Source organism: Ascaphus truei, chromosome 14, assembly GCF_040206685.1.
Source record: "Ascaphus truei isolate aAscTru1 chromosome 14, aAscTru1.hap1, whole genome shotgun sequence".
Taxonomy (NCBI): domain Eukaryota; kingdom Metazoa; phylum Chordata; class Amphibia; order Anura; family Ascaphidae; genus Ascaphus; species Ascaphus truei.
This window is the reverse complement of record NC_134496.1, coordinates 49,519,669-49,590,431: the sequence shown is the minus strand read 5'-3', so window position 1 is coordinate 49,590,431 and position 70,763 is coordinate 49,519,669. Positions and strand designations below refer to the sequence as shown.

General features: G+C 52.6%; 2 protein-coding genes across 3 annotated transcripts in view; one reads left to right on the top strand and one right to left on the bottom strand.

The window, feature by feature from the left end:
- The first annotated feature begins 26,808 nt into the window (after positions 1-26,808).
- FAM131A (family with sequence similarity 131 member A) lies at positions 26,809-50,396 on the top strand. 2 transcript variants are annotated; one of them, XM_075570849.1, is made up of 6 exons: positions 26,809-27,225; positions 39,828-39,918; positions 40,574-40,717; positions 41,446-41,628; positions 42,862-42,969; positions 49,144-50,396. In XM_075570849.1, the coding sequence occupies exons 2-6, from the start codon at positions 39,849-39,851 to the stop codon at positions 49,572-49,574; spliced, it is 936 nt and encodes a 311-aa protein (XP_075426964.1). In that variant the 5' UTR covers positions 26,809-27,225; positions 39,828-39,848; the 3' UTR covers positions 49,575-50,396. The 2 variants fall into 2 exon arrangements, with proteins under 2 accessions (XP_075426964.1, XP_075426965.1); XM_075570850.1 differs by lacking the exon at positions 40,574-40,717 and having other exon boundaries at positions 26,814-27,225.
- Positions 50,397-59,042: 8,646 nt separating this feature from the next.
- CLCN2 (chloride voltage-gated channel 2) overlaps positions 59,043-70,763 on the bottom strand; it is a 111,356-nt gene continuing 99,635 nt past the window's right edge. Inside the window, 9 exon segments of the mRNA XM_075569437.1 lie at positions 59,043-60,835; positions 61,038-61,126; positions 62,150-62,177; positions 62,179-62,243; positions 62,246-62,255; positions 62,350-62,389; positions 64,721-64,783; positions 65,235-65,271; positions 65,478-65,482. Coding sequence (XP_075425552.1) covers positions 60,641-60,835; positions 61,038-61,126; positions 62,150-62,177; positions 62,179-62,243; positions 62,246-62,255; positions 62,350-62,389; positions 64,721-64,783; positions 65,235-65,271; positions 65,478-65,482 — 532 coding nt within the window. The 3' untranslated portion in view covers positions 59,043-60,640.

Below are 70,763 nucleotides of genomic sequence, written 5' to 3'. Positions count from 1 at the left end.
GAAAGCAAGTGATGAAAGAGTGTGTATGTGTATCAGTGTGAATAAAAATGAATGGAGAGCCCACAGTATATACAGTGCTTTACAAAAGGTGTGTGTGGAGTGGGAGTGGATATAAATGGTGTTGGTGGCTGTGGAAATGTGAGAGTTAGTAGCACAACTAAAAGTGTGTGTGGCTACTATGTGGTCCCTATTGGTGTATAGGGATGGAAAAACAAGGAGTATAAGTATGTGTGAGAGACAGCTGTGTGTGCATACATATAGCACAGTATGTACCTGTAGCGCTCATGGGAAGAGAGTTCACTTGTGTCAGTAATGACTCATAAAATTTCGATCTCTGTTTAGGCCACTGCTAAGTGTCCCGAACAGTTGCATAAATTTGTATTCATGCAACCATCTCTCTTTCGGTGTTTTAAGATTACCTTTGAGTATGGCAACCCTCAGATCGTTCATCTTATGGCCAGAGTCAGAGAAATCTATATATATAATCAATGCATAATATGGATCTAAATATAATCTAAAGTATAATTAACTTGGAATATAACAAACAAAATATAGATAACCTAGATACCAATATATATCTCAACAATGTATTCTGAAAATAAAAATATTATTAATAAAACCTCTAAAAAACGAATATGAGGGGGAAAGACACCCCCCCTCTCTCTCCCCTTCCCCCTCTCTCCTCTCATCTTTCCCCTCATCTCTCCCCTCTCCCACTCTCTCTTTCCTCTGTCCCCTCATCGCTCCCCTACTCTCTCTCTCCACTCTGTCTCCCCCCCCTCTCTCGCTCTCCTCCACCCCTCTCTATTCCCCTGTCTCTACTATAACCAGGGTAACGTTTTCGTATAACTTAATGTGTGCCCCTCCCCCTGTTTAGATGCCCTCGATCCTGCAATGCCTGCCCCCCCGGGGCGAGTAAAGCTGGACAGCAGATGTAATTATCCGCACCCCGCCCCTTTTCCATACCATCCGCCTCCACCCCCCAATGCCCTTGGCTATTTCATGCCAGTGCGATTAAGTCACAAAGCGCGGTTTCCTTGGTCTCGGGCCTCTCCGCTGACGTGCCAGTGAATTCTTTAATAGGCAAAAATAATGGTGCTGAAATTTATATCGCACAACACTAAAGGGCTTAATAATATAATAATAATGTTTTTTCTTGTATAGCGTTAACCATGTACACAGAACTGTACGTAGATTTTTTGCAGGCATGGGTTACTGCCCCAATGATCTTACAATCAATTTTTTGGTGCCTAAGGCACAGGGAGATAAAGTGACTTGCCCAAGGTCACAAGGAGCAGACACCAGGAATTGAACCAGGCTCCCCCGCTTCACACTGTGTCATGGTTTTCAGAGTTAATGAATTTAATCAGTCACTCCTCCAGCGCAAACCGTAACACATCTACATGGCGATTAAAGCCGCGCTCCGGGAAACACGTCTTTTCTATTTTTTTTTAAATAGGATTGAAGCAACTCCGTTGATTTCCTACTTTCCGAGGTACTTACCGCCGCAGGTGCTGCTGGGGACTTTGCGCATTTTAAAGCACCTGCATCACGTGGGCCAACAGGAAGTCACAAGGGAAACTTGGGCAGGTAAATGGCAGATGAGGTTTAATACAGATAAATGTAAGGTTGTGCATTTGGGGAAACAAGGATAAACAGGCGAATTACACATTAAATGGGGATAAATTGGGGGAATCCTTGCTGGAGAAGGATTTAGGAGTGCTTGTAGACAGCAGGCTTAGCAATAGTGCCCAAAGTCATGCAGTAGCTGCAAAGGCAAACAAGATCTTATCTTGCATCAAACGGGCAATGGATGGAAGGGAAGTAAACATAATTATGCCCCTTTACAAAGCATTAGTAAGACCACACCTTGAATATGGAGTACAATTTTGGGCACCAATCCTTAGAAAATACATTATGGAACTAGAGAGAGTGCAGAGAAGAGCCACCAAATTAATAAAGGGGATGGGCAATCTAATTTATGAGGAGAGACTAGCAAAATTAGATTTATTTACATTAGATAAGAGGCATCTAAGAGGGGATATGATAACTATATACAAATATATTCAGGGACAATACAAGGAGCTTTCAAAAGAACTATTCATCCCACGGGCAGTACAAAGGACTCGGGCCATCCCTTAAGGTTGGAGGAAAGGAGATTTCACCAGCAACAAAGGAAAGGGTTCTTTACAGTTAGGGCAGTTACAGTGTGGAATTCATTACCCAGGGAGACTGTGATGGCAGATACGATATCTTCAAAAAAAAAGGTTGGACATCTTTTTAGAAAGTTATACAGGGATATACCAAATAAGTAAACATGGGAAGGATGCTGATGCAGGGAGAAATCTGATTGTCAATTCTTGGAGTCAGGAAGGAATTTATTTTCCCCCTTATGAGATATCATTGGATGATATGACACTTGTGGTTTTTTGTTTGCTTCCTCTGGATCAAAATAAGTAATTATAGATATAGGATAAAGTATTTGTCGTCTAAATTTAACATAGGTTGAACTTGATGACGTATGTTTTTTTTCAACCTCATCAACTATGTAATATGTAACTGTGTAACTATGTAACTTTGTAACACACTATATCGTGCACTTTTCCCACACTTACTACAGAAACTCAAAAAGGAGTTTTTTTACGCGGGTCAAGTGGCAGGTTTTGTGGATCTGACAAATTAATGCAATCAAGATGAATGTCCAACCCTAAATTTTATATTGGTTTCACACATTACCTATTCCTTTCAGAAATGCAGATATTAAAGATTTACAAGCCCACATTATTACATTTATCTGGCAAAACAATAAATCTAGGATTAGCACAATAATCTCATTAACCCACTCTTGCCAGACCGGTGGTACTGCCTTGTACAGTATATCCACCTATTACAAAGCAGCTCAAGCAAGCCAGCCTGTTATGTGGCATGCAGATCCGGAACAGAAGAGATGGTTAGAAATAGCTCCAGCCAATAGATTGGCTATTCCTGGACCATGCTATCCGCAAATTTGGCTTTAAAGAAGCATATCTAGAAGGGGTCCGTAGACTATACCAAAACCCGTCAGCAGCAGTAAAATTGCCAGGGGGCAGTAACCAGAGATTCGAGATCACGAACGGTACTCGACAGGGATGCCCCCTATCCCCTCTCCTCTTTGCACTAACCATAGAACCCCTGGCTTCAGCAATAAGAGCCAATAGAGACATCAAAGGAATATAAATTGGACATAGGCAGCACAAAATATCACTATTCGCAGATGATGTCATCTTAACCCTTACAGAACCCCAAACCTCCCTACCCAACCTCCAAAAAGAACTTCAGGATTTTGGAAGAATATCGGGGTATAAAATTAACAATGACAAGTCGGAAGCCCTGAACTTAAGCCTGCCAGAGCCAGAGGTGAAACTCCTCAAATTAAACTTTAATTATCGTTGGAGTTCCTCGAGTATTAAATATTTGGGAGTTAAGATAGCGAGGACCTACCAATCCCTATATCAACAGATTTACCTGGCCCTGTTCCGGAAAATCAAACAAGACCTAGATAAATGGGGAGGATATCAGATATCATGGATCGGGAGGATGATCTCGGTTAAAATGAATATACTCCACAGATTATTATATTACTTCCAGACGCTCCCGGTCCACATCCCTGGCTCAGAATTAAAGAACATACAAAAACTAATCTTCCACTTTATTTTGCAGGGTAAGAAACCCAAAATCACCAGGACAGTTCTCTTGGCCTCAAGGGGGAAAGGAGGACTGGGCGTCCCAGACATCACAAGATATTACCAAGCCGCCCAACTGCGACAGGCAGTAGTCTGGAACACCAACCCAAACCAATACTGCTGGCTAGATATAGAAAAATACTATGCCGGGACGCCTTCTCTGCCGGCTTGCCTTTGGTCCATGAGCAGGGAAGACATGCAGAATAGCAAATTCAAATTGGGCCCGATGAGATACACATGGGAGACATGGGCGAAATGCAAACTCAAATATAAGCTCACAGGATCTAATTCTCAACTCACACCAATCCATCAAAACCCAAAATTCCCACCTGGCTGTGAGCCCAGACAATTCGATCAATTTAAAACAAAAAACATCAGAGCGGTCGCCGACCTCCTGAGTCTCGGGCAGTTCCTGAGCTATCAAAATATACAAACCAAATATGAAATAGTAGGGCTGAATGTGTTCAAATACCTACAAATTCGACACTTTATTCAAACATTATCCCCAACGTTGGAATTTCCCCCTCTCACTGGTTTCGAGCGGCTCTGTAGAGAAACGGGCCACCAGAAAGGTCTCATAACACAAATTTGCGCAGAATTGGAGAGGGCCGTAGAAGCCCCCACACACGACTATATGCTACATTGGGCAGCAGAATTGAATATAGTTATAGACCGAGAGGATTGGGAAAGTATTTGGGAAACAGCCTCAGGAACTTCCATATGTACCACAATCAAAGAAAATATATATAAAATACTGTTTCGCTGGTATCTTACCCCAGTCAGAATAAATCAAATCTACCCCCTGGCATCCGATTTATGCTGGAGAGGCTGCGGTCAAAAGGGGGACATGGCCCATATTTGGTGGACATGTCCAGAAATTCAGAAATACTGGGAAAATATACAAAAAGTAATTGAAGAGGTCACAGACCTCACAATCCCTATTGACCCGTTGACCTACCTGCTGGCCAAGCCCTTAGAAACCTTGGACCGACCAGCAGGTAAATGAATCTCCTTCATCCTTACAGCGGCTAGATGTGCGGTGGCGGCCGCCTGGAAGAAGGTGTCTCCCCCCTCTAAACAAACGGTAAAAAATAGGGTGCAACAGGTGATGGACATGGAGAGATTGTCAGCTTTTCTGAAAAGATCCACTGTCTCCTTTAATAAGACATGGGACCCATGGCTGACCCAAATGGCACCCCAACGTTGTCACACCACATAAGATAAGAAAAGAAGAAAAACAGCCTAGAGGCTTTAGCGACAGAGGCTGAGGAGAGGAGAAGCAACGGACCTCCCCCACCCCCTCCCCTCTCTCCTCCCTTTTCTGTTTCAATACCCGCGCTCCCTGCGTAGCCCCTGGAGGGTCAGGGGAGCGTTGAGTCTTTTCCTTTCCTTCAGTTTTCTTTTACGGATAAAAAGGAGGAAAATCTGTATTAGGCCGCAGTAATGTATATGACCTGAACGCTGTGAAATGTTTAAATGCCTAATAAAAAATTTTGAAACAAAGAAATAGCTCCAGCCAAAAAATTCCGCGGGGTTACCGACTCTTCCCATAAACGCAACTGTCAACGACATTACCAACAATATCACACTCACACAATTGGGCAATCCATGCATTCTAAATATAATCTGACCGCTTTCAATTTCGAGGGGTGGGGCCAAGGAGAGGAAGATACAACACAGAGCCGAGAGAGGTAGGTGTGTGTGTCTCTCTCAAATGTGTGTCTCGAGCATGTGTGAGTCTCGTGTGTGTGTGTCTCTCAAGCGCGTTGCACCTTTCACCATTGTGTCCAGTATTTTTTCGAGAAGCCGCCTGGCGACCCTATCAGCAGGTCATAGGGTTAGGAGCATTGCACGTATATCCGTGGAGCATCTCATAAGTATGCACTCCACACACAGGTCCCCAGGATGGTCCCCAGTTTTATGTTTAGATTGAAATATTTTCACATTTTTCGCAGGCTCTTAAACAAGTTCAATCAGCATATCAGAGTAAAAAAGTAAAGTTACATTCAAATATAACAGACTGTTAACGTATTACAATAAAACAAACGAAACCAGCACAGCTTGGTGAGTACATGTGACTGAGGCGCATGACGAGAATGGCTTCTAATTGACCATGCCGTCTTAACTGAGGCCCAAGAAACCCAGTGATATGAGTAATGGGAATCGCGGCAGATCTTCAGCCTGATGGAGGTTATGTGAGCTATACATTTTGAGAGCTGTGGATAAGAATTTTTCATTGATTTTATTGATGTTTCTACTTGCATATCACAGCGCCATGCATTGCTTATTTTTTCTGTATATGATACTAAGTACAAATTCTACTTCTCTAGAACCATCTGTATATTTTTCACTTGGAGTGTGGAGTACCATTACTCCCCCTATTGTTCATTGTGAGGGCTTTAGGGGCGTCCCTTAGGTTTCCCTACACCACTTCATGTTCATTCTAGTACTACAAAGGTGGGCAGCCTATTTTTCAATGTAGCCACAGGTGTGGTGAAGGAGACGGGAAAATCGCCACACCATGTAAAAAGTGAGAAATTAGGTTGCTCAATCGAACATTTAAAACAACACACACTGTTCGTCTGCTTCCCTCACCTCAGCACTATCACCTGCTGCGTCCCTCACCTCAGCACTATCACCTGCTGCTGCATCACTCACCTCAGCACTATCACCTGCTGCTGCTTCCACTCAGAAGTGTATGTGCAGAGCTCCAGGCATTTGGTAAGGAATCAGCTTAATTCTTTCTTTATTTGTTATATTTTGGCTTGGATCTGTGGGGGAGTATACTGTGAGTATACTGGGAGTTTTATAGAGGGTTTTGGGTGCATTTTCAGGCTTAAAAACCGTTTTTGGTTTTCACCCAGGGGCTGCAGTGATTTAACCCAGCATAGCTGCAGTTTAGCTAGCTGGAAAACTGCAGTCTCACCCCTCTCTCCTCCCTCACTACTGGAGGTTTTTACTGGTTGTTTAAACTTCCAATTTCACTCTTTTGTTTTTTCTTAAGCCTGATTCCTTTTCTCACTTGCATTTGGGAGCTCTGTGTCTTTTCTATAAAGACTTGTAAATTGTGGTGTTTGCTTATTATAACAGAGAGAGAGTTAATAATAAGAGGAAAAGATTTAAAACTGCAGCAGGTTTTAAAAGCTGCTGTTTTTTCCCCTTGCAGAGAGGTCTCTTCTAAAAGGGACAGTTTTCTCTCAATACCTCTCTCACTAAGCAATACCTTCCCCTGACTTAGAGGCTTATTTGTTTATCATGCCTGGAAAGGGGAATAGGACAAGTGCGGCAACAGGGGCGACGCCCGGATATAGAACACCAAAAACTGTGGCCCCTAGGAGCAACACTCTTAGTCACAGCCCTAGGCCTGGTCCTTCCAGTGCCCTGGCCACGCCTCCCCCAGCACCTGTTAGCAGCGTAACCCCTGCAGTCCCAGTTCCAACATGGGCGCATGTGGCAGTTGCAGGCGTTAACCCCAGCAACAACAATGCTGGGGCCACGCCCTGTTTGAGCAGGAAGCTTGGGGTGAGGTGCCCAATGTCACCTGGCCTAAACATGGAGATATATGTGAGGGCTGTGGCTGATGTGGTGGGTCCCTCTGCTGTGGTGGCGGCCAGCAAAATGTATGGGAGGGGCATTTTCTTCCTTCGTACGCTGGCTGCCACTCACTACCTGGTGCAGAAAGGCATCAGTGTAGGGGGGAAATACATCCCTATGGAACCCATGGAGGGGTTAGGCACAAAGGTCATTCTGTCAAATGTGCCCCCCTTCATCCCAGATTGCCTCATGAAGCCGTACCTGCAAGCCCTGGGAGACATTAAGTCCCCCATAATAAAATTATCTTTGGGCTGCAGAGATAGGGCGCTGAGGCATGTACTCTCATTTAGGCGGCAGGTACAACTGCTGCTGCCAGGGAGCAATGAATCTGTGGAGGGTTCATTTAGGGTGCCCTACGAGGGCATAGAATACACTGTGTTTTATGGCACGGAGGGGGTTAGATGTTATTTGTGCAGAGAGCTGGGGCACACTCGTAGGAGTTGCCTCAGAGGGAACAGAGGACCCATCCCAACTCCTGCACCCGCCCCATCCTCTGCCAAGACACCCGGTACCGCTGTGCCCACCACAGCGGGGCCCTCAAGGGCCCAGGTCCCTCCTGAGACTGCAGGAGATGTCGCTGTCCCATCCGGAACAGTGACTTCTGCACCTCTTCCTGGAGAGCGGAAGGAAGGAGAGGGGGTCGCCCTGGAGCGGCCACCCTCTGTTAGCGCTGTCTCCCCCCAGGAGGAAATACCCTGTGCCGCTGCGCCCACCGCAGCGGAGCCCTCGGGGGCCCAGGCCCCCGCTGGGACCACAGGAGATGTCGCTGCCCCATCTCGGACAGTGACGTCTACACCTCTCCCCCAAAGAAAGAGAGAGAAGGAAAAGCCCTCGAAGGCCCAGGCCCCCTCTGGGACCGCAGAAGATGTCACTGCCCCATCTCGAACAGTGACATCTGAACCTCTCCCCAAAGAACAGAGGGAGAAGGAAAAGAGCTTGAGGGCCCAGGTCCCCCATGGGACCACAGAAGATGTCACTGTCGCAACTCAAACAGTGACATCTGAACCTCTCCTCTCAAAAAAGAGGGGAAAGAACAAAGTCACCCCACAACAGTCACCCTCTGTCGCTGTCCCCCCCCAAGAACCCCCTAACCCCATTGTAAGCACCGTACAGGGTGAAGGGGAGCGGGAGGAAACTCCTGCTATGGAGACAGCGGCACCCTCTCCTGGGAAATCAGTCCCCAGGAAGAGCAGATTTAAAACCAATAAGAGGGTGATTGAGGAGGTCGAGGAGGGTAAACCATATTACGTTTGCCCTCTGAAGTCTCGGAAGCGGAAAGAAAAATCAGTTCCGCACAAGGTGGTCCTGTCCGGCCCACTGGTTGGGATTAACCAGTGTAAGCCGGATCCCACAAATGTACAGCCCCCCCCCCTCGAATTTCTGGAAGGAATGCAGCTGGAGGTACCCGACACCTCTGGGGACGTTGGGGAGCCTCCCAGCGCCCCTCTCGGTTGGAGAGCGTCCCCCGGAGAGTTGTGCTTCGGTGAATTTGACATGCCGAGTGCACCTATCTTCGGAGCCAGCCAAGATCCCCCTCCGGCTGTACCGCCTTCGGGTGACGCACATAGGGATAAAAAGCCCCGGTTTGCGTCACCAGAGGAAGGAGATGGGTTAGGGCTGACCCCCGTGGATGAGGGTTTGGAGGGTGTTGTGGTGAGCACTTCCGATTACATCTGGGAGTTGTCTGACCTGAACCCTCTTGGTGCAGAGTTTTGGGCGGGCACTTTGTTGGGAGTGAACGCTGGGAAAGACCCTCCCAATGAAGCCCTTGCTAAGGAGTGCCCCCCCATGGTTGGTGGGAGCTCTCCCGCGGATGGTGGGTGCCCTCCCGCGGATGGTGGGGGCCCTCCCGCGGATGGTGGGGGCCCTCCCGCGGATGGTGAGGGCCCTCCCGTGGATGGTGGAGGCCCTCCCGCGGATGGTGGGGGCCCTCCCGCGGACGGTGGAGGCCCTCCCGCGGATGGTGAGGGCCCTCCCGCGGCTGGTGAGTGCCCTCCCGTGGGTGATGTGAACACCCGTGGCACGTGTGCTTCTGTGGCCCCCGAGGACTCTCGGGAGACCACTGCCTCTGCCATGTTGCCACCAGCTGCCCCTGAACATCCTGACTCGGGGATGGAGGTGGAGAGCACAGTGGACCCCCTCGTGGAAACACCGAGGAGGGGATCCAATCTAGGGCTGAGAGAGGCCCCCGCAGAGAAGGACGGGGGTCTTGAATTCTCCAGCCAAGAGGAGCCTGGGGAGTTGGGGCTCAGAGGGGAGTCCTCTGGCACCATGGAGTCGGTGGACTCCTCGATCACCATTATCCCTGCCCGGGAGCTAGATAGTTTCCTGGATGATACCCTCTGCAGACACGGACATACGAAGGTGCAGTTGGCCCTTGAGAGGTGGAAGGATGCTTCGGTCATTCTCCAATCTCTCAGAGTATACATCAAGGCTAACCACAAGGCCAAACTTTCCGGGACTATCGAACATACTCGGGTCCTAAAGTTTAACAAAGTGTTGCGAGAGCACGTAAAGGCTTCTCGGGGTATAGTACCCTGAGCGCCTATGGGAATCAAGACTCTTGATTACCAATGGCTTTGAGCATCGGTACGCTAAACGTAAGTGGATGTAAGGACGGGTTTCGAAGGTTCCAGGTACTCTCCTTTTTACAAAAGGGGAAGTATTCTGTGAGTTTCCTGCAGGAAACCCATACCACTCCAGAGGCTGAAGCCAGCTGGCATCTGGAGTGGCGAGGCAAGGTCTTTTTCAGCCACCTCACTTCGACATCTTGTGGGGTGGTGACCCTGTTCTCTGAATCCTTTCAACCTGAGCTGCTGCTTGCCAAAGCTGTTGTTCCAGGTCGCCTTTTGCATATCAGGGTCCGACACGAGGACTACACGTTTAATTTCCTGAACGTGTATGCTCCTGCCAACGGACCCCTGAGAAGGCAGTTCTTCGTCAGAATGTCTGAATACCTGGAGACAGTCGACGCAGACGAATACGTGGTGCTCGGGGGTGATTTTAACTGTACCCTCGAGGCTCGGAAAGACCGGAATGGTCCGGAGCCACACCCGTGTTCTGCGTCGGCCTTGCGGGAGGTCATCACCCGCTACTCCTTGGTAGACGTCTGGCGAGAACAACATCCTGAGGCATCCACTGAGTTCACCCATGTTAGGGTGTTTAGGGGTGAACGGATGTCCTGGTCCCGGATCGACAGGCTGTATATTTCCAGCCACAGCCTGTCGCGAGCCCAGTCCAGTGCCATTAGGCTGGCGCCGTTTTCGGACCACAATTGTGCGTCCGTGACGGTGACGCTGCTACCTGCAGCACCCTCGGCCGCATATTGGCACTTCAACAATACGTTGTTGGAGGACAAGGGGTTTGCGACGACGGTCCGAGACTTTTGGATGGCCTGGAGAGGTTGCAGGTCAGACTTTGCCACGTTAGAGCAGTGGTGGGACGTGGGCAAGGTTCATCTGCGCCTCGTGTGTCAGGAGTACACAAAGGGTGCCAGCGGACGGCGTGATGCTGAGATCGAGGCCCTCAGGGAGGAGGTGCTCGATCTCGAGAAGCGGCTGTCTGTGGCAGGAGACCAATACCTGCAGAGTATGTACGTGGAGAGGAAGTGCACTCTCCGGGACTTGGAAGATCGGAGAGCTCGGGGGGCGTATGTACGATCCCGCATCAACTTCCTTCGAGAGATGGATCGCGGGTCGCGCCTCTTCTACGCGCTGGAGAAAAAGAGGGGAAACCGTAGACATATCACATGCCTGTTGGCAGAGGACGGTACCCCTCTGACTGACCCGGAGAGCATCCGGGACAGAACCCGGAGATTCTATGTAGATCTTTTCTCTCCGGAGTCCATCCAGCCAGATAAATGCAGGGTCTTATTAGAGGGGCTTCCCACGGTCAGTGAGGATGGAAGGGAGCCGCTTGAGTTACCTTTGACTCTGGCCGAGCTCTCTGAAGCCCTCAGTCTCATGTCCCACGGAAAAGCGCCGGGGCTAGACGGGCTGACTGTGGAGTTCTTCCAGTTTTTCTGGGAGATGCTGGGACCTGATTTCACCGAGGTCCTAGCTGAAGCCCTTGAGATCGGTGAGATGCCACTTTCGTGTCGGCGGGCAATACTGTCTTTGCTGCCGAAGAAGGGGGATCTCCGTCAGATCTCTAATTGGCGACCGGTCTCACTGCTCAGCACGGACTATAAGATCGTAGCCAAAGCGCTTTCGCTGAGGCTCAAGTCCGTGCTGGCAGAGGTGATTCACCCCGACCAGTCCTATACTGTCCCGGGCCGGAGCATTCATGACAACATTTTTCTGGTCCGGGACCTGATGCACTACGCGCAGAGGACTGGTCTGTCACTCGCCTTCCTGTCCCTAGATCAGGAGAAGGCGTTTGACAGAGTGGATCACCGTTACCTTATGCAGACCCTGCGGGCGTTTGGCTTTGGCCCACAATTTGTGGGCTTTCTCCAGATGCTGTACGCCTCTGCAGAGTGTCTGGTGAAGATCAACTGGTCCCTGACGGCACCTTTTGTGTTTGGTCGGGGAGTACGTCAAGGGTGCCCCCTGTCTGGGCAACTGTACGCGCTGGCCATTGAGCCCTTCCTCTGTCTACTGAGGAGGAGGCTCACCGGGCTGGTGCTGCGGGAACCCGACATGCGAGTAGTCCTGTCGGCTTATGCCGACGACGTGCTCCTCGTGGCCCAGGACTTAGATGATCTAGAGCGGGCACAAGCGTGCCAAGAGGTCTACACCGCGGCCTCTTCTGCTCGGATCAACTGGTCCAAGTGCTCCGGCATATTGGTGGGTCCCTTACAGGTGGACTCTTTGCCCCCCACGTTTCGGAATGTCTCGTGGGAGAGCGATACTCTCAAGTATCTGGGAGTCTACCTGTCTGCTACGGAGGACCCGGCCCCAGAAAACTTCAGTGATCTTGAAGAACGGGTCATTGCTCGTCTGGGGTCATGGGTGTATCTGTCGAGAATGCTTTCCCTTAGGGGAAGGACCCTGGTGATCAACCAGCTGGTGGCCAGTCAGCTTTGGCACCGGCTGATAGCCATGGGTCCAACCCCCGAATTTATCAACAAGATCCAGAGGAGGTTGATGGATTTCCTCTGGATGGGGAAGCATTGGGTCTCTGCGGGAGTTGCGTGTCTCCCTTTGGAGGAGGGTGGACAGGGAGTGGTGTGTGTCCGCTCCCAGTTACACACTTTCCGCCTCCAGTACCTGCAGAGATACCTATTCGCAGATCCGTCTCCGCAGTGGTGCCAGCTGGCGACCTTTTTCTTTCGCCAGCTGCGCAATATGAGGTATGACCGGCAATTGTTTATCATCAGGCCTGAGGGTTTAGGTAGAGACCTCTCGGTGCTGCCGGCATACTACCGGGACTTACTGAAGGCCTGGAAATTGGTCTCCGCGACCAGGAAGAAACAGGCGGTGGGGGTTGATATCCTCGCCGAGCCCCTGCTGTATAATCCGGCAGTGGGGGCTCGGATGTTGGATTCACCCTCTATTTGCCGCCGGCTAATCCTGGCGCAGGTGACCAGAGTCGGGGATCTCCTGGACTTTGAGCGGCGGGACTGGGTAGGAGCAGAGGAGCTCGCGCCCCGTATGGGTCTGCTTACTGCCCGCGTGCCTCGTCGTTTGATCCAGGAGATTAAAGATGCCATCCACCCCGACTCACGCACCTTCATCGAGGGGGTTTTGCAGACCGGAGAGCCTTGTCAACCTATCAACTTCAGCTCTCCGAATTTTTGCGTAGAACCCAAACCAAGGCAACCCCCTCGAGCTCCTATCTCCCCAAACCTCAGCAGGTTGGGGGATATGTCCCCAGCATGTTTTCGCGGCATGCCGAGGAAAGTCCTGTATTCTCTGGTGCTCCACATAGTGCACTACCTCGCCCTTGTCACCCGCCCAGATACCATCTGGAGGCGGGTATTTTTTGGGAACGAGGGCGAGAGACCCCGGTGGAGAGAGCTCTATTCAGCTTTGGTTCCCCGTCCCGCCGGGGATTTGAGTTGGAGGGTCCTCCACGGTGCACTGAGCACAGGAGAGTATTTGGCACACTTCACGGACTCCCCCGCCGCCTGTCCTTTCTGTGGCGAGCGGGAGTCTGTATTTCACATTTATTTGAGTTGCGCCAGACTGCAGCCCCTCTTGTCCTTCTTGAGGAGCCTTCTCCTGCAGTTCTGGTTAAACTTCTCTCCTCATCATTTTATTTTTGGGTGCCCAGTGTCCCGAGACAATAAGCCTAGGGATCTCCTAGTCAACCTGCTCCTGGCAATGGCTAAGGTAGCCATTTACAAGACCAGGAAGCAGCGTTTGGAGAAGGGGGTCCCAACGAACATCGTGGCAGTGTTCCGGGCGCTGGTGCACTCCCGTATTCGGGCAGAGTTCACATACGCCGAGTCCGCTGGGACGGTTTCGGAGTTTGCCTCCCAGTGGGCGTTAGGCGGGGTGCTCTGCTCGGTGTCCCCCATCAGGGGGTCTTCTGAGTTAACCCTTCTTTTTTAAGTGCACTTTCTACAGTGCACTTGCTGATTCCCTTATATATTTGTTTGACTGGTTTTTCTTTGTTCTACTTGGCAACAAGTAGAATTGCTGTTTAACTGAATTGGCCGGCTTCGCCGGCCAATCAGTATTGAACCAGATCAAAATAGGCTGCTTCCCTCAGAAGTGTATGTACAGAGCTCCAGGCATTTGGTAAGGAATCAACTTTATTCTTTATTTATTTGGTATTTTTTGGTTTGGATCTGTGGGGGAGTATACTGTGAGTATACTGGGAGGTTTATAGAGGGTTTTGGGTGCATTTTCAGGCTTAAAAACCGTTTTTGGTTTTCACCCAGGGGCTGCAGTGATTTAACCCAGCATAGCTGCAGTTTAGCTGGCTGGAAAACTGCAGTCTCACCCCTCTCTCCTCCCTCACTACTGGAGGTTTTTACTGGCTGTTTAAACTTCCAATCTCACTCTTTTGTTTTTCTTAAGCCTGATTCCTTTTCTCACTTGCTATTGAGAGCTCTGTGTCTTTTCTATAAAGACTTGTAAATTGTGGTGTTTGCTTACTATAACAGAGAGAGAGAGTTAATAATAAGAGGAAAAAGATTTAAAACTGCAGCAGGATTTAAAAGCTGCTGTTTTTTTCCCCTTGCAGAGAGATCTCTTCTTAAAGGGACAGTTTTCTCTCAATACCTCTCTCACTAAGCAATACCTTCCCCTGACTTAGAGGCTTATTTGTTTATCATGCCTGGAAAGGGGAATAGGACAAGTGCGGCAACAGGGGCGACGCCCGGATATAGAACACCAAAAACTGTGGCCCCTAGGAGCAACACTCTTAGTCACAGCCCTAGGCCTGGTCCTTCCAGTGCCCTGGCCACGCCTCCCCCAGCACCTGTTAGCAGCGTAACCCCTGCAGTCCCAGTTCAAACATGGGCGCATGTGGCAGTTGCAGGCGTTAACCCCAGCAACAACAATGCTGGGGCCACGCCCTGTCTGAGCAGGAAGCTTGGGGTGAGGTGCCCAATGTCACCTGGCCTAAACATGGAGATATATGTGAGGGCTGTGGCTGATGTGGTGGGTCCCTCTGCTGTGGTGGCGGCCAGCAAAATGTATGGGAGGGGCATTTTCTTCCTTCGTACGCTGGCTGCCACTCACTACCTGGTGCAGAAAGGCATCAGTGTAGGGGGGAAATACATCCCTATGGAACCCATGGAGGGGTTAGGCACAAAGGTCATTCTGTCAAATGTGCCCCCCTTCATCCCAGATTGCCTCATGAAGCCGTACCTGCAAGCCCTGGGAGACATTAAGTCCCCCATAATAAAATTATCTTTGGGCTGCAGAGATAGGGCGCTGAGGCATGTACTCTCATTTAGGCGGCAGGTACAACTGCTGCTGCCAGGGAGCAATGAATCTGTGGAGGGTTCGTTTAGTGTGCCCTACGAGGGCATAGCATACACTGTGTTTTATGGCACGGAGGGGGTTAGATGTTATCTGTGCAGAGAGCTGGGGCACACTCGTAGGAGTTGCCTCAGAGGGAACAGAGGACCCATACCAACTCCTGCACCCGCCCCTCCCTCTGCCAAGACACCCGGTACCGCTGTGCCCACCACAGCGGGGCCCTCAGGGGCCCAGGTCCCTCCTGAGACCGCAGGAGATGTCGCTGTCCCATCCGGAACAGTGACTTCTGCACCTCTTCCTGGAGAGCGGAAGGAAGGAGAGGGGGTCGCCCTGGAGCGGCCAGCCTCTGTTAGCGCTGTCTCCCCCCAGGAGGAAACACCCTGTGCCGCTGCGCCCACCGCAGCGGAGCCCTCGGGGGCCCAGGCCCCCGCTGGGACCACAGGAGATGTCGCTGCCCCATCTCGGACAGTGACGTCTACACCTCTCCCCCAAAGAAAGAGAGAGAAGGAAAAGCCCTCGAAGGCCCAGGCACCCTCTGGGACCGCAGAATATGTCACTGCCCCATCTCGAACAGTGACATCTGAACCTCTCCCCAAAGAACAGAGGGAGAAGGAAAAGAGCTCGAGGGCCCAGGTCCCCCCTGGGACCACAGAAGATGTCACTGTCGCAACTCAAACAGTGACATCTGAACCTCTCCTCTCAAAAAAGAGGGGGAAGAAAAAAGTCACCTCAAAACAGTCACCCTCTGTCGCTGTCCCCCCCCAAGAACCCCCTAACCCCATTGTAAGCACCGTACAGGGTGAAGGGGAGTGGGAGGAAACTCCTGCTATGGAAACAGCGGCACCCTCTCCTGGGAAATCAATCCCCAGGAAGAGCAAATTTAAAACCAATAAGAGGGTGATTGAGGAGGTTGAGAGTGAACCATATTATGTTTACCCTCTGAAGTCTCGGAAGCGGAAAGAAAAATCAGTTCCGCACAAGGTGGTCCTGTCCGACCCACTGGTTGGGATTAACCAGTGTAAGCCGGATCCCACAAATGTACAGCCCACCCCCCTCGAATTTCTGGAGGGAATGCAGCTGGAGGTACCCGATGCCTCTGGGGACGTTGGGGAACCTCCCAGCGCCCCTCTCGGTTGGAGAGCATCCCCTGGAGAATTGTGCTTCGGTAAATTTGACATGCCGAGTGCACCTATCTTCAGAGCCAACCAAGATCCCCCTTCGGCTGTACCGCCTTCGGGTGACGCACATAGGGATAAAAAGCCCCGGTTTGCGTCACCAGAGGAAGGAGATGGGATAGGGCTGACCCCCGTGGATGAGGGTTTGGAGGGTGTTGTGGTGAGCACTTCCGATTACATCTGGGAGTTGTCTGACCTGAACCCTCTTGGTGCAGAGTTTTGGGCAGGCACTTTGTTGGGAGTGAACGCTGGGAAAGACCCTCCCTATGAAGCCCTTGCTAAGGAGTGCCCCCCCATGGTTGGTGAGAGCCCTCCCGCGGATGGTGGGTGCCCTCCTGCGGATGGTGGGGGCCCTCCTGCGGATGGTGGGGGCCCTCCCGTGGATGGTGGGGTCCCTCCCGCGGATGGTGAGGGCCCTCCCGCGGACGGTGGGGGCCCTCCTGCGGATGGTGAGGGCCCTCCCGCGGTTGGTGAGTGCCCTCCCGTGGGTGATGCGAACACCCGTGGCATGTGTGCTTCTGTGGCCTCCGAGGACTCTCGGGAGACCACTGCCTCTGCCATGCCACCACCAGCTGCCCCTGAACAGCCTGACTCGGGGATGGAGGTGGAGAGCACAGTGGACCCCCTCGTGGAAACACCGAGGAGGGGATCCAATCTAGGGCTGAGAGAGGCCCCCGCAGAGAAGGACGGGGGTCTTGAATTCTCTAGCCAAGAGGAGCCTGGGGAGTTGGGGCTCAGAGGGGAGTCCTCTGGCACCATGGAGTCGGTGGACTCCTCGATCACCATTATCCCTGCCCGGGAGCTGGATAGTTTCCTGGATGATACCCTCTGTAGACATGGACATACGAAGGTGCAGTTGGCCCTTGAGAGGTGGAAGGATGCTTCGGTCATTCTCCAATCTCTCAGAGTATACATCAAGGCTAACCACAAGGCCAAACTTTCCGGGACTATCGAACATACTCGGGTCCTAAAGTTTAACAAAGTGTTGCGAGAGCACGTAAAGGCTTCTCGGGGTATAGTACCCTGAGCACCTATGGGAAGCAAGACTCTTGATTACCAATGGCTTTGAGCATCGGTACGCTAAACGTTAATGGATGTAAGGACGGGTTTCGAAGGTTCCAGGTACTCTCCTTTTTACAAAAGGGAAAGTATTCTGTGAGTTTCCTGCAGGAAACCCATACCACTCCAGAGGCTGAAGCCAGCTGGCATCTGGAGTGGCGAGGCAAGGTCTTTTTCAGCCACCTCACTTCGACATCTTGTGGGGTGGTGACCCTGTTCTCTGAATCCTTTCAACCTGAGCTGCTGCTTGCCAAAGCTGTTGTTCCAGGTCGCCTTTTGCATATCAGGGTCCGACACGAGGACTACACGTTTAATTTCCTGAACGTGTATGCTCCTGCCAACGGACCCCTGAGAAGGCAGTTCTTCGTCAGAATGTCTGAATACCTGGAGACAGTTGACGCAGACGAATACGTGGTGCTCGGGGGTGATTTTAACTGTACCCTCGAGGCTCGGAAAGACCGGAATGGTCCGGAGCCACACCCGTGTTCTGCGTCGGCCTTGCGGGAGGTCATCACCCGCTACTCCTTGGTAGACGTCTGGCGAGAACAACATCCTGAGGCATCCACTGAGTTCACCCATGTTAGGGTGTTTAGGGGTGAACGGATGTCCTGGTCCCGGATCGACAGGCTGTATATTTCCAGCCACAGCCTGTCGCGAGCCCAGTCCAGTGCCATTAGGCTGGCGCCGTTTTCAGACCACAATTGTGCGTCCGTGACGGTGACGCTGCTACCTGCAGCACCCTCGGCCGCATATTGGCACTTCAACAATACGTTGTTGGAGGACAAGGGGTTTGAGACGACGGTCCGAGACTTTTGGATGGCCTGGAGAGGTTGCAGGTCAGACTTTGCCACGTTAGAGCAGTGGTGGGACGTGGGCAAGGTTCATCTGCGCCTCGTGTGTCAGGAGTACACAAAAGGTGCCAGCAGGCGGCGCGATGCTGAGATCGAGGCCCTCAGGGAGGAGGTGCTCGATCTCGAGAAGCGGCTGTCTGTGGCAGGAGACCAATACCTGCAGAGTATGTACGTAGAGAGGAAGTGCACTCTCCGGGACTTGGAAGATCGGAGAGCTCGGGGGGCGTATGTGCGATCCCGTATCAACTTCCTTCGAGAGATGGATCGCGGGTCGCGCCTCTTCTACGCGCTGGAGAAAAAGAGGGGAAACCGTAGACATATCACATGCCTGTTGGCAGAGGACGGTACCCCTCTGACTGACCCGGAGAGCATCCGGGACAGAACCCGGAGATTCTATGTAGATCTTTTCTCTCCGGAGTCCATCCAGCCAGATAAATGCAGGGTCTTATTAGAGGGGCTTCCCACGGTCAGTGAGGATGGAAGGGAGCCGCTTGAGTTACCTTTGACTCTGGCCGAGCTCTCTGAAGCCCTAAGTCTCATGTCCCACGGAAAAGCGCCGGGGCTAGACGGGCTGACTGTGGAGTTCTTCCAGTTTTTCTGGGAGATGCTGGGACCTGATTTCACCGAGGTCCTAGCCGAAGCCCTGGAGATCGGTGAGATGCCACTTTCGTGTCGGCGGGCAATACTGTCTTTGCTGCCGAAGAAGGGGGATCTCCGTCAGATCTCTAATTGGCGACCGGTCTCACTGCTCAGCACGGACTATAAGATCGTAGCCAAAGCGCTTTCGCTGAGGCTCAAGTCCGTGCTGGCAGAGGTGATTCACCCCGACCAGTCCTATACTGTCCCAGGCCGGAGCATTCATGACAACATTTTTCTGGTCCGGGACCTGATGCACTACGCGCAGAGGACTGGTCTATCACTCGCCTTCCTGTCCCTAGATCAGGAGAAGGCATTTGACAGAGTGGATCACCGTTACCTTATGGAGACCCTGCGGGCGTTTGGCTTCGGCCCACAATTTGTGGGCTTTCTCCAGATGCTGTACGCCTCTGCAGAGTGTCTGGTGAAGATCAACTGGTCCCTGACGGCACCTTTTGTGTTTGGTCGGGGAGTACGTCAAGGGTGCCCCCTGTCTGGGCAACTGTACGCGCTGGCCATTGAGCCCTTCCTCTGCCTACTGAGGAGGAGGCTCACCGGGCTGGTGCTGCGGGAGCCCGACATGCGAGTAGTCCTGTCGGCTTATGCCGATGACGTGCTCCTCGTGGCCCAGGACCTAGATGATCTAGAGCGGGCACAAGCGTGCCAAGAGGTCTACACCGCGGCCTCTTCTGCTCGGATCAACTGGTCCAAGTGCTCCGGCATGTTGGTGGGTCCCTTACAGGTGGACTCTTTGCCCCCCACGTTTCGGAATGTCTCGTGGGAGAGCGATACTCTCAAGTATCTGGGAGTCTACCTGTCTGCTGCGGAGGACCCGGCCCCAGAAAACTTCAGTGATCTTGAAGAACGGGTCATTGCTCGTCTGGGGTCATGGGTGTATCTGTCGAGAATGCTTTCCCTTAGGGGAAGGACCCTGGTGATCAACCAGCTGGTGGCCAGTCAGCTTTGGCACCGGCTGATAGCCATGGGTCCAACCCCCGAATTTATCAACAAGATCCAGAGGAGGTTGATGGATTTCCTCTGGATGGGGAAGCATTGGGTCTCTGCGGGAGTTGCGTGTCTCCCTTTGGAGGAGGGTGGACAGGGAGTGGTGTGTGTCCGCTCCCAGTTACACACTTTCCGCCTCCAGTACCTGCAGAGATACCTATTCGCAGATCCGTCTCCGCAGTGGTGCCAGCTGGCAACCAGTTTCTTTCGCCAGCTGCGCAATATGAGGTATGACCGGCAATTGTTTATCATCAGGCCTGAGGGTTTAGGTAGAGACCTCTCGGTGCTGCCGGCATACTACCGGGACTTACTGAAGGCCTGGAAACTGGTCTCTGCGACCAGGAAGGGGCGGGCGGCGGGGGTTGATTTCCTCGCTGAGCCCCTGCTGTATAATCCGGCAGTGGGGGCTCGGATGTTGGATTCACCCTCTATTTGCCGCCGGCTAATCCTGGCGCAGGTGACCAGAGTCGGGGATCTCCTGGACTTTGAGCGGCGGGACTGGGTAGGAGCAGAGGAGCTCGCGCCCCGTATGGGTCTGCTTACTGCCCGCGTGCCTCGTCGTTTGATCCAGGAGATTAAAGATGCCATCCACCCCGACTCACGCACCTTCATCGAGGGGGTTTTGCAGACCGGAGAGCCTTGTCAACCTATCAACTTCAGCTCTCCGAATCTTTGCGTAGAACCCAAACCAAGGCAACCCCCTCGAGTTCCTATCTCCCCAAACCTCAGCAGGTTGGGGGATATGTCCCCGGCATGTTTTCGCGGCATGTCGAGGAAAGTCCTGTATTCTCTGGTGCTCCATATAGTGCACTACCTCGCCCTTGTCACCCGCCCAGATACCATCTGGAGGCGGGTATTTTTTGGGAACGAGGACGAGAGACCCCGGTGGAGAGAGCTCTATTCAGCTTTGGTTCCCCGTCCCGCCGGGGATTTGAGTTGGAGGATCCTCCACGGTGCACTGAGCACAGGAGAGTATTTGGCACACTTCACGGACTCCCCCGCCGCCTGTCCTTTCTGTGGCGAGCGGGAGTCCGTATTTCACATTTATTTGAGTTGCGCCAGACTGCAGCCCCTCTTGTCCTTCTTGAGGAGCCTTCTCCTGCAGTTCTGGTTAAACTTCTCTCCTCATCATTTTATTTTTGGGTGCCCAGTGTCCCGAGACAATAAGCCTAGGGATCTCCTAGTCAACCTGCTCCTGGCAGTGGCTAAGGTAGCCATTTACAAGACCAGGAAGCAGCGTTTGGAGAGGGGGGTCCCAACGAACATCGTGGCAGTGTTCCGGTCACTGGTGCACTCCCGTATTCGGGCAGAGTTCACGTACGCCGAGTCCGCTGGGACGGTTTCGGAGTTTGCCTCCCAGTGGGCGTTAGGCGGGGTGCTCTGCTCGGTATCCCCCATCATGGGGTCTTCTGAGTTAACCCTTTTTTTTAAGTGCATTTTTTACAGTGCACTTTTTGATTCCCTTATATATTTGTTTGACTGGTTTTTCTTTGTTCTACTTGGCAACAAGTAGAATTGCTGTTTAACTGAATTGGCCGGCTTCGCCGGCCAATCAGTATTGAACCAGATCAAAATAGGCTGCTTCACTTCGTTGACTCATTCAGAAAGCGGAAACCAGCACACGCCGTCAGGAAAAGTTGATTTTACTGTGGGAGCTGGCAAGCTCAAATCCGCCGCACTTTCGTGGCCAATTCGCCACTTGTGGCGATTGGCGACAGGGTTGCCCACCTTGAAATTGCTATTTGGTGTTGCTGGTTTCTAAAACCTTTTTGTACCAAAGGTTATGTGCAGTCTCCATGTGGTAGGATTAGAGAGCAGGATAATTCTGGCGCAGCAACCAAAGAGTGCGTCCCAAACAAAGGAGTTAAAATATTACTTTATTAATCCATCTAGAAAAAGTGGAGGCACTAACCCTCCTACGCGTTTCGTGTTTCCAAAAAACACTTGATCAAGTGTTTTTTGGAAACACGAAACGCGTAGGAGGGTTAGTGCCTCCACTTTTTCTAGATGGACTAATAAAGTAATATTTTAACTCCTTTGTTTGGGACCCACTCTTTGGTTGCTGCGCCAGAATTATCCTGCTCTCTATGTCTACCTCTTCGCTTCAGGCTGCACGCCATCCAGGATATTAGGACTAAGGAACTTCAGTGAGTACTTTTCCAATTTATGATTGCTACATGTGAGTCCAGGGACCATCCCAATGAGGGTTTGATGGGGTTTTTTTTTTAGCCCTACACCTTACCCTTCAGGGTACCTTGGCCCGTCTGGGGACTTTATACCTCCTTCAATCAGTTTATATCCTTATCCTAGTCCTGTGCTATGCAAATATTAATATGTTCCATGGATGCAATATTGAAGCGCCTTTGTCACTTGGAATTTCCATGTGGTGGGGTGCCTGGTCTTTTCTCTTTATCCACGAAGCAGCCCGCGTGGAGAGAGGAAGCCAGAGAGAGAAGCGTCTCCGTGTGAGGAACCTGCGTACTGTCCGACCTCTTCTACCCCGAGGAGGGGTATCTTTGTAGAATAAAGCATCATTTTTGCCCTTCCAGCGGCAGTGTATAAAAATCTGCAGGTTTTGTGTTTTTATTTATAACAGGAATCTGGCTTTCTGATCTGTATTTATTGATTATTGATTAGCTGGGCGGAAACGCTCGGCGCATTGCGCTGTAATTCTCCATGCTCAGCTGCGGGAACGCCCTTTAAAAGTCTTTTACAAATCGTTTCTACGGATTCCGGAAAATCTTCTCGCCGTTTACGCAATGTGGAACGGGAAAGTATTTGAATGTTTGGACCGGGGGCTTCAGGGATCATATCATAGTGCCTTAAAACCCCGACGGAAGCCACCGTCTTCCTGTCTACAGAGTTACTCAAGCAGTGGCCAACTCCAGTCCTCAAGGGTCACCAACCGGCCAGGCGTTAAGGATATCCCTGCTTCAGCACAGGCGGCTCAGTCATTGACTAAGGCCTCGGTCCCGCTGCGCTCGTTGGCGCGGGCGGCCATGTCGCGAGTTCCCCACCAGCAGGGGAATCCTCACGAGCCGGTCCCGGTCCCCCCTGGCGGCACAGCGCACTACACGCTGTGGCGCGTCAGCCGCTATGGGACACAAGAGAATGGTGTTCCCTAGCGTTGACGCGTCACGTGGTGTGGCTGTGAGCCAATGAGGAGGGGAGGCTTCGGGAGGAGGAGAGGCTTCGGGGAGCGTGGAGGAGTGTGGAGTGACAGCAGGTGAGTGCCTGTCTGTGTGTGTGTGTGTGTCTGAGTGCGTGCGTGCCTGTCTGTGTGTGTGTATGTGTCTGAGTGCGTGAGTGCCTGTCTGTGTGTGTGTATGTGTGTGCCTGAGTGCGTGAGTGCCTGTCTGTGTGTGTGTATGTGTGTGCCTGAGTGCGTGAGTTCCTGCCTCTGTCTGTGTGTGTGTGTGTGTGTGTGTGTGTGTATGAGTGCGTGAGTGCCTGCCTCTGTCTGTGTGTGTGTGTGTGTGTGTGTATGAGTGCGTGAGTGCCTGCCTCTGTGTGTGTGTGTGTGTTTCTTTTACTTACCCTCAGCAGCTCCAGCCCGAGTCCGTGGAGGGAGGGGGAGAGTAGCGGGTCCCTCCGCTCAAGCCACGCCCCCCCTCCCTGTCAAACCTCCGGCTCCCGCTCCCTACAGACCGCATATCGCGGTCTGTGTATGTCAGCGCACCGCCTGTCTGCAGTGCGGGCGCGCTGACTCTGGGAGCGGGGCCTTAGCCTAAGCCACCTGTGATGAAGCAGGGATATCCTTAACCTGCCCGGTCGGTGGCCCTTGAGGACTGGAGTTGGCCATCCCTGAGGACTATTCGCATACGTGTGTGTTAGTGATGTTCCTGGATTGTAAAGAAGTTGTGGTTGGCTGGGACACTTCTGCCTTAGGAGTTATATACCCTCTGGTTATCTGTCTAGAAAACATTATACTCATCGGACCCTTATTGACCCAAAGTGAATATGCTAATTGTATTTCAGCAGCTGGGGACCCCAGATTATGTTGGGATATTTGTTTGGCTGCTCTGAATTCAATAATCAAAGTTTTTAGGGGGATCTCCCCACCGTGCTCCCCCAGACCCTCACCACAGCCTGCATCTGTCCTCTCACCTCACCCTCATTTTCTCTTTCTCCTCCTTCCCTCTCTCTCTCTCCCTCTTCATCCCTCCCCTATCTCTCCTTTTCTTTCTGTACCTCATTCCTTCTCTCTTTTCTCCATCCCTTCCCTCTTTTCTACTTCTCCCTTCTTCCATCTTGCCCCTCTCTCTCTCCCCCCTCTCTCTCCCCCCCTCTCTCTCTCCCCCCCCTCTCTCTCTCTCCCCCCCTCTCTCTCTCCCCCCCTCTCTCCCCATCCCCCTTTGTCCATCTTTCCCTCTCCCCCTTCTCAGGGTCCATCCCCACCCCTTGTCTCTCTCTCTCCCTCCCATCCTTTCTCCCCCCTTTCTCGATCTCCCTCCCCCTTCTCTCTCTCCTCCCCCCCTTCTCTCTCTCCTCCCTCCCCTTCTCTCTCCTCCCTCCCCTTCTCTCTCCTCCCTCTCCCTTCTCTCTCCCTCCCCCGTCTCTCCCTCCTCTCCCTCCCCGTCTCTCTCTCCTCTCTCTCCCCCTGTCTCTCTCTCCCTCCCCCTTTCTCTCTCTTTTCCCTTCCCTTTTCTCTCTCCCCTTCCTTCCCCCCTTTCTCTCTTCCCTCCCTCCCCTCTTTCTCTCTACACCTTATCCCTCCCTCCCCTTTTTCTCTCTACCCCTCATCCCTCCCTCCCCCTTCTCTCTACCCCTCATCCCTCCCTCCCCCTTCTCTCTACCCCTCATCCCTCCCTCTTTCTCTCTCCCCCTCATCCCACCCTCCCCCTTTCTCTCTTTCCTCCCTCCCCCTTTTTCTCTTCCATCCCCCCTATCTCTTCCCTCCCTTCCCCCCATTTCTCTTTACCCCTCATCTCTCCCTCCCCCTTTCTCTCTTTCCTCCCTCCCCCTCCCCGTTCCCCTCCCCCCTTCTCTCTTCCCCCCTCCCCACCTATCTCTCTCTTCCCCCTCCCCACCTTTCTCTCTCTTCCCTCCCTCCCCCCTTTCTCTCTCTTCCCTCCCCCCTTTCTCTCTCTTCCCTCCCCCCTTTCTCTCTCTTCCCTCCCCCCTTTCTCTCTCTTCCCTCCCCCTTTCTCTCTCTTCCCTCCCCCCCTTTCTCTCTCTTCCCTCCCCCCCTTTCTCTCTCTTCCTTCACCCCCCTTTCTCTCTCTTCCCTCCCCCCTTTCTCTCTCTTCCCTCCCTCCCCTTTCTCTCTCTTCCCTCCCTCCCACCCTTTCTCTCTCTTCCCTCCCTCCCACCCTTTCTCTCTCTTCCCTCCCCCTTTCTCTCTCTTCCCTCCCCCCTTTCTCTCTCTTCCCTCCCTCCCCCCCCTTTCTATCTCTTCCCTCCCCCTTTCTCTCTCTTCCCTCCCCCCTTTCTCTCTCTTCCCTCCCCCCCTTTCTCTCTCTTCCCTCCCCCCTTTCTCTCTCTTCCCTCCCCCCCTTTCTCTCTCTTCCCTCCCCCCTTTCTCTCTCTTCCCTCCCCCCTTTCTCTCTCTTCCCTCCCCCCCCCCGCTTTCTCTCTCTTCCCTCCCCCCTTTCTCTCTCTTCCCTCCCCCCCCCGCTTTCTCTCTCTTCCCTCCCCCCCCGTTCTCGCTCTTCCCTCCCCCCCCTTTCTCTCTCTTCCCTCCTCCCCCCTTTCTCTCTCTTCCCTCCCTCCCACCCTTTCTCTCTCTTCCCTCCCTCCCACCCTTTCTCTCTCTTCTCCTCCCCCTTTCTCTCTCTCCCTCCCTCCCCTTTCTCTCTCTTCCCTCCCTCCCACCCTTTCTCTCTCTTCCCTCCCTCCCACCCTTTCTCTCTCTTCCCTCCCTCCCACCCTTTCTCTCTCTTCCCTCCCTCCCACCCTTTCTCTCTCTTCCCTCCCTCCCCCCTTTCTCTCTCTTCCCTCCCCCTTTCTCTCTCTTCCCTCCCCCCTTTCTCTCTCTTCCCTCCCTCCCCCCCCCTTTCTATCTCTTCCCTCCCCCTTTCTCTCTCTTTCCCTCCCCCCTTTCTCTCTCTTCCCTCCCCCCCTTTCTCTCTCTTCCCTCCCCCTTTCTCTCTCTTCCCCCCCCCCTTTCTCTCTCTTCCCTCCCCCCTTTCTCTCTCTTCCCTCCCCCCTTTCTCTCTCTTCCCTCCCCCCCCCCGCTTTCTCTCTCTTCCCTCCCCCCTTTCTCTCTCTTCCCTCCCCCCCCGCTTTCTCTCTCTTCCCTCCCCCCCCGTTCTCGCTCTTCCCTCCCCCCTTTTCTCTCTCTTCCCTCTCTCCCCCCTTTCTCTGTCTTCCCTCCCTCCCCCCTTTCTCTCTCTTCCCTCCCTCCCCCCCTTTCTCTCTCTTCCCTCCCTCCCCCTTTCTCTCTCTTCCCTCCCTCCCCCCCTTTCTCTCTCTTCCCTCCCTCCCCCCCTTTCTCTTCCCTCCCTCCCCCCCTTTCTCTCTCTTCCCTCCCTCCTCCCCCTTTCTCTCTCTTCCCTCCCTCCTCCCCCTTTCTCTCTCTTCCCTCCCTCCCTCCCCCCCTTTCTCTCTTCCCTCCCTCCCTCCCCCCCTTTCTCTCTTCCCTCCCTCCCTCCCCCCCTTTCTCTCTTCCCTCCCTCCCTCCCCCCCTTTCTCTCTTCCCTCCCCCCCTTTCTCTCTTCCCTCCCTCCCTCCACCCTTTCTCTCTTCCCTCCCCCCCTTTCTCCTTCCCCCCCCCTTTCTCCTCCCCCCCCCCTTTCTCCTCCCCCCCCCTTTCTCCTCCCCCCCCCCTTTCTCCTCCCCCCCCCCTTTCTCCTTCCCCCCCCTTTCTCCTTCCCCCCCTTTCTCCTTCCCCCCCCCTTTCTTCCCTCTCTCCCCCTTTCTCTCTCTTCCCTCCCTCCCCCTATCCCCTCAATCTCTCTCTCCACTCCCCCCCTGGCCCCCCTCCCATCTCTCTCTCTTCTCCCCCCTCCCTTCCTTACAATAAGGCAGCAGGGTGTTGGTGTAGTTAGGGGGGGGGGGGGGAGGGATGACGTCACAGTCTCAGCAGCAGCTGCAGCTGCGGGAACCGAGAGAAGGGACAGCACAGGACCCCCCCTTTATACCCGGGGATACCCCCCTAATTACCGGGGCTACCCCCCCTAATACCCGGACCCCGCCCCCTAATAACAGGGGCTTCACCTTAATAATCAGGGACCCATATAATCCCCAGGCCTGCCCCCTTGTAACCGCCCCCCCCCTCCTTATACCCGGGCCCGGTGCCGCGATGTGTTCCGGCTGCTGAGGAACCGGAGGATTATTATGGGCGGTATCGGAAGCAGCGGGACCGGTGAGATATACACATATATATCCCCAGTATAACATGCATGTGCTATAATATCATGTGTTACATGGAAAAGTAAGTGTGTGTGTGTGTGTGTGTGTGTGTGTGTGTGTGTGTGTGTGTGTGTGTGTGTGTGTGTGTGTGTGTGTGTGTGTGTGTGTGTGTGTGTGTGTGTGTGTGTGTGCTCTTGTATGCTGTGACATCTGTGTATGTACACATACCTATAACACTATAATACCTATAACATGCATGTACACATACCTATAACATGCATGTACACATACTTATAACATGCATGTGTCCCACATCAGTATTTATCTGGTTACCAAGAAACCATCTCCTCCCCCTATAATAATCATCATCATCATATCTCTACTGCATTGATTGGCAGTGTATGGGTTAATGCTCTGCTGTTATACACACACACACACTGACACACACTGACACACACTGACACACACTGACACACACTGACACACACTGACACACACTCACAAATGCATGCACAGTGAGACATATATAGACAATGACACATAGTATGACACGCATGTATAGTTATTGAGACATACACACACAGTGACACATTTATACACAATGAGTGATACAGAATGATACACACACCTTACACAGTGAGATATACACATACTGTACATAGTGACACACACACACACATATATACATACATAGTAGCACACACAGTAACATGCACGTTTACACAGTGACATGTGCACACTCTGTGGCACACATATATATTGGGACCCCCCCAACACACAGTAATATATACACACACAGTGACACACCACACATTAATATATTTTGACACTTACACATTCATGCATAGTGACACAGGTATACACAGTGACAGACTTATACTGCACACAGTGACACTCGCACATAGTGACACAGTTATACACAGTGACCCACATATACTGCACACAGTGACACACACAGTGACAGTCGCACATAGTGGCACAGGTATACACCGTGACAGACGTATACTGCACACAGTGACACTCGCACATAGTGACACAGGTATACACATTGACCCACGTATACTGCACACAGTGACACACACAGTGACACTCGCACATAGTGACACAGGTATACACCGTGGCCCACGTATACTGCACACAGTGACACTCGCACATAGTGACACAGGTATACACAGTGACACACACAGTGACACTCGCACATAGTGACACAGGTATACACATTGACCCACGTATACTGCACACAGTGACACTCGCACATAGTGACACAGGTATACACAGTGACACACACACAGTGACACTCGCACATAGTGACACAAGTATACACCGTGACCCACATATACTGCACACAGTGACACACGCACATAGGGACACAGGTATACACAGTGACCCACGTATACTGCACACAGTGACAAACACAGTGACACACGCACATAGTGACATAGGTATACACACTGACCCACGTATACTGCACACAGTGACACACACACAGTGACACAGTGACAGTCGCACATAGTGACACAGGTATACACAGTGACACACACACAGTTACAGTCGCATATAGTGACACACGCACAGTGACACAGTGACAGTCGCACATAGTGACACAGGTATACACACTGACCCACGTATACTGCACACAGTGACACACGCACAGTTACACAGTGACAGTCACACATAGTGACACAGGTATACACAGTGACACACACAGTTACAGTGGCACATAGTGACACAGGTATACACAGTGACCCACGTATACTGCACACAGTGACTCGCACACAGTGACACACACACACAGTGACAGTCGCATATAGTGACACAGGTATACACAGTGACAGACGTATACTGCACACAGTGACACACACACAGTGACAGCCGCACACAGTGACACAGGTATACACAGTGACCCACATATACTGTACACAGTGACACACACACAGTGACAGCCGCACACAGTGACACTCGCACATAGTGACACTCGCACATAGTGACACAGGTATACACATTGACCCACGTATACTGCACACAGTGACACACACAGTGACACTCGCACATAGTGACACAGGTATACACCGTGGCCCACGTATACTAGATACAGTGACACACACACAGTGACAGTCGCACATAGTGACACAGGTATACACAGTGACACACACACAGTGACACTCGCACATAGTGGCACAGGTATACACCGTGACCCACATATACTGCACACAGTGACACTCGCACATAGGGACACATGTATACACAGTGACCCACGTATACTGCACACAGTGACAAACACGCACATAGTGACACAGGTATACACAGTGACCCACGTATACTGCACACAGTGACACACGCACATAGGGACACAGGTATACACAGTGACCCACGTATACTGCACTCAGTGACACTCGCACATAGTGACACAGGTATACACACTGACCCACGTATACTGCACACAGTGACACACGCACATAGTGACACAGGTATACACACTGACCCACGTATACTGCACACAGTGACACACGCACATAGGGACACAGGTATACACAGTGACCCACGTATACTGCACTCAGTGACACACACAGTGACACTCGCACATAGTGACACAGGTATACACCGTGGCCCACGTATACTAGATACAGTGACACACACACAGTGACAAACACGCACATAGTGACACAGGTATACACAGTGACACACACACAGTGACACTCGCACATAGTGGCACAGGTATACACCGTGACCCACATATACTGCACACAGTGACACTCGCACATAGTGACACAGGTATACACACTGACCCACGTATACTGCACACAGTGACACTCGCACAGTGACATTCGCACATAGTGACACAGGTATACACACTGACCCACGTATACTGCACACAGTGACACACGCACAGTGACACAGTGACAGTCACACATAGTGACACAGGTATACACAGTGACACACACAGTTACAGTGGCACATAGTGACACAGGTATGCACAGTGACCCACGTATACTGCACACAGTGACAGTCGCACATAGTGACACAGGTATACACAGTGACCCACGTATACTGCACACAGTGACAGTCGCACATAGTGACACAGGTATACACAGTGACCCACGTATACTGCACACAGTGACAGTCGCACATAGTGACACAGGTATACACAGTGACCCACGTATACTGCACACAGTGACAGTCGCACATAGTGACACAGGTATACACAGTGACCCACGTATACTGCACACAGTGACAGTCGCACATAGTGACACAGGTATACACAGTGACCCACGTATACTGCACACAGTGACAGTCGCACATAGTGACACAGGTATACACAGTGACAGTCGCACATAGTGACACAGGTATACACAGTGACCCACGTATACTGCACACAGTGACACACACACACAGTGACAGCCGCACACAGTGACACAGGTATACATAGTGACCCACATATACTGCACACAGTGACACACACAGTGACAGTCGCACATACTGTAGTGACACAGGTATACACACTAACCCACGTATACTGCACACAGTGACAAACACAGTGACACACGCACATAGTGACATAGGTATACACACTGACCCACATATACTGCACACAGTGACACACACACAGTGACACAGTGACAGTCGCACATAGTGACACAGGTATACACAGTGACACACACACAGTTAGTCGCACATAGTGACACACGCACAGTGTCACAGTGACAGTCGCACACAGTGACACAGTGACAGTCGCACAGTGACACAGGTATACACAGTTACAGTCGCACATTGTGACACAGGTATACACAGTGACCCACGTATACTGCACACAGTGACACTCGCACACAGTGACACTCGCACACAGTGACACTCGCACACAGTGACAAACACACAGTAACAGGGGAGGTGGGCCACAGGAAAGAGGGGGATAGAGAGGTCGCAGATATTCATACACAGTGACACACGTGTATACACAATTACACAAAAAGTGGGGTTGTGTACAGCTTACTCACAATATGTTCTCCAAGGCGAGCAAATAAAAAGATCACTTATGACGTCTTAGGCAGGTCTGCAACCCTGCCTTTCACCATTATCACCCAGCATACAGTGCTCCCACTGCAGCAAGGGATTCTGGGAAATGACATGCAAATGAGCACACAATGTGTCACCTTTTGTCTGAAAAACCATTGTAACATGGAGCCCATATAAGCTAATGCTCGCTGTTAACACAGCTTTAAAGCACAGCATGGGAATCAGATGCAAAGCCAGAGAAACCATTCACAGACATGTTTCAGCCTTAATGGGTATCATCAGTGTGAAGTTGGTTGTACTGCTGGCTTTGCCATTTTCAAGACTGTAGGGTTTACCATCACGTTTTAAGTTATGGTGGGTGAAAAAGGCAACAAGAATGTGTGTGTGTGTGTGTGTGTGTGTGTGTGTGTGTGTGTGTGTGTGTGTGTGTATATATATATAATATACTTAGTTAAGTTATGGTGGGTAAAAAAAAGTGACAAAAACCCTCCACAGTAAAGCATATAGCAAATGGAAATATTACTGTATGCTCATTTGCAAAGACATGGGGAGGAGGGATGCAGAGAGGAGGAGGAGAGAGTGCTGCTGAGGTGGAGGAGGAGAGGGGGGCTGCATTGGGGATGAAGGCTGCAGAGAGGAGGAGGAGGAGGAGGGGGGCTGCTGAGGAGGAGGAGAGGGGGGGCTGCATAGGGGATGTAGGCTGCAGATAGGAGGAGGAGGGGGGGGCTGCAGAGGGGAGGAGGAGGACTGCAGTGAGGGAGGAGGAGGGAGGGCGCTGCAGAGGGGAGAAGAGGAGGACTGCACATAGGAGGGGTTCAGGGGTCTCTGTATCTGGACAGGCGAGGTGTCAGCCCCTCCCCCCAACAATCATAATCTCTTCTAAATGTAATTGAATATAAGATTCTCCCCCAGCAGGTGCTGTATGATACCCAGGCACTTTGCCCTGCAGGCGGGCAGTGATGGGGTTAATATATGAATACATACTACAGTATGCGTGCAGTGATATTGTGCAGTGCTGGATGCTTGTGTGCAGTGTTATCACGTAATGCTGGAGGTTTGCGTGCAGTGTTATCACGCAGTGCTGGATGTTTGTGTGCAGTGTTATCACGCAGTGCTGGATGCTTGTGTGCAGTGTTATTGTGCAGTGCTGGATGTTTGTGTGCAGTGTTATTATGCAGTGCTGGATGTTCGTGTGCAGTGTTATTGTGCAGTGCTGGAAGTTCGTGTGCAGTGTTATTGTGCAGTGCTGGATGTTTGTGTGCAGTGTTATTGTGCACTGCTGGATGTTTGTGTGCAGTGTTATTATGCAGTGCTGGATGTTTGTGTGCAGTGTTATTGTGCACTGCTGGATGTTTGTGTGCAGTGTTATTATGCAGTGCTGGATGTTCGTGTGAAGTGTTATCACGTAATGCTGGAGGTTTGCGTGCAGTGTTATTGTGCAGTGCTGGATGCTTGTGTGCAGTGTTATTGTGCAGTGCTGGATGTTTGTGTGCAGTGTTATTATGCAGTGCTGGATGTTCGTGTGCAGTGTTATCACGCAGTGCTGGATGTTTGTGTGCAGTGTTATTATGCAGTGCTGGATGTTCGTGTGCAGTGTTATTGTGCAGTGCTGGAAGTTCGTGTGCAGTGTTATTGTGCATTGCTTGATGTTTATGCTCAGTGTTATTGTGCAGTGCTGGATATTCGTGTGCAGTGATAACACGTAATGATGGAGGTTTGCGTGCAGTGTTATTGTGCAGCGCTGGATGTTTGTGTGCAGTGTTATCACGCAGTGCTGAATGTTTGTGCAGTGTTATTGTGCAGTGCTGGATGTTTGTGTCCAGTGTTATTGTGCAGCGCTGGATTTTTGTGTGCAGTGTTATTTTGAAGTGCTGGATGTTTGTGTGCAGTGTTATTGTGCAGTGCTGGATGTTTGTGTGCAGTGTTATTGTGCAGTGCGGGATGTTTTTGTGCAGTGTTTTCACGCAGTACTGGATGTTTGTGTGCAGTGTTATTGTGCAGTGCTGGATGTTTGTGTGAAGTGTTATTGTGCAGTGCGGGATGTTTTTGTGCAGTGTTTTCATGCAGTGCTGGATGTTTGTGTGCAGTGTTATTGTGCAGTGCTGGCTGTTTGCGTGCAGTGTTATCACGCAGTGCTGGATGTTTGTGTGCAGTGTTATTGTGCAGTGCTGGATGTTTGTGTGCACTGTCATTGTGCAGTGCTGGATGATTGCGTGCAGTGTTATTGTGCAGTGCTGGATGTTTGCGTGCAGTGTTATTGTGCAGTGCTGGATGTTTGTGTGCAGTGTTATTGTGCAGTACTGGATGTTTGTGTGCAGTGTTATCACGCAGTGCTGGATGTTTGCGTGCAGTGTTATCACGCAGTGCTGGATGTTTGTGTGCAGTGTTTTTGTGCAGTGCTGGATATTCGTGTGCAGTGTTATTGTGCAGTGCTGGATGTTTGTCTCCAGTGTTATTGTGCAGTGCTGGATGTTTGTGTGACGTGTTATTGTGCAGTGCGGGATGTTTTTGTGCAGTGCTGGATGTTTGTGTGCAGTGTTATTGTGCAGTGCTGGATGTTTGTGTGCAGTGTTATTGTGCAGTGCTGGATGTTTGCGTGCAGTGTTATCACGCAGTGCTGGATGTGTGTGTGTGCAGTGTTATTGTGCAGTGCTGGATGTTTGCGTGCAGTGTTATCACGCAGTGCTGGATGTTTGTGTCCAGTGTTATTGTGCAGTGCTGGATTTTCGTGTGCAGTATTATTGTGCAGTGCTGGATGTTTGTGTCCAGTGTTATTGTGCAGCGCTGGATTTTTGTGTGCAGTGTTATTTTGAAGTGCTGGATGTTTGTGTGCAGTGTTATTGTGCAGTGCTGGATGTTTGTGTGCAGTGTTATTGTGCAGTGCTGGATGTTTGTGTGCAGTGTTATTGTGCAGTGCGGGTTGTTTTTGTGCAGTGTTTTCACGCAGTACTGGATGTTTGTGTGCAGTGCTGGATGTTTGTGTGAAGTGTTATTGTGCAGTGCGGGATGTTTTTGTGCAGTGTTTTCATGCAGTGCTGGATGTTTGTGTGCAGTGTTATTGTGCAGTGCTGGCTGTTTGCGTGCAGTGTTATCACGCAGTGCTGGATGTTTGTGTGACGTGTTATTGTGCAGTGCGGGATGTTTTTGTGCAGTGCTGGATGTTTGTGTGCAGTGTTATTGTGCAGTGCTGGATGTTTGTGTGCAGTGTTATTGTGCAGTGCTGGATGTTTGTGTGACGTGTTATTGTGCAGTGCGGGATGTTTTTGTGCAGTGCTGGATGTTTGTGTGCAGTGTTATTGTGCAGTGCTGGATGTTTGTGTGCAGTGTTATTGTGCAGTGCTGGATATTTGTGTGCAGTGTTATTGTGCAGTGCTGGATGTTTGCGTGCAGTGTTATCACGCAGTGCTGGATGTGTGTGTGTGCAGTGTTATTGTGCAGTGCTGGATGTTTGCGTGCAGTGTTATCACGCAGTGCTGGATGTTTGTGTCCAGTGTTATTGTGCAGTGCTGGATTTTCGTGTGCAGTATTATTGTGCAGTGCTGGATGTTTGTGTGCGCTGTTATTGTGCAGTGCTGGATTTTCGTGTGCAGTGTTATCACGCAGTGCTGGATGTTTGTGTGCAGTATTATCATGCAGTGCTGGATATTCTTGTGCAGTGTTATCACGCAGTGCTGGATGTTTGGTGCAGTGTTATTGTGCTGGATGTTTGCGTGGAGTGTTATTGTGCATGCTGGATGTTATTGTGCAGTTATTGTGCAATGCTGGATGTGCGAATGCAGTGTTAACACGCAGTACTGGATGTTTGTGTGCAGTGTTATTATGCAGTGCTGGATGTTCGTGTGCAGTGTTATTGTGCAGTGCTGGAAGTTCGTGTGCAGTGTTATTGTGCATTGCTTGATGTTTATGCTCAGTGTTATTGTGCAGTGCTGGATGTTTGTGTGCAGTGTTATTGTGCAGTGCTGGATGTTTGTGTGCAGTTTTATTGTGCAGTGCTGAATGTTTGCATGCAGTGTTATTGTGCAGTGCTAGATGTTTGTGTGCAGTGTTATTGTGTAGTGCTGGATGTTTGTATGCAGTGTTATCACGCATTGTTGGATGCTTGTATGCAGTGTTATTGTACAGTTCTGGATGCTTATGTGCAGTGCTATCACACAGTGTTGGATGCTTGTGTGCAGTGTTATTGTACAGTTCTGGATGCTTGTGTGCAGTGCTATCACGCAGTGTTGGATGCTTGTGTGCAGTGTTATTGTACAGTTCTGGATGCTTGTGTGCAGTGTTATTGTACAGTTCTGGATGCTTGTGTGCAGTGCTATCACGCAGTGTTGGATGCTTGTATGCAGTGTTATTGTACAGTTCTGGATGCTTATGTGCAGTGCTATCACACAGTGTTGGATGCTTGTGTGCAGTGTTATTGTTCAGTTCTGGATGCTTGTGTGCAGTGTTATTGTACAGTTCTGGATGCTTGTGTGCAGTGTTATCATGCAGTGTTGGATGGTTGTGTGCAGTGTTATTGTACAGTTCTGGATGCTTGTGTGCAGTGCTTTCACGCAGTGTTGGATGCGTGTGTGCAGTGTTATTGTACAGTTCTGGATGCTTGTGTGCAGTGTTATCATGCAGTGTTGGATGGTTGTGTGCAGTGTTATTGTACAGTTCTGGATGATTGTGTGCAGTGTTATCATGCAGTGTTGGATGCTTGTGTGCAGTGTTATCATGCAGTGTTTGATGCTTGTGTGCAGTGTTGGATGGTTGTGTGCAGTGTTATCATGCAGTGTTGGATGCTTGTGTGCAGTGTTATCATGCAGTGTTTGATGCTTGTGTGCAGTGTTATCATGCAGTGTTGGATGCTTGTGTGCAGTGTTATTGTACAGTTCTGGATGCTTGTGTGCAGTGTTTGATGCTTGTGTGCAGTGTTATCATGCAGTGTTGGATGCTTGTGTGCAGTGTTATCATGCAGTCTTGGATGGTTGTGTGCAGTGTTATCATGCAGTGTTGGATGCTTGTGTGCAGTGTTATCATGCAGTGTTGGATGCTTGTGTGCAGTGTTATCATGCAGTGTTGGATGCTTGTGTGCAGTGTTATCACGCAGTGTTGGATGCTTGTGTGCAGTGTTATCACGCAGTGTTGGATGCTTGTGTGCAGTGTTATCATGCAGTGTTGGATGCTTGTGTGCAGTGTTATCATGCAGTGTTGGATGCTTGTGTGCAGTGTTATCATGCAGTGTTGGATGCGTGTGTGCAGTGTTATCATGCAGTGTTGGATGGTTGTGTGCAGTGTTATTGTACAGTTCTGGATGCTTGTGTGCAGTGTTATCATGCAGTGTTGGATGCTTGTGTGCAGTGTTAGCATGCAGTGTTGGATGCTTGTGTGCAGTGTTATCATGCAGTGTTGGATGCTTGTGTGCAGTGTTATCACGCAGTGTTGGATGCTTGTGTGCAGTGTTATTGTACAGTTCTGGATGCTTTGTGCAGTGTTATCATGCAGTCTTGGATGGTTGTGTGCAGTGTTATCATGCAGTGTTGGATGCTTGTGTGCAGTGTTATCATGCAGTGTTGGATGCGTGTGTGCAGTGTTATCATGCAGTGTTGGATGCTTGTGTGCAGTGTTATCATGCAGTGTTGGATGCTTGTGTGCAGTGTTACCATGCAGTGTTGGATGCTTGTGTGCAGTGTTATCATGCAGTGTTGGATGGTTGTGTGCAGTGTTATCATGCAGTGTTGGATGGTTGTGTGCAGTGCTGGAACTTGAACTAATGTCTTACTCATGAGATAGTAACTTAGAGACTGGAGTTTCAAACCTAAAATGTTATTAGATCTTAATCACACAAAAGATTGTTTTTTAAAAAGGGATTGCACTTTTTATAATGGTTATAATGGAGGGGGGACAGGGGGAGAAAGGAAGAGACGGGGACAGGAAGGGATCGGACGGGGGGATTCACCAGGGGGGATAGGGTGGGACAAGGGGGCTAAGCGAGACCAGACGGAACAGGAAGGAACCAACCACCAAACCTATGGGGATTTCTTCTTTCTCTCTCATATCCCTACTCGCTTTCCTCCCCCCCACACCCCCATATTTATTTGTCTGTTTCTTTCCCTGCCTGTCTCTTTCCGTATTCCTTTACTCACATGGCCTGTTCTCTCTTTTTCTGTATCCTGGGAGACTCTCTCCTTGTTGGTGTTTCCATAGAAATTCACCTTGTTGATGCTTGATCTCTCAGAGGTGAGAGGGGGGGAGGAAGTGGGGACTCAGAGAGAGGGAGGGGGGAGGAAGTGGGGAGTCAGAGAGAGGGAGGGGGGAGGAAGTAGGGAGTCAGAGAGAGGGAGGGGGGAGGAAGTAGGGAGTCAGAGAGAGGGAGGGGGGAGGAAGTGGGGAGTCAGAGAGAGGGAGGGGGGAGGAAGTGGGGAGTCAGAGAGAGGGAGGGGGGAGGAAGTGGGGAGTCAGAGAGAGGGAGGGGGGAGGAAGTGGGGAGTCAGAGAGAGGGAGGGGGGAGGAAGTGGGGAGTCAGAGAGAGGGAGGGGGGAGGAAGTGGGGAGTCAGAGAGAGGGAGGGGGGAGGAAGTAGGGAGTCAGAGAGAGGGAGGGGGGAGGAAGTAGGGAGTCAGAAAGAGGGAGGGGGGAGAACGTGGGGAGTCGGAGAGAGGGAGGGGGGAGGAAGTGAGTAGTCTGAGAAATGGGGGGAAGGTAGTGGGGAGTCGGAGAAATGGATGGGAGTCAGGGGGGAGTCGTAGAGATGGGAGGCCGAGTCTTAGGCCGCGTCCATGGTGAGAGCGTGTGCGGGACCGTGCGCGTGATGTCACACGCGCCACTACCTGCAGCGATCTGTGGCCTGGGTAGACGCGACGGGGAGGCGTGTCGGGGGCGTGGCTGTGACATCACGGAGCTGCTTCCCCCTCATTGGGCGAACCACTCACGTGACCCGGCCGTCGCGCGACAGAAACAAATGTATTTGTTTCCTCACAAATCGCGAGCGCTTCTCGTCGCGCTCTCTAAGGACAGTCTCATAGAGGCACATCATTTTGATCCCCCCCAGAGACAGACACCCCTCCTCTGGACCTCCCCAGAGATAGACACCCCTCCTCTGAAGGACAGTCCCCCCCAGAGACAGACACCCCTCCTCTGAAGGACAGTCCCCCCCAGAGAAAGACACCCCATCTCTGAAGGACAGTCCCCCCCAGAGACAGACACCCCTCCTCTGAAGGACAGTCCCCCCCAGAGATAGACACCCCTCCTCTGAAGGACAGTCCCCCAGAGACAGACACCCCTCCTCTGGAGGACAGTCCCCCCCCAGAGACAGACACCCCTCCTCTGAAGGACAGTCCCCCCCAGAGACAGACACCCCTCCTCTGGACCTCCCCAGAGACAGACACCCCTCCTCTGAAGGACAGTCCTCCCCAGAGATAGACACCCCTCCTCTGGACCTCCCCAGAGACAGACACCCCTCCTCTGAAGGACAGTCCCCCCCAGAGACAGACACCCCTCCTCTGAAGGACAGTCCCCCACATGAGAAAGACACCCCTCCTCTGAAGGACAGTCCCCCCCAGAGATAGACACCCCTCCTCTGAAGGACAGTCCCCCAGAGACAGACACCCCTCCTCTGGACCTCCCCAGAGACAGACACCCCTCCTCTGAAGGACAGTCCCCCCCCAGAGACAGACACCCCTCCTCTGGCCCTCCCCAGGGACAGTGTAAAGCAGTTGGCATCTCCCTTACTCTGAAACAATGTGGACCTTCACTGGCGTGTGTGTGTGTGTGTGTGTGTGTGTGTGTGTGTATGAGCTGGGCAGTGTGTGTATGTATGTGTGTGTGTGTGTGGGGGGGGCTGGGTATTGTATGTGTATATGAGCTGGGCAGTGTGTGTGTGTGGGGGGGGGGGGGGGCTGGGTATTATATGTGTATATGAGCTGGGCAGTGTGTGTATGTATATATGTGTGTGTGTGAGGGGGGGCTGGGCATTGTATGTGAGCTGGGCAGTGTGTGTGTGTGTGTGTGTGTATATATATATATGTGGGGGGGGGGGAGCAGCGGAGCTGGGCATTGTATGTGTATGTGAGCTGGGAAGTGTGTGAGTTGGGTAGTGTGTGTGTGTGTGTGTGTGCATATATATGTGTGTGTGTGTGTGTGTGTGTGTGTGAGCTGGGCTGTGTGTGTGAGCTGGGCTGTGTGTGTGAGCTGGGCTGTGTGTGTGTGTGTGTGTGTGTGTGTGAGCTGGGCTGTGTGTGTGAGCTGGGCTGTGTGTGTGAGCTGGGCTGTGTGTGTGTGTGTGTGTGTGTGTGTGTGTGTGTGTGTGTGTGTGTGTGTGTGTGTGAGCTGGGCTGTGTGTGTGTGCGTGTGTAAGCTGGGCTGTGTGTGCGAGCTGGGCTGTGTGTGTGTGCGTGTGTAAGCTGGGCAGTATGTAGGTGTGTGTATGAGTGTGTGTGCGTGTGTAAGCTGGGCAGTATGTAGGTGTGTGTATGAGTGTGTGTGCGTGTGTAACCTGGGCAGTATGTAGGTGTGTGTATGAGTGTGTGTGGGGAGGGGGGTGGGTGGATGGATTGTACCCTGCATGGAGACCCTTGCGGGGTCACCCCCCTATGTCCCCTGACTCCTCGTTTCTCTTTCCTTTGCGCAGTTACATGTTGAAGACACTGAGATGTTACCCAAGTCCCGGCGAGCACTCACCATCCACGAGATCACGGCCCTCGCACGCTCCTCTCTGCATGGTGAGGTCACGCACTGTCACACGCACGTATAAACACGTACATACATGTACACACACGTATATATTATTATTAGCATCGTTTATTAGTAATATATGCCGCAGCGCGGTACAATGGGGGTAACACAGAGATGAACATTACATAAACAGCGTTACATACCAAATAAGGACAGGCACGCGCACACAGATACAGGGGGTAATGAGGTCCCTGATCCTGAGAGCTTACACTCTACTGGGAATAAGGGGCAGTGTCGAGACAAAAGGAAAAGTGGCTGCTCATCCAGTGAAGGTTTGGGGGTGTTAGGTAGCGGGGAGTTTGGTCCAGCCGCACAGCTTGTCCCAATAGGGTTGGAGAGGGGTGGGATGTTAGGGGGATGTCAGACAGGCTTCCTTAAAAAGGTGAGTTTTCAAACGGGGGGGGGGGGGGGGGGGTCTGATGGCGCGTGTGGGGAATTCCAGAGGAGGGGGCAGCATGGGAGGAGTCTCGTAGGCGGGAGTGAGACGAGGTAATAAGGCAGGAGGAGAGGCGGATATCGTGGTGCAGAACGGAGGGGGTGTTTAGGGGTATATTTGGGGACGAGGGCTGAGATGTAAGGGGCAGGGGGCAGCATCGCTGAGAGCTCTGTAAGTCAGAACTGGGGCTTTAAATGTAATTCTAGGTGATATGGGAAGCCAGTGTAGGGATTCGCGGCGCTGCAGACGCGGAGCGGTGAGTGAGGTAGATGAGCCCGGCGGCAGCAGGATTAGAGACGGGACAGACGGACGAGGGGAATGCCAACTAGGCGAAGGTTGCAGTATTCAAGGTGGGAAAGGATAAGTGAGTGAATTAAGATTTTAGTTGTCATGAATGAGAAAAGGGCGTATCCTGGCGATATTTCGGAGGTGGAGAGAGCAGGAATGAATGTGAGGAATGAAGGAGAGGTTAGAATCAAAGATGACCCCTAGGCAGCAAACTTGGGGTGTTGATGAGATTGTGGTATTATTGAGAGTGAGGGAGCGTTTGGGTGTAGTGGTGGCAGGGGAAGGGGGAAAGAGTATTAGTTCTGCTTTGGACATATTAAACTTCAGGTAACGGTGGGACATCCAGGAGGAGATGGTGGAGAGAGTCCGGGACACGGGACAAGGGAGAGGAGAAGTCGGGGGAGGAGAAGTCATTTGGGTGTCATGGGCATAGCGATGAGACTGAAAGCCAAACGAGGGCAGAGCCTTGTGGGACCCCAACAGAAAGAGTAAGTGAAGAGGAGGAGACACCAGAGGAGGAAACACTCAAACGAGTGCTTGTTAGATAGGTCGGTTGTGAACCAGGAGAAGGTTGAGTCCAATGAAGTGGAGAGTGTGCAGGAGATGGGGTTACTCAACAGTGTGGAAGGCAGCAGAGAGATCCAGGAGAATTATTCAGGAGAAGTGACCCTTAGACTTAGCTGTGAGTAGGTCGCTGGCCACTTTTGTTTTGCTTCATTCATTTAACCCCTTAGGCACTTCCATGGAGGTCACCAAGTTTAGTCTCTCATTCCTAGTTTGCGTCCCTCAGGAATCTCTCAGGTGGTGAAGGATCATGTGACCAAACCCACCGCAATGGCTCAGGGACGCGTCGCTCATCTGATCGAGTGGAAGGGCTGGAGCAAACCCAGCGACTCTCCCGTGGCCCTGGAGAGAGACTTCCACTCATACTCACACCTGAGCGAGGGGGAGCAGGAGGCAAGGTTTGCTGCAGGTGAGGGGGGGTGGGGGGGTGAAAGGAGAGGGAGAAGAGGGGCGAGATGGAAGTGGGAGGGGGGGAGAGAAAAAGGGGGATGAGAAGAGAATGGAGGAGAGAGATGAAGAGGTGGGGGGAAGGGGAACCAGACATTTGGCCGTGGATGTTTCACCGCCTCCGACCGCAGACAATCCGCCACTGGACACTGAGCCGCCGGCCGCTTCTAACATAAGGCAAGTTTTAGGGGTTCTAGTGGTTAGGGTAGGGGGCTAACTTTAGGGATTCTAGTGGTTAGGGTAGGGGGTTAACTTTAGGGGTTCTAGTGGGTAGGGTAGGGGGTTAACTTTAGGGGTTCTAGTGGTTAGGATAGGGGGTACCTTTAGGGGTTCTAGTGGTTAGGGTAGGGGGTTAACTTTAGGGGTTCTAGTGGTTAGGATAGGGGGTACCTTTAGGGGTTCTAGTGGTTAGGGTAGGGGGTTATCTTTAGGGGTTCTAGTGGTTAGGGTAGGGGGTTAACTTTAGGGGTTCTAGTGGTTAGGGTAGGGGGTTAACTTTAGGGGTTCTAGTGGTTAGGGTAGGGGGTTAACTTTAGGGGTTCTAGTGGGTAGGGTAGGGGGATACCCTTAGGGGTTCTAGTGGTTAGGGTAGGGGGTTAACTTAAGGGGTTTTAGCGGAAAGGGTATGGGGGTAACCTAAGGGGTTTTAAGGTAGGGGGTTAAGGTTTTTAGGGTAAGGGGTAGCGTTGGTATTAGGGTAAGGGTTAAGGTTAGGGACTTACCTCAGCAGCAAAGCGGCCGGCGGCAGAGTGTCCCGGCGACGAGCTGAGTTGCGGCCACTCGCCGAAGTTCATTTGGGCGCGGCGAAACGGCTGTGACCAAATGTCTTACACCGGTGGGGAAGAGGGTAAGGCGATTGGCAGAGGAGGGGGAGAGAGGAAGAGAGGATGAAGGGGAAAGAGGTGCAGAGACACACCTGACACTCATCTTTGCCTCTCACTGCGCTGTCTCCCTGCCGCTCCTGCGCCCTGTCCCTGCCGCTCCTGCGCCCTCTCCCTGCCGCTCCCGCGCCCTCTCCCTGCCGCTCCCGCGCCCTCTCCCTGCCGCTCCCGCGCCCTCTCCCTGCCGCTCCCGCGCCCTCTCCCTGCCACTCCTGCGCCCTCTCCCTGCCGCTGCTGCGCCCTCTCCCTGCCGCTCCTGCGCCCTCCCCCTGCCGCTCCTGCGCCCTCCCCCTGCCGCTCCTGCGCGCTCCCAGGGGTAGCAGAGCAGTTTGCTATAGCAGAGGCGAAGCTTCGTGCCTGGTCATCTGTGGAGGGAGAAGATTCCATGGACGATTCGTACGATGAGGACGTCCCGCCGACAGGTAACCGGGGTAATAACTGCGGAGAGTATCGGGGCAGGTGCAGAGGGTGTGTATGTCGGGGGCAGGTGTCGGGTACACAGGGTGTGTATGTCGGGAGCAGGTATCAGGTACACAGGGTGTGTATGTTGGGACAGGTGTCGGGTACACAGGGTGTGTATGTCTGGGGCAGGTGTCGGGTACACAGGGTGTGTATGCCTGGGGCAGGTATCGGGTACACAGGGTGTGTATGTCGGGGGCAGGTATCGGGTACACAGGGTGTTTATGTTGGGACAGGTGTCGGGTACACAGGGTGTGTATGTCGGGACAGGTCTCGGGTACACAGGGTGTGTATGTTGGGACAGGTGTCGGGTACACAAGGTGTGTATGTCGGGACAGGTGTCGGGTACACAGGGTGTGTATGTCGGGACAGGTGTCGGGTACACAGGGTGTGTATGTCGGGCGCAGGTATCGGGTACACAAGGTGTGTATGTCGGGAGCAAGTATCGGGTACACAGGGTGTGTATGTCGGGACAGGTATCGGGTACACATAGTGTGTATGTCGGGCGCAGGTATCGGGTACACAGGGTGTGTATGTTGGGACAGGTATCGGGTACACAGGGTGTTTATGTTCGGACAGGTATCGGGTACACAGGGTGTGTATGTCGGGCGCAGGTATCGGGTACACAGGGTGTGTATGTCGGGGGCAGGTATCGGGTACACAGGGTGTGTATGTTGGGACAGGTATCGGGTACACAGGGTGTTTATGTACGGACAGGTCTCGGGTACACAGGGTGTGTATGTTGGGACAGGTATCGGGTACACAGGATGTTTATGTTCGGACAGGTCTCGGGTACACAGGATGTGTATGTTGGGACAGGTATCGGGTACACAGGGTGTGTATGTCGGGGGCAGGTATCGGGTACACAGGGTGTGTATGTTGGGGCAGGTATCGGGTACACAGGGTGTGTATGTCGGGACAGGTATCGGGTACACAGGGTGTGTATGTCGGGACAGGTGTCGGGTACACAGGGTGTGTATGTCGGGGGCAGGTATCGGGTACACAGGGTGTGCATGTCGGGACAGGTATCGGGTACACAGGGTGTGTATGTCGGGATAGGTATCGGGTACACAGGGTGTGTATGTCGGGACAGGTCTCGGGTACACATGGTGTGTATGTTGGGGGCAGGTATTGGGTACACAGGGTGTGTATGTTGGGACAGGTATCGGGTACACAGGGTGTGTATGTCGGGTACACAGGGTGTGTATGTCGGGAGCAGGTATCGGGTACACAGGGTGTGTATGTTGGGACAGGTGTCGGGTACACAGGGTGTATATGTCGGGGGCAGGTATCGGGTACACAGGGTGTGTATGTCGGGGGCAGGTATCGGGTACACAGAGTGTGCATGTTGGGACAGGTATCGTGTACACAGGTTGTGTATGTTGGGACAGGTATCGGGTACACAGGGTGTGTATGTCAGGGGCAGGTATCGGGTACACAGAGTGTGTATGTCGGGTGCAGGTATCGGGTACACAGGGTGTGTATGTCGGGACAGGTATCGGGTACACAGGGTGTGTATGTCGAGGGCAGGTATCGGGTACACAGGGTGTGTATGTTGGGACAGGTATCGGGTACACAGGGTGTTTATGTTCGGACAGGTCTCGGGTACACAGGGTGTGTATGTTGGGACAGGTATCGGGTACACAGGATGTTTATGTTCGGACAGGTCTCGGGTACACAGGATGTGTATGTTGGGACAGGTCTCGGGTACACAGGATGTGTATGTTGGGACAGGTATCGGGTACACAGGGTGTGTATGTCGGGGGCAGGTATCGGGTACACAGGGTGTGTATGTCGGGACAGGTATCGGGTACACAGGGTGTGTATGTCGGGACAGGTGTCGGGTACACAGGGTGTGTATGTCGGGGACAGGTGTCGGGTACAGAGGGTGTGTATGTCGGGGGCAGGTATCGGGTACACAGGGTGTGCATGTCGGGACAGGTATCGGGTACACAGGGTGTGTATGTCGGGACAGGTGTCGGGTACACAGGGTGTGTATGTCGGGAGCAGGTATCGGGTACACAGGGTGTGTATGTTGGGACAGGTATCGGGTACACAGGTTGTGTATGTCAGGACAGGTGTCGGGTACACAGGGTGTGTATGTCGGGGGCAGGTATCGGGTACACAGGGTGTGCATGTCGGGACAGGTATCGGGTACACAGGGTGTGTATGTCGGGATAGGTATCGGGTACACTGGGTGTGTATGTCGGGACAGGTCTCGGGTACACATGGTGTGTATGTTGGGGGCAGGTATTGGGTACACAGGGTGTGTATGTTGGGACAGGTATCGGGTACACAGGGTGTGTATGTCGGGTACACAGGGTGTGTATGTCGGGAGCAGGTATCGGGTACACAGGGTGTGTATGTTGGGACAGATGTCGGGTACACAGGGTGTATATGTCGGGGGCAGGTATCGGGTACACAGGGTGTGTATGTCGGGGGCAGGTATCGGGTACACAGGGTGTGTATGTCGGGACAGGTGTCGGGTACACAGGGTGTGTATGTCGGGACAGGTATCGGGTACACAGGGTGTGTATGTCGGGCGCAGGTATCGGGTACACGGTGTGTATGTCGGGCGCAGGTATCGGGTACACAGGGTGTGTATGTTGGGACAGGTATCGGGTACACAGGGTGTGTATGTCGGGCGCAGGTGTCGGGTACACAGGGTGTGTATGTTGGGACAGGTGTCGGGTACACAGGGTGTGTATGTTGGGACAGGTGTCGGGTACACAGGGTGTGTATGTCGGGGGCAGATATTGGTTACACAGGGTGTGTATGTCGGGACAGGTATCGGGTACACAGGGTGTGTATGTCGGGAGCAGGTATCGTGTACACAGGGTGTGTATGTTGGGACAGGTATCGGGTACACAGGGTGTGTATGTCAGGGGCAAGTATCGGGTACACAGGGTGTGTATGTCAGGTGCAGGTATCGGGTACACAGGGTGTGTATGTCGGGACAGGTATCGGGTACACAGGGTGTGTATGTCGGGTCAGGTATTGGGTACACAGGGTGTGTATGTCGGGACAGGTATTGGGTACACAGGGTGTGTATGTCGGGTGCAGCTATCGGGTATACAGGATGTGTATGTCGGGACAGGTCTCTGGTACACATGGTGTGTATGTTGGGGGCAGGTATTGGGTACACAGGCTGTGTATGTCGGGACAGGTATCGGGTACACAGGGTGTGTATGTTGGGACAGGTGTCGGGTACACAGGGTGTGTATGTCGGGGGCAGGTATCGGGTACACAGGGTGTGTATGTCCGGACAGGTATCGGGTACACAGGGTGTGTATGTTGAGACAGGTATCGGGTACACAGGGTGTGTATGTCGGGATAGGTATCGGGTACAGAGGTTGTGTATGTTGGGACAGGTATCGGGTACACAGGGTGTGTATGTCGGGACAGGTATCGGGTACACAGGGTGTGTATGTCGGGTACACAGGGTGTGTATGTCGGGAGCAGGTATCGGGTACACAGGGTGTGTATGTCGGGACAGGTGTCGGGTACACAGGGTGTGTATGTCGGGACAGGTGTCGGGTACACAGGGTGTGTATGTCGGGGGCAGGTATCGGGTACACAGGGTGTGTATGTCGGGACAGGTGTCGGGTACACAGGGTGTGTATGTCGGGGGCAGGTATCGGATACACAGGGTGTGTATGTTGAAACAGGTATCGGGTACACAGGGTGTGTATGTCGGGGGCAGGTATCGTGTACACAGGGTGCGTATGTTGGGACAGGTATCGGGTACACTATGTCAGGGGCAGGTATCGGGTACACAGGGTGTGTATGTCAGGGGCAGGTGTCGGGTACACAGGGTGTGTATGTCGGGACAGGTATTGGGTACACAGGGTGTGTATGTCGGGACAGGTATCGGGTACTCAGGGTGTGTATGTCGGGTGCAGCTATCGGGTACACAGGGTGTGTATGTCGGGGACAGTTATCGGGTACACAGGGTGTGTATGTCGGGACAGGTATCGGGCACACAGGGTGTGTATGTCGTGACAGGTGTCGGGTACACAGGGTGTGTATGTCGGTGGCAGGTATCGGGTACACAGGGTGTGCATTTTGGGACAGGTATCGTGTACACAGGGTGCATATGTTGGGACAGGTATCGGGTACACAGGGTGTGTATGTCGGGTGCAGGTATCGGGTACACAGGGTGTGTATGTCGGGTGCAGGTATCGGGTACACAGGGTGTGTATGTCGGGTGCAGGTATCGGGTACACAGGGTGTGTATGTCGGGACAGGTATCGGGTACACAGGGTGTGTATGTCGGGAGCAGGTATCGTGTACACAGGGTGTGTATGTTGGGACAGGTATCGGGTACACAGGGTGTGTATGTCAGGGGCAAGTATCGGGTACACAGGGTGTGTATGTCAGGTGCAGGTATCGGGTACACAGGGTGTGTATGTCGGGACAGGTATCGGGTACACAGGGTGTGTATGTCGGGTCAGGTATTGGGTACACAGGGTGTGTATGTCGGGACAGGTATTGGGTACACAGGGTGTGTATGTCGGGTGCAGCTATCGGGTATACAGGATGTGTATGTCGGGACAGGTCTCTGGTACACATGGTGTGTATGTTGGGGGCAGGTATTGGGTACACAGGCTGTGTATGTCGGGACAGGTATCGGGTACACAGGGTGTGTATGTTGGGACAGGTGTCGGGTACACAGGGTGTGTATGTCGGGGGCAGGTATCGGGTACACAGGGTGTGTATGTCGGGACAGGTATCGGGTACACAGGGTGTGTATGTTGAGACAGGTATCGGGTACACAGGGTGTGTATGTCGGGATAGGTATCGGGTACAGAGGTTGTGTATGTTGGGACAGGTATCGGGTACACAGGGTGTGTATGTCGGGACAGGTATCGGGTACACAGGGTGTGTATGTCGGGTACACAGGGTGTGTATGTCGGGAGCAGGTATCGGGTACACAGGGTGTGTATGTCGGGACAGGTGTCGGGTACACAGGGTGTGTATGTCGGGACAGGTGTCGGGTACACAGGGTGTGTATGTCGGGGGCAGGTATCGGGTACACAGGGTGTGTATGTCGGGACAGGTGTCGGGTACACAGGGTGTGTATGTCGGGGGCAGGTATCGGATACACAGGGTGTGTATGTTGAAACAGGTATCGGGTACACAGGGTGTGTATGTCGGGACAGGTATCGGGTACACTATGTCAGGGGCAGGTATCGGGTACACAGGGTGTGTATGTCAGGGGCAGGTGTCGGGTACACAGGGTGTGTATGTCGGGACAGGTATTGGGTACACAGGGTGTGTATGTCGGGACAGGTATCGGGTACTCAGGGTGTGTATGTCGGGTGCAGCTATCGGGTACACAGGGTGTGTATGTCGGGGACAGTTATCGGGTACACAGGGTGTGTATGTCGGGACAGGTATCGGGTACTCAGGGTGTGTATGTCGGGTGCAGCTATCGGGTACACAGGGTGTGTATGTCGGGTGCAGGTATCGGGTACACAGGGTGTGTATGTCGGGTGCAGGTATCGGGTACACAGGGTGTGTATGTCGGGACAGGTGTCGGGTACACAGGGTGTGTATGTCGGGACAGGTATGGGGTACACAGGGTGTGTATGTCGGGACAGGTATCGGGTACACAGGGTGTGTATGTCGGGACAGGTATCGGGTACACAGGGTGTGTATGTCGGGGGCAGGTATCGGGTACACGGTGTGTATGTCGGGTGCAGGTATCGGGTACACAGGGTGTGTATGTCGGGTGCAGGTATCGGGTACACAGGGTGTGTATGTCGGGACAGGTGTCGGGTACACAGGGTGTGTATGTCGGGACAGGTGTCGGGTACACAGGGTGTGTATGTCGGGACAGGTATCGGGTACACAGGGTGTGTATGTCGGGAGCAGGTATCGGGTACACCAATAGGTATTATAGAGATATCCCGACCTTCCCAGCGCTCTATTATAGAGATTTCAGTATATAGCAGCCCCCCTATGACTTTGCACATCACATTGGTGCCACCAAATCCACATTGGACAGGTGAGAACAGCGCGTTGGCGCTCAGTCAGTATGTGGGAGTCTCCATTAACTGTGCACCCTAGAGATACCTCAGAGGACAGTGAGGGGGCATACAATCAGTAACCGGCCCCCTCTCCTCATTCTGCAGATTTCCTGGCTCCCGTACAGAAGGATTTTGCGCCCTCACGCCTGTGCTGTTGTGACAGTGACTCCTCGCAGACATTGTCCCCCGAGACTGTGTGCTCCAGTCTGTGCAGCTTGGAGGGACAGCTTCTTCTCAAGGACATGGCATCTCCAGCTTTGCTGGCGGCCAAACTCCTGGGCGAGGAGTCTCTGCTGATGAAGACAGAGTCGGCTCAGGGTCCCTATGGGCATTTCGGGGACCTGGAGTGTGAGGACTCCACATATTCCATGTCCTTCTCAGAGTCCGGTCTGAGCCCCAGTGAGGACGAGCTACTCCCCTTCCCTGCCTTGAGCCGGGGGTCCAGGGGGCTCAGCCTGCACCGGAAGGGTTCTGACGTGGTGTCTTCTGGGGTTGTATCTTTGGATGAAGAGGAAGAGGAGGGGGACCAGCCCTGACCTGCACCCATACTGCCACAGTCAGCTTGGACTCTCACCCTCTCCTACCCACCTGTCCCTTCCTCCTCCTCCTCCTCCTCCTCCTCTTCTCTACCCCTATTCTCTCTCTCTCTATTCCTAGTCTCCTCCTCATCTTTTCCCTGAAAATCATTAAACAGAGGGCATTAACCTCCTTCCCACCCACACACACAGAAAGACACTTCTGCTCTGTCATTTTCTCAGCTCATCTCCCCATCACCTCTCCCCCCTCCCCCTCTTTTTGCTTGTTTTCTATTTTACAAGCCTTTTCTTTGGTCTGTTCTGCATGATCCTCGCCCTTCCGGCTCCATGCTGGGCAGGAGGGGGGTGTCTGAGCTGTTGTGTGCATGTCCTGCACCCCCACGTGAAGCCTCCATGCAGTGGTCAGCAGGCCCATGGTTGGGGGGTGGGGCGGGGGGGATTGGCAGCATGGCTTAATCCCTGAACCTCCCAGAGTCTCGATACAAAGAGGGACGTGTGATGTGTTTGGGAGTCTGACATTACCAGGTCTGCGCAACGGGGCGTGAGGCGCAAGGAGCGTGAGGCGCGAGGAGCGTGAGGCGCACGGTACAGACACAGCAGGAGCGTGTTCTGGATAACGTGACGTTAGAGCAGCCCCAGGACTCTTGACGGACTTATTTGTCACCTGAGGCCATTGCTCGCTCCTCCAGTGACACTAGGGACCCTTCCCCGCAGGGTTTAGGGGTGCAGGGGGAGCCCCTTATTTTCTAGCATTTTGTACCTGTCTGTCTGCTGCTCTTGGAAAGTCTCGTGCGATTCATATATCAAATATTTGTAATGTAATTTCCTGCGTCTCTATGGAAGGGGAAAAGGGCTGGCTTTTAAAAAGGCAACACACACACACACACACACACACACACACTGCTCTGCGTTACACACACACCGCTCTGTGTGTTACACACACACCACTCTACATTACACACACCGCTGTGCGTTACACACACACCGCTCTGCGTTACACACACACACCGCTCTGCGTTATACACACAAACACCACTCTGCGTGTTACACACACACACACACACATACACCCCGCTCTACATCTTACACACACACACACACACACACACTACTCTGCGTGCTACACACACACCGCTCTGCGTGTTACCCACACACTGCTCTGTGTGTTTCACACACACACCGCTCTGCGTGTTACACACACACACACCGCTATGTGTGTTACACACACACACACCGCTATGTGTGTTACACACACACACTGCTCTGCGTGTGCTGCGCGCACACATAGATTTCTCTGTGCGTTACACGCACACACCGCTCTCTGCGTGTTACACACACACCGCTCTGCGCGTTACACACACCACTCTGCGCGTTACACATACACACCGCTCTGCGCGTTACACACACACCACTCTGCGCGTTACACATACACACCGCTCTGCGCGTTACACACACACCGCTCTGCGCGTTACACACACACACCGCTCTGCGCGTTACACACACACCGCTCTGCGTGTTACACACACACCGCTCTGCGCGTTACACACACCACTCTGCGCGTTACACATACACACCGCTCTGCGCGTTACACACACACCGCTCTGCGCGTTACACACACACACCGCTCTGCGCGTTACACATACACACCGCTCTGCGCGTTACACATACACACCACTCTGCGCGTTACACATACACACCGCTCTGCGCGTTACACACACACCGCTCTGCGCGTTACACACACACCGCTCTGCGCGTTACACACACACACCGCTCTGCGCATTACACACACACCGCTCTGCGCGTTACACACACCACTCTCTGTGCGTTACACACACACCGCTCTGCGCGTTACACACACACCGCTCTGCGCGTTACACACACACCGCTCTGCGCATTACACATACACACCGCTCTGCGCGTTACACACACACCGCTCTGCGCGTTACACACACACCGCTCTTGTATTACACACACCGCTCTGCGTATTACAGATTGCATGAACAGGTACACCCCGTATCCAACCATTAATCCTTTCCCACTTGCTGCCAGCAACCAGTGGCGCAGGAGGTGAGGTCCCCGCTGGAAGCTGTCACAGGACGTGTCACTGACTGGGCTGCTGCTGCTTCCCGAGGGTTCCGTTAATGCTGACAGGGACGTTCCTCCCACTGCGCACAGAGAAATCACCACGTGTGGCCTCCCGCTGCGCAGAGAAATCACGTGTGGCCTCCCGCTGCGCACAGATCATCACACGTGACCTCCTGCTGCGCACAGAGATCTTCACCACGCGTGGCTTCCCCGCTGCGCACGGAGAGATCTTCACCACGCGACTTCCCACTGCGCAGAGATCTTCACCACGCGTGGCCTCCCCGCTGCGCACAGAGAGATCTTCACGCGTGGCTTCCCCGCAGCGCACAGAGATGCCTTCACCAGTCAGGTGATTTGATCACTAGTGGATAAAGTGCACTAGAAATCCATGCGTGTCAGCCTCGCTCTCAGGAGCCCAGCGGTGTGTTCTGATCACTTACCGATTCTCACTGTGTGCAGTGTTACACAAACTCTTCGAGATACACAATCTAACATTGTACATATCCAGTTCTAGATATAAACACTCAGGCGCTCTAAAATAACACACAACCTCTTCCAAACACGCACTCTTACTGCAGTGACCGGCAGTGTGTGGGGATGTCACAAAGTAAAAGATTGCAAATCAGCGACTGCTCCCATATTTTGGGGGAAATACCGGGTGTTTTTGTGCGTGCAAAGTTTATTTTAGTCATTTATTCACCAGATGCAAATGTTTCTCATATTTATTCTTAGTATTTTTCAGATAGAAACTAGAAGGTTTACACAGGTATTTTTTTTTTTTAGTACTAGCCCTATTAGATTTTTTTTCTACATACAGGTTCAGGGATTACACACTCAGATCTTTTCTACATACATGCACAGGGATTACACACTCAGATCTTTTCTACATACATGCACAGGGATTACACACTCAGATCTTTTCTACATACATGCACAGGGATTACACACTCAGATCTTTTCTACATACATGCACAGGGATTACACACTCAGATCTTTTCTACATACATGCACAGGGATTACACACTCAGATCTTTTCTACATACAGGCACAGGGATTACACACTCAGATCTTTTCTGGATACCGGCTCAGGGATCACTCAGATCTTTTGTAGTGGTTACAGGCTCGGGGATACATGCGCTCAGATCTTTTCTAGATACAGGATTGGGGGATACATGCTCTCTTCTAGGTCACCTTCCCTTATTGCAAACACACATGGACCAGTTCTGTATTTGCTCCTCAGTTGCCTTTGTCAATCACATGTAACATACAAATGGAATGACCTCATTGTGCTGAAGCACAGGACACATTCCGTGATGGAAATATGAAAGTTTAAGTCCTGGGTGATGTATTATAGATATTTGGTGCAATCCTCTTCAAAAAGGTGTTTCCAACCCTCTAGCAATCCGACGACACTGAAAAACTTGGCAGACAAGCACAAAAATAGCACAATAGTGCAGTACCCCTTTAATGCTGAAACACAAATAGTTTAAATATAGATGAAATAAGTAATACCCAGCGCTCTTACACTGCTCCCCCCCACACCCAGCGCTCTTACACTGCTCCCCCCCACACCCAGCGCTCTTACACTGCTCCCCCCCACACCCAGCGCTCTTACACTGCTCCCCAAACACCCAGCGCTCTTACACTGCTCCCCAAACACCCAGCGCTCTTACACTGCTCCCCCACACCCAGCGCTCTTACACTGCCCCCCACACCCAGCCCTCTTACACTGCTCCCCCCCACACCCAGCGCTCTTACACTGCTCCCCCCCACACCCAGCGCTCTTACACTGCTCCTCCCCACACCCAGCGCTCTTACACTGCTCCCCAAACACCCAGCGCTCTTACACTGCTCCCCCCCACACCCAGCGCTCTTACACTGCTCCCCCCCACACCCAGCGCTCTTACACTGCTCCCCCCCACACCCAGCGCTCTTACACTGCTCCCCCCCACACCCAGCGCTCTTACACTGCTCCCCCCCACACCCAGCGCTCTTACACTGCTCCCCCCCACACCCAGCGCTCTTACACTGCTCCTCCCCACACCCAGCGCTCTTACACTGCTCCCCAAACACCCAGCGCTCTTACACTGCTCCCCCCTACACCCAGCGCCCTTACACTGCTCCCCAAACACCCAGCGCTCTTACACTGCTCCCCCACACCCAGCGCTCTTACACTGCTCCCCCACACCCAGCGCTCTTACACTGCCCCCCACACCCAGCCCTCTTACACTGCTCCCCCCCACACCCAGCGCTCTTACACTGCTCCCCCCCACACCCAGCGCTCTTACACTGCTCCCCCACACCCAGCGCTCTTACACTGCCCCCCACACCCAGCCCTCTTACACTGCTCCCCCCCACACCCAGCGCTCTTACACTGCTCCCCCCCACACCCAGCGCTCTTACACTGCTCCTCCCCACACCCAGCGCTCTTACACTGCTCCCCAAACACCCAGCGCTCTTACACTGCTCCCCCCCACACCCAGCGCTCTTACACTGCTCCCCCCCACACCCAGCGCTCTTACACTGCTCCCCAAACACCCAGCGCTCTTACACTGCTCCCCCACACCCAGCGCTCTTACACTGCTCCCCCCCACACCCAGCGCTCTTACACTGCTCCCCCCCACACCCAGCGCTCTTACACTGCTCCCCCCCACACCCAGCGCTCTTACACTGCTCCCCCCCACACCCAGCGCTCTTACACTGCTCCCCACACCCCGCGCTCTTACACTGCTCCCCAAACACCCAGCGCTCTTACACTGCTCCCCCCCACACCCAGTGCTCTTACACTGCTCCCCAAACACCCAGCGCTCTTACACTGCTCCCCAAACACCCAGCGCTCTTACACTGCTCCCCCACACCCAGCGCTCTTACACTGCTCCCCCCCACACCCAGCGCTCTTACACTGCTCCTTCCCACACCCAGCGCTCTTACACTGCTCCCCAAACACCCAGTGCTCTTACACTGCTCCCCCACACCCAGCGCTCTTACACTGCTCCCCCCACACCCAGTGCTTTTACACTGCCCCCCCCACACCCAGCGCTCTTACACTGCTCCTCCCCACACCCAGCGCTCTTACACTGCTCCCCAAACACCCAGCGCTCTTACACTGCTCCCCCCCACACCCAGCGCTCTTACACTGCTCCCCAAACACCCAGCGCTCTTACACTGCTCCCCAAACACCCAGCGCTCTTACACTGCTCCCCAAACACCCAGCGCTCTTACACTGCTCCCCAAACACCCAGCGCTCTTACACTGCTCCCCCCCACACCCAGCGCTCTTACACTGCTCCCCAAACACCCAGCGCTCTTACACTGCTCCCCAAACACCCAGCGCTCTTACACTGCTCCCCCCCACACCCAGCACTCTTACACTGCTCCCCCCCACACCCAGCGCTCTTACACTGCTCCCCCACACCCAGCGCTCTTACACTGCTCCTCCCCACACCCAGCGCTCTTACACTGCTCCCCAAACACCCAGCGCTCTTACACTGCTCCCCAAACACCCAGCGCTCTTACACTGCTCCCCAAACACCCAGCGCTCTTACACTGCTCCCCCACACCCAGCGCTCTTACACTGCTCCTCCCCACACCCAGCGCTCTTACACTGCTCCCCCCCACACCTAGTGCTCTTACACTGCTCCCCAAACACCCAGCGCTCTTACACTGCTCCCCAAACACCCAGCGCTCTTACACTGCTCCCCAAATACCCAGCGCTCTTACACTGCTCCCCCACACCCAGCGCTCTTACACTGCTCCCCCCCCACACCCAGCGCTCTTACACTGCTCCCCCCCACACCCAGCGCTCTTACACTGCTCCTCCCCACACCCAGCGCTCTTACACTGCTCCCCCCCACACCCAGCGCTCTTACACTGCTCCCCAAACACCCAGCGCTCTTACACTGCTCCCCCACACCCAGCGCTCTTACACTGCCCCCCCACACCCAGCGCTCTTACACTGCTCCCCCCCACACCCAGCGCTCTTACACTGCTCCCCCCCACACCCAGCGCTCTTACACTGCTCCCCAAACACCCAGCGCTCTTACACTGCTCCCCAAACACCCAGCGCTCTTACACTGCTCCCCCCCCCCCACACCCAGCGCTCTTACACTGCTCCCCCCCACACCCAGCGCTCTTACACTGCTCCCCAAACACCCAGCGCTCTTATACTGCTCCCCCCCACACCCAGCGCTCTTACACTGCTCCCCCCACACCCAGCGCTCTTACACTGCTCCCCAAACACCCAGCGCTCTTACACTGCTCCCCCCCACACCCAGCGCTCTTACAATGCTCCCCAAACACCCAGCGCTCTTACACTGCTCCCCCACATCCGACGCTCTTACACTGCTCCCCCACATCCGACGCTCTTACACTGCTCCCTCACACCCAACGCTCTTGCACTGCTCCCCCCCACACCTACTGCACTTGCACTGCCCACCCCAGCGCTCTTAGGAAAGCACAGATGATGGGGGAGATTGGAGCACAGATAATGGGGGAGATAGGAGAGCACAGAGATAATGGGGGAGATAGGAAAGCACAGAGATGATGGGGGAGATTGGAGCACAATGATGGGGGAGATAGGAAAGCACAGAGATAATGGGGGAGATAGGAAAGCACAGAGATAATGGGGGAGATAGGAAAGCACAGAGATAATGGGGGACATAAGAAAGCACAGAGATAATGGGGGAGATAGGAAAGCACAGAGATAATGGGGAGATAGGAGAGCACAGAGATAATGGGGGAGATAGGAAAGCACAGATGATGGGGGAGATTGGAGCACAGATGATGGGGGAGATAGGAAAGCACAGATGATGATTGGGGGAGATAGGAGCACACACCGATGATGGGGGAGCACAGATGATGGGGGAGATTGGAAAGCGCAGATGATTGGGGGAGATAGGAAAGCACAGGTGATGGGGGAGCACAGAGATGATGGGGGAGATAGGAAAGCACAGATGATGATTGGGGGAGATAGGAGCACACACCGATGATGGGGGAGATTGGAGCACACACCGATGATGGGGGAGATTGGAGCACACACCGATGATGGGGGAGCACAGATGATGGGGGAGATAGGAAAGCACAGATGATGGGGGAGCACAGATGATGGGGGAGATAGGAGCACACACCGATGATGGGGGAGATAGGAGCACACACCGATGATGGGGGAGCACAGATGATGGGGAAGATTGGAAAGCACAGATGATGGGGGAGCACAGATGATGGGGGAGATAGGAAAGCACAGATGATGATTGGGGGAGATAGGAGCACAGATGATGGGGGAGATTGGAGCACAGATGATGGGGGAGATAGGAAAGCACAGATGATGATTGGGGGAGATAGGAGCACAGATGATGGGGGAGATAGGAGCACAGATGATGGGGAAGATTGGAAAGCACAGATGATGGGGGAGCACAGATGATGGGGGAGATAGGAAAGCACAGATGATGATTGGGGGAGATAGGAGCACAGATGATGGGGGAGATTGGAGCACACACCGATGATGGGGAGATGGGGGAGCACAGAAACGGTTAGTAAACTTGTGATATTCCAACTCTGCATCTCCTACAATCCGCGTCCGATCTCAGTGTCGTCTTTCCTCCTCCCGTAGGTCCCTCCTGTGCCTCGCGGTCTCTCCGTGTCACCCTGGTGGCCTCGGTGACACGCTGTGTCACATCATGCTGCGTCACATCACGCCGCGTCACATCACGCCGCGTCACATCACGCCGCGTCACATCACGCCGCGTCACATCACCCTGCGTCACATCACGCCGCGTCACATCACGCCGCGTCACATCACGCCGCGTCACATCACGCCGCGTCACATCACGCCGCGTCACATCACGCCGCACTCACAAATGTAGCATTAAAAATATTTTTTTATTAAATTAATATAAAATTCTCGGGTTGGACACGGTCACACTTCAGTTCAAAGAGCAGGAGACGGGGAGTGACGATTATTGATTTATGGCAGATGGACACTGTCACCGTGGTACTGCTATGTATGTGTGTGTCAGCATGTGTGTGTGTGTGTGTCAGTATGTGTGTTTGTCAGGATGTATGTCTATCAGTGTGTGTGGGAGTATGCGTGTCAGTGTGTATGTATGTATTTGTGTGGGAGTATGTGTGTGTGTCAGTATGTGTGTTTGTCAGGATGTATGTCTATCAGTGTGTGTGGGAGTATGCGTGTCAGTGTGTATGTATGTATTTGTGTGGGAGTATGTGTTTGTCAGGATGTATGTCTATCAGTGTGTGTGGGAGGATGTATGTCTATCAGTGTGTGGGAGTATGCGTGTCAGTATGTAGGTATGTGTGTGTGTGGGAGTATGTATGTCTATCAGTATGTGTGTGTGTGTGTCAGTATGTGTGTTTGTCAGGATGTATGTCTATCAGTGTGTGTGGGAGGATGTATGTCTATCAGTGTGTGGGAGTATGCGTGTCAGTATGTAGGTATGTGTGTGTGTGGGAGTATGTATGTCTATCAGTATGTGTGTGTGTGTGTCAGTATGTGTGTTTGTCAGGATGTATGTCTATCAGTGTGTGTGGGAGGATGTATGTCTATCAGTGTGTGGGAGTATGCGTGTCAGTATGTAGGTATGTGTGTGTGTGGGAGTATGTATGTCTATCAGTATGTGTGTGTGTGCGTCAGTATGTGTGTTTGTCAGGATGTATGTCTATCAGTGTGTGTGGGAGGATGTATGTCTATCAGTGTGTGGGAGTATGAGTGTCAGTGTGTATGTATGTATGTGTGTGGGAGTATGTATGTCTATCAGTGTGTGGGAGTATGCGTGTCAGTATGTATGTATGTGTGTGGGAGTATGTATGTCTATCAGCATGTGTGTGTGTGTGTCAGTATGTGTGTTTGTCAGGATGTATGTCTATCAGTGTGTGTGGGAGTATGCGCGTCAGTGTGTATGTGTGTGTGTGTGTGGGAGTATGTATGTCTATCAGTGTGTGGGAGTATGCGTGTCAGTATGTATGTATGTATGTGTGTGTGTGGGAGTATGTATGTCTATCAGTATGTGTGTGTGTGTCAGTATGCGTGTTTGTCAGGATGTATGTCTATCAGTGTGTGTGGGAGTATGCGTGTCAGTGTGTATGTATGTGTGTGGGAGTATGTATGTCTATCAGTATGTGTGTATGTCAGTATGAAGATACAAGCTGTAGGAACCAGCGCACTGCTGCGTAGGACAAAAAGTCTGTGCTAGACAAAAAAGCTGTCACAAACAGTTTAATGAAACATCCACATGATGTATAGCAGGTACAACAAACTCTCACGCGTTTCGCATTACAAGCGCTTTGTCAAACAGTACCTGCTATACATCACGCGGATGTTTCATTAAACTGTTTGTGACAGCTTTTTTGTCTAGCTCGGACTTTTTGTCCTACGCAGCAGTGCGCTGGTTCCTACAGCTTGTTAGCTGGAGATCTTAGTTTGCTATTTACAACGGGAAGCACGCCACAGGAGTCTCTTCATCACTTGGGTCATGTGAGTAAATGCTAAATGTTTTTTGCCAATGGGTTGCTGAACAACACCCGCTTCTTCATAAATGTACACGTTTTTATAACAGCGCTCGGCACCACGCTCATCCCGGATGTTCAGTTGGGACACGGTTGGTTTGAGGTTTCCTATACCTCCGCACGCCTATATCCCTGCCTGCTGTACCCCGAGAGTGTAGTGTTTGTAATATGAGTGGATATGTATCTGTTTACACCTGGCAAGCTCTCACACACGGACCCAATCATTTAATACACTCCCAAAGGGACGTGTTACTAAGGACTTGTGTTTTCAATTTACTATTCACTGGATCACATTAACCCCTGGAGCGCTATATTGTTGGGATTGACTTCCCAGGTTTGACAAATGTGTCAGTAGGAGTATGCGCGTGTCAGTAGGAGTATGCGCGTGTCAGTAGGAGTATGCGCGTGTCAGTAGGAGTATGCGCGTGTCAGTAGGAGTATGCGCGTGTCAGTAGGAGTATGCGCGTGTCAGTATGAGTATGCGCGTGTCAGTATGAGAATGCGCGTGTCAGTATGAGAATGCGCGTGTCAGTATGAGTATGTGCGTGTCAGTATGAGTATGTGCGTGTCAGTATGAGTATGTGCGTGTCAGTATGAGTATGTGTGTCAGTATGAGTATGTGCGTGTCAGTATGAGTATGTGCGTGTCAGTATGAGTATGTGCGTGTCAGTATGAGTATGTGCGTGTCAGTATGAGTATGTGTGTCAGTAGGAGTATGTGCGTGTCAGTAGGAGTATGCGCGTGTCAGTAGGAGTATGCGCGTGTCAGTATGAGTATGCGCGTGTCAGTATGAGAATGTGCGTGTCAGTATGAGTATGTGCGTGTCAGTATGAGTATGTGCGTGTCAGTATGAGTATGTGCGTGTCAGTATGAGTATGTGTGTCAGTATGAGTATGTGTGTCAGTATGAGTATGTGCGTGTCAGTATGAGTATGTGCGTGTCAGTATGAGTATGTGCGTGTCAGTATGAGTATGTGCGTGTCAGTATGAGTATGTGTATCAGTGGCTGACCACACGTGTCCCATGTCAGTGGCTGACCACACGTGTCCCATGTCAGTGGCTGACCACACGTGTCCCAGGTCAGTGGCTGACCACACGTGTCCCAGGTCAGTGGCTGACCACACGTGTCCCATGTCAGTGGCTGACCACACGTGTCCCATGTCAGCGCACCGCCCCATTATTCCTCCGCTCACATTTCCATCACAAGCTGTGAGTTCATTTCGATATAAAGCAATAAGGCACCTCTGGCACGGGGAGGATGGGGGCCCAGCCAGCACCATGTCCTGATACCCCACCTTCTGCCCCGGGGTGGGGGGGACACAACGACAAACACTGGAATGTTCTGTGTGATATCGGGTGGTCACCGCGTGGCAGGGTGATGGGGCGTCCTCACCCATGTAAGGGGGGGTTATCTCTGGGGGGGTCCCAGCTGATTACGGGGGGTGCTGAGGTCCGGGAGTCTCCGTCACTGACACTTGTCATCACTGTCGGACGGACTGGACTCTTGGGGGATCAAGTGTCGCCCGCTCCTCCCCCACAGTTTGTGTATCTCGGTGGTCTCTGTCTCGCTGCCGCTCGTAGCGCTGTCCCTGAAGCTGGCCAGGGGGGGCCGCACCTTCGCCCCTTTCACTGTCACCGAGCCCTCGATGGCCTTACGGAGCTGGATGTACACAGATAGATATATAGATATAGTTAGACATGTCCGATGCGCAGATATATAAATATATACGTGTGCCGTACGCCGATATATAAATATATATGTGTCCCGTACGCAGATATATAAATATATACGTGTCCGTACGCAGATATATAAATATATATACACACACACACACACAAACACTTCCCAAGGGGCCTCTAACCTCTTTCAGGGTAACCATCCCAATGAGGCGTCCTATACTGGTAACATACGCGTGATCCATTCCCAGTAGAGAGAAGACTGTGTGAGTCTGAGGAGGAGAGGAGAGGTGTGAGGGAGGGGAGAGAGGTGTGAGGGAGGGGAAAGGTGTGAGGGAGTGGATAGGGGGAAAGGGGGAGTGGTGTGACGGAGGGAATAGGGGGAGAGGTGTGAGGGAGGGGATAGGGGGAGAGGTGTGATGGAGGGGATAGAGGGAGAGGGGGAGAGGTGTGAGGTATGATAGGGGGAGAGGTGTGAGGGAGGGGAGAGGTGTGAGGGGGAGAGGAGAGGTGTGAGGGCGGGGGAGAGGAGAGGTGTGAGGGAGGGGGGCGGGGGAGAGGTGTGTGAGGGTGGGGGGCGGGGGAGAGGTGTGGGGGAGAGATGTGAGGGGGTGGGGCGAGGGAGGGGAGAGATGTGAGGGAGGGGAGAGTGGGAGAGGAGAGGTGTGAGGGAGGGGGAAGGGGAGAGGTGTGAGGGAGGGGAGTGGGGGAGAGGTGTGAGGGGGGGAGGGGGAGAGGTGTGAGGGGGGGAGGGGGAGAGGTGTGAGGGGGGGAGGGGGAGAGGTGTGAGGGAGGGGAGAGGGGGAGAGGAGAGGTGTGAAGGAGGGGAGAGGGGGAGAGGAGAGGTGTGAGGGAGGGAGGGGGGCCGGGGGAGAGAAGTGTGAGTGAGGGGAGAGTGGGAGAGGAGTGGTGTGAGGGAGGGGAGGGGGAGAGGTGTGAGGGAGGGGAGGGGGAGAGGTGTGAGGGAGGGGAGGGGGAGAGATGTGAGGGAGGGGAGAGGGGGAGAGGAGAGGGTGTGAGGGGCGGGGGGCGGGGGAGAGGAGGTGTGGTGGGAGGGGGGCGGGGGAGAGGAGAGGTGTGAGTGAGGGATAGTGGGAGAGGAGTGGTGTGAGGGGAGGGGGGGGAGAGGTGTGCAGGGAGGGGGGAGAGGGTGTGAGGGAGTGGGGGAGTGTGAGGGGAGTGGGAGAGGTGTGAGGGAGGGGAGGGGGAGAGGTGTGAGGGAGGGGAGAGGGGGAGTGGAGAGGTGTGAGGGAGGGGTGGGGGAGAAGGTGGTGTGTGTGATGTGTAGGTGTGTACTTGTGTAGCGAGGTTCTCTCCACCAGCTGGGAAAGGGGCGGGGTCTATCTTGCAGTTGTTAAAGTTGACTGGGTATACATCCAGCTGAAGCTCTCCCACTCCAGGACCTAATAGAGAAAATACTCAGAAACTCCGCCCACACATGAAACCACACCTCTATAGACCACGCCCCTTTCTTAAGCCCCGCCCTGAGATACTCACCTGTGAATGGGTCATCGTGTCACACCGGCACATCTGCATTCTGCAGACACAAGAGCCAGTGTCTGTCTGTCTGTCTGTCTGTCTGTCTGTCTGTCTATCTATCTATATCTAAACACATGTGCGTGTGTAAGAAATTGCATTTCCCCCTAAAATGATGAATGTGAGTGAGGATTATAAGACAATTGTTGGAAGGATATCTTAGGAAGAAAAGGGAATATGTCTAATTTATTTTGACACTAGAATAATATCATATTGTAAATGTGCGATATAATATGAATAGAATATGGATAGAAAAGAGTCGTTCTGAATTACAATAATAGAATATGGGTATCCTGTTTTTATGCACCGGATTCAAACCTAATTACAATATAATAATTGGAATTCTTACAGCGTGTGTATCTGTATGTGTGCTTGTATAATCTGTGTGTGCATGTGTGTATCTGTATGTATGCTTGTGTATATCTGTATGTGTGCATGTGTGTATCTGTATGTGTGCATGTATGCATGTGTGTATCTGTATGTGTGCATGTGTGTATCTGTGTGTGCTTGTGTAATCTGCGTGTGCATGTGTGTATCTATATGTGCATTTGTGTAATCTGTGTGTGCATGTGTGTATCTGTATGTGTGTTTGTGTAATCTTTGTGTGCATTTGTGCATCTGTATGTGTGATGTGTTATTTGTTGTGTGCATGTGTACTTGTGTAATCTGTGTGTGCATGTGTATCTGTATGTGTAATCTGTGTGTGCATGTGTGTATCTGTATATGTGCTTGTGTAATCTGTGTGTGCATGTGTGTATCTGTATTTGTGCTTGTGTAATCTGTGTGTGCATGTGTATCTGTATTTGTGTTATCTGTGTGTGCATGTGTGTATCTGTATGTGAGCTTGTGTAATCAATATGTGCATGTGTGTATCTGTATGTGTGCTTGTGTAATCTATGTATGCATGTGTATCTGTATGTGTGCTTGTGTAATCTGTGTGTGCATGTGTGTATCTGTATGTGTGCTTGTGTAATCTGTGTGTGCATGTGTGTATCTGTTATGTGTGCACCTGTAAGTGTGGCTTGTGTAATCTGTGTGTGCTTGTGTAATCTGTGTGTGCATGTGTGTATCTGTGTGTGTGCTTGTGGTATCTGTGTGTGCATGTGTGTATCTATATGTGTGCTTTTGTAATCTGTATGTGTGCTTGTGTAATCTGTGTGTGCATGTGTGTGTGTATATATGCTTGTGTAATCTGTGTGTGCTTGTGTAATCTGTGTGTGCATGTGTGTATCTGTGTGTGTGCTTGTGTATCTGTGTGTGCATGTGTGTATCTGTATGTGTGCTTGTGTAATGTGTGTGCATGTGTGTGTGTGTATATGTGCTTGTGTAATCTGTGTGTGCATGGGTGTATCTATATACCTACAGCTGCTATTACACGCAGTGTTGTGTAACATCACTATCACACGCAATGTTGTGTAGTATGACGCGCAATATTGTGTAGCATCACAATCACACGCAATGTTGTGACGTGTCCCTATCGCTGTGTGCTCCCATGTACTAACGTGACATTTCTCAATCTTCACCATTGGTGTCAAAAAATGATTTCCCTTTTATTTGGGGTCAAGGAAATGGCCGCCGCTGGGCGGAAAGACGTTCATGATACATACAGTACTATAAAAGAATGTTTCTGCGCAAAAAGGAGAAAATGCGTCACAATCGCCCAACAAGTTCAACCTGGCGTGAACCCTAAAACGCCCGTGTATCTCGCGAGCGCAGAATTAGGGTGCTTTGTATCAACCAACATTTTTGGGGGACAAAGAGATAAAGAGAGTGGGGGAGAGAGCGATTGGGACTGTGAGGGGTTACTCATTACACTGCGATCAATGGGAGTTTCCGTGTAAGTGCCCACATCGGAACTATCAGAGTTTCATGAATAACCCCAGTGAGACAGAGAGAGAAGAAGAGGGAAAAAACGACAGACGGTGAGCAAAGTGCGCGTCAGCGAGGGGGCGAGTGCACGTCAGCGAGGGGATGAGTGCGCGTCAGCGAGGGGATGAGTGCGTGTCAGCGAGGGGATGAGTGAGCGTCAGCGAGGGGATGAGTGCGTGTCAGTGAGGGGATGAGTGCGCGTCAGTGAGGGATGAGTGCGTGTCAGTGAGAGGATGAGTGTGCGTCAGTGAGAGGGATGAGTGTGTCAGTGAGGGGATGAGTGCGTGTCAGCGAGGGGATGAGTGCACGTCAGTGAGGGGATGAGTGTGTGTCAGTGAGGGGATGAGTGTGCGTCAGTGAGAGGGATGAGTGTGTCAGTGAGGGGATGAGTAAGATCCTTTTGCCCCATGTTGTCAGCGCCCTGTGGATGCCCCAGCACAGTGAGTATAAATGTCACACTTACCCCGGCACACACACGCGTCCGTTTGGTTTTACACTTTGGAGCAGACTTGGAATTCCCGGGCGACTTTAGTGTTAGTAACAACGTGAAACGAGAGAGGGGGGAGGGGGCTGAACTGTGAGTAACAAACGTGAAACGAGAGAGGGGGGAGGGGGCTGAACTGTGAGTAACAACGTGAAACGAGAGAGGGGGAGGGGGCTGAACTGTGAGTAACAACGTGAAACGAGAGAGGGGGAGGGGGCTGAACTGTGAGTAACAACGTGAAACAAGAGAGGGGGAGGGGGCTGAACTGTGAGTAACAATGGGAAGGAGTCACGGGCTATAGATTGAGGGGGGCAAGAGAAGGGGGCAAGAGAAGGGGGTGCATTAAAGAGCGGGCGAAAAGGGTGTTAGAGAAAGGGGCAACAGAATGGGTGGGGCATGAAAGGAGGCAATAGGGTGGGGCAGGGGAGGAGGATGTAAGAAAGTAATAGAGGGGCAAGTAATTAAATCCGTGAGGGGTGGGATAGGTTCTGACCTCCGTGGGGTCACTGAAGTCTCTGGCACAGAAGATGCTTTTCAGGGTGGTTCCTGAGTTATCTGCAGAGACGGGGCAATAAACATTACTTACTGCCCCTCCCTATCACAGGGCAATAAACATCACATACTGCCCTCACTGACAGAGGGCAATAAACATCACATACTGCCCTCCCTGTCAGAGGGCAATAAACATTACTTACTGCCCCTCCCTGACAGAGGGCAATAAACATCACTTACTGACCCTCCCTGACAGAGGGCAATAAACATCACATACTGCCCCTCCCTATCAGAGGGCAATAAACATCACATACTGCCCCTCCCTGTCAGAGGGCAATAAACATCACTTACTGCCCCTCCATGTCAAGTACCTGGGTGGAGCTCAGTCATGCTGCTGGGGGGCTGTTTCAGTGACGGCTTGAGGGGCTTCTGGCTCTCTCCTCGAGACGGATAAAACTTGGACTGTTCTGTTGCTATCTGAGGGAGAGTAGGAGAGAGAGGGTGAGTGAGTGTAGGAGAGAGGGTGAGTGAGTGTAGGAGAGAGGGGGTGAGTGTAGGAGCGAGTGGGTGAGTGTAGGAGAGGGTGAGTGTAGGAGAGGGTGAGTATAGGATAGAGAGGGTGAGTGTAGGAGAGAGTGGGTGAGTGTAGGAGAGAGTGGGTGAGTGTAGGAGAGAGTGGGTGAGTGTAGGAGAGTGGGTGAGTGTAGGAGAGAGGGTGAGTGTAGGAGAGAGGGTGAGTGTAGGAGAGAGAGGGTGAGTGTAGGAGAGAGAGGGTGAGTGTAGGAGAGAGAGGGTGAGTGTAAGAGAGGGTGAGTGTAGGAGAGAGTGGGTGAGTATAGGAGAGAGAGGTTGAGTGTAGGAGAGAGAGGGTGACTGTAGGAGAGAGGGTGAGTGTAAGAGAGAGAGGGTGAGTGTAGGAGAGAGTGGGTGAGTGTAGGAGAGAGTGGGTGAGTGTAGGAGAGAGTGGGTGAGTGTAGGAGAGAGAGGGTGAGTGTAGGAGAGAGGGTGAGTGTAGGAGAGAGGGTGAGTGTAGGAGAGAGGGTGAGTGTAGGAGAGAGGGTGAGTGTAGGAGAGAAGGTGAGTGTAGGAGAGAGAGGGTGACTGTAGGGGAGAGAGGGTGACTGTAGGAGAGAGAGGGTGAGTGTAGGAGAGAGAGGGTGAGTGTAGGAGAGAGAGGGTGAGTGTAGGAGAGAGAGGGTGAGTGTAAGAGAGAGTGGGTGAGTGTAGGAGAGTGGGTGAGTGTAGGAGAGTGGGTGAGTGTAGGAGAGAGAGGATGAGTGTAGGAGGGAGAGGGTGAGTGTAGGAGAGAGAGGGTGAGTGTAGGAGAGAGAGGGTGAGTGTAGGAGAGAGTGGGTGAGTGTAGGAGAGAGAGGGTGAGTGTAGGAGAGAGAGAGGGTGAGTGTAGGAGAGAGAGGGTGAGTGTAGGAGAGAGTGGGTGAGTGTAGGAGAGAGAGGGTGAGTGTAAGAGAAAGTGGGTGAGTGTAGGAGAGTGGGTGAGTGTAGGAGAGAGTGGGTGAGTGTAGGAGAGAGAGGGTGAGTGTAGGAGAGAGAGAGGGTGAGTGTAGGAGAGAGAGGGTGAGTGTAGTAGAGAGAGGGTGACTGTAAGAGAGAGGGTGAGTGTAAGAGAGAGGGTGAGTGTAAGAGAGAGGGTGAGTGTAAGAGAGAGGGTGAGTGTAGTAGAGAGAGGGTGAGTGTAAGAGAGAGGGTGAGTGTAAGAGAGAGTGGGTGCATGTAGGAGAGAGGGGGTGAGTGTAAGAGAGAGTGGGTGCGTGTAGGAGAGAGGGGTGAGTGTAGGAGAGAAGGGGTGAGTGTAGGAGAGAGAGGGTGAGTGTAGGAGAGAGGGTGAGTGTAGGAGAGAGGGTGAGTGTAGGAGAGAGGGTGAGTGTAGTAGAGAGAGGGTGAGTGTAAGAGAGAGGGTGAGTGTAAGAGAGAGGGTGAGTGTAGTAGAGAGAGGGTGAGTGTAAGAGAGAGGGTGAGTGTAAGAGAGAGTGGGTGCATGTAGGAGAGGGGGTGAGTGTAAGAGAGAGTGGGTGCGTGTAGGAGAGAGGGGGTGAGTGTAGGAGAGAGGGGGTGAGTGTAGGAGAGAGGGGGTGAGTGTAGGAGAGAGAGGGTGAGTGTAGGGGAGAGAGGGTGAGTGTAAGAGAGAGTGGGTAAGTGAATGTAAGAGAGAGTGGGTGAGTGTAGGAGCGAGTGGGTGAGTGTAGGTGAGGGTGAGTGTAGGAGAGAGAGGGTGAGTGTAGGAGAGAGAGGGTGAGTGTAGGAGAGAGTGGGTGAGTGAAGGAGAGTGGGTGAGTGTAGGAGAGTGGGTGAGAGTAGGAGAGAGAGAGTGAGTGTAGGAGAGAGAGGGTGAGTGTAGGAGAGAGAGGGTGAGTGTAGGAGAGAGAGGGTGAGTGTAGGAGAGAGAGGGTGAGTGTAAGAGAGAGAGGGTGAGTGTAAGAGAGAGAGGGTGAGTGTAGGAGAGAGTGGGTGAGTGTAGGAGAGAGTGGGTGAGTGTAGGAGAGAGTGGGTGAGTGTAGGAGAGAGAGGGTGAGTGTAGGAGAGAGAGGGTGAGTGTAGGAGAGAGAGGGGTGAGTGTAGGAGAGAGAGGGTGAGTGTGAGAGAGTGGATGAGTGTAGGAGAGAGTGGGTGAGTGTAGGAGAGAGGGTGAGTGTAGGAGAGAGAGAGGCTGAGTGTAGGAGAGAGAGGGTGAGTGTAGGAGAGAGTGGGTGAGTGTAGGAGAGAGTGGGTGAGTGTAGGAGAGTGGGTGAGTGTAGGAGAGATAGGGTGACTGTAGGAGAGAGAGGGTGACTGTAGGAGAGAGAGGGTGACTGTAGGAGAGAGAGGGTGACTGTAGGAGAGAGAGGGTGAGTGTAGGAGAGAGAGGGTGAGTGTAAGAGAGAGTGGGTGAGTGTAGGAGAGAGAGGGTGAGTGTAGGAGAGAGAGGGTGAGTGTAGGAGGAGAGGGTGAGTGTAAGAGAGGGTGAGTGTAGGAGAGAGAGAGTGAGTTTAGGAGAGAGAGGGTGAGTGTAGGAGAGAGAGGGTGAGTGTAGGAGAGAGAGGGTGAGTGTAGGAGAGAGAGGGTGAGTGTAGGAGAGAGAGGGTGAGTGTAGGAGAGAGAGGGTGAGTGTAGGAGAGAGAGGGTGAGTGTAGGAGAGAGGGTGAGTGTAGGAGAGAGGGTGAGTGTAGGAGAGAGAGGGTGAGTGTAGGAGAGAGAGAGTGAGTGTAGGAGAGAGAGGGTGAGTGTAGGAGAGAGAGGGTGAGTGTAGGAGAGAGAGGGTGAGTGTAGGAGAGAGAGGGTGAGTGTAGGAGAGAGAGGGTGAGTGTAGGAGAGAGAGGGTGAGTGTAGGAGAGAGAGGGTGAGTGTAGAAGAGAGAGGGTGAGTGTAAGAGAGAGTGGGTGAGTGTAGGAGAGTGGGTGAGTGTAGGAGAGAGAGGATGAGTGTAGGAGGGAGAGGGTGAGTGTAAGAGAGGGTGAGTGTAGGAGAGAGAGGGTGAGTGTAGGAGAGAGAGGGTGAGTGTAGGAGAGAGAGGGTGAGTGTAGGAGAGAGAGGGTGAGTGTAGGAGAGAGAGGGTGAGTGTAGGAGAGAGAGGGTGAGTGTAGGAGAGAGAGGGTGAGTGTAGGAGAGAGAGGGTGAGTGTAGGAGAGAGAGGGTGAGTGTAGGAGAGAGAGGGTGAGTGTAGGAGAGAGAGGGTGAGTGTAGGAGAGAGAGGGTGAGTGTAGGAGAGAGGAGGGTGAGTGTAGGAGAGAGGGTGAGTGTGGGAGAGAGGGTGAGTGTGAGAGAGAGGATGAGTGTAGGAGAGAGTGGGTGACTGTAGGAGAGAGAGGGTGACTGTAGGAGAGAGAGGGTGAGTGTAGGAGAGAGAGGGTGAGTGTAGGAGAGAGTGGGTGAGTGTAGGAGAGAGAGGGTGAGTGTAAGAGAGAGTGGGTGAGTGTAGGAGAGTGGGTGAGTGTAGGAGAGAGAGGGTGAGTGTAGGAGAGAGGGTGAGTGTAGGAGAGAGAGGGTGAGTGTAAGAGCGAGTGGGTGTAAGAGAGAGAGGGTGAGTGTAGGAGAGAGGGTGAGTGTAAGAGAGAGTGGGTGCGTGTAGGAGAGAGGGGGTGAGTGTAAGAAAGAGTGGGTACGTGTAGGAGAGAGGGGGTGAGTGTAGGAGAGAGGGGGTGAGTGTAGGAGAGAGGGGGTGAGTGTAGGAGAGAGGGGGTGAGGTGTAGGAGAGAGAGGGTGAGTGAGTGTAGGAGAGAGTGGGTGAGTGTAGGAGAGAGAGCGTGAGTGTAGGAGAGAGCGTGAGTGTAGGAGAGAGAGCGTAAGTGTAGGAGAGAGAGCGTGAGTGTAGGAGAGAGAGGGTGAGTGTAGGAGAGAGAGGGTGAGTGTAGGAGAGAGAGCGTGAGTGTAGGAGGGAAAGCGTGAGTGTAGGAGAGAGAGGGTGAGTGTAGGAGAGAGGGTGAGTGTAGGAGAGAGGGTGAGTGTAGGAGAGAGGGTGAGTGTAGTAGAGAGAGGGTGAGTGTAAGAGAGAGGGTGAGTGTAAGAGAGAGGGTGAGGGTAGTAGAGAGAGGGTGAGTGTAAGAGAGAGGGTGAGTGTAAGAGAGAGGGTGAGTGTAGTAGAGAGAGGGTGAGTGTAAGAGAGAGGGTGAGTGTAAGAGAGAGTGGGTGCATGTAGGAGAGAGGGTGAGTGTGGGAGAGAGGGTGAGTGTGAGAGAGAGGATGAGTGTAGGAGAGAGTGGGTGAGTGTAGGAGAGAGTGGGTGAGTGTAGGAGAGTGGGTGAGTGTAGGAGAGAGTGGGTGAGTGTAGGAGAGAGAGAGGGTGAGTGTAGGAGAGAGAGGGTGAGTGTAGAAGAGAGAGGGTGAGTGTAAGAGAGAGTGGGTGAGTGTAGGAGAGTGGGTGAGTGTAGGAGAGAGAGGATGAGTGTAGGAGGGAGAGGGTGAGTGTAAGAGAGGGTGAGTGTAGGAGAGAGAGGGTGAGTGTAGGAGAGAGAGGGTGAGTGTAGGAGAGAGAGGGTGAGTGTAGGAGAGAGAGGGTGAGTGTAGGAGAGAGGAGGGTGAGTGTAGGAGAGAGAGGGTGAGTGTAGGAGAGAGGGTGAGTGTAGGAGAGAGGGTGAGTGTGGGAGAGAGAGGGTGAGTGTGGGAGAGAGAGGGTGAGTGTGGGAGAGAGGTGAGTGTGAGAGAGAGGATGAGTGTAGGAGAGAGTGGGTGACTGTAGGAGAGAGAGGGTGACTGTAGGAGAGAGAGTGTGAGTGTAGAGAGAGGGTGAGTGTAAGAGAGAGTGGGTGAGTGTAGGAGAGTGGGTGAGTGTAGGAGAGAGAGGGTGAGTGTAGGAGAGAGGGTGAGTGTAGGAGAGAGAGGGTGAGTGTAGAGCGAGTGGGGTGTAAGAGAGAGAGGGGTGCGTGTAGGAGAGAGGGTGAGTGTAAGAAGAGTGGGTGCGTGTAGGAGAGAGGGGTGAGTGTAAGAAAGAGTGGGTGCGTGTAGGAGAGAGGGGGTGAGTGTAGAGAGAGGGGTGTGTAGGCAGAGAGGGGGTGAGTGTAGGAGAGAGGGGGTGAGTGTAGGAGAGAGGGGGTGAGTG

Coding starts and splice junctions, on each gene's coding strand:
- FAM131A (XM_075570849.1), top strand. CDS start 39,849: ATGTTACCCAAGTCCCGGCGAGCACTCACCATCCACGAGATCACGGCC. Junction 39,919..40,573: donor CGCACGCTCCTCTCTGCATG/GTGAGGTCACGC, acceptor ATGTAATTCTAG/GTGATATGGGAAGCCAGTGT. Junction 42,970..49,143: donor TGAGGACGTCCCGCCGACAG/GTAACCGGGGTA, acceptor CTCATTCTGCAG/ATTTCCTGGCTCCCGTACAG.